The following is a 51568-nucleotide window of genomic DNA, read 5'->3' on the forward strand; positions in this document are numbered from 1 at the left end:
CATTGCCAAAAGAAAAACGAAGGAAAAAAAAAAAGAAAGAGACACAGAACTAAAGAAATAAACTGTGCCAGTCGGACATGATGCCAAAAACCAACAGCCGTTGACTTGTTAGCCACCATCAACGACTTAAAAATTTAAGTAAAATGGAAGGTCGAGTGTTCAAACCTTACTTCTCATTATTTTATTATTTTGTGACTTTCTTAAATTCATACGGATGTATAATGCACCCCGTTTGATCCGACGATTGTTCAATCTCATCGGTTCTCCCATTAACTTAGCTAGACATCGCGTTTGATTCGACGGTAGTTCAATCTCATTGATTCTCCTATTAGTTTAGCTGGCCTCTCCTATAATAAACTAAAGTAGGAATAGAAATAGATTAGAGTAGAAATAGATTAGAGTAGAAATAGATTATGACAATTGACCGAAAAGAAAAAAAAAGACTCAAAAAAATAGTAAAAAGGAGATCAAATCCACGGTAGAAGAAGGTTGGAAGCCGGCCACGTTCTGAGACAACCTTTGGCGTTTGAACTACTGATTGTAACCACTGAATCATAATTTGACACGTGGCAACTGTCCTGTTTTTTATTCCCCGCCGTTCCGTTATCACCACAAGATTCTTAATCTAGCGGGCCCAACCCAGGCTCTCCAAAAATTATCTTCTACCAGAAAATGAAATATTCAATTCCCAAAAATGAAAAAAAAAAGAAAACGAAAATAAATTATCACCAGAAGGAATATTAAATAAGCGGAGAAATTTAAAAAAAAAAATGGAAAAGACTGAAAACAAAGTGCAGTAGTACATGGGATGGGACAATCTTTTCCATTTCAGTTTAGTCCAACAGAGCCAGCGGTGGCTGTGTAAGTACTGAAGTTGCCTCGCGACCGGAAAGCTTGATTATGCACTTGGGTTTTCTATGAAAAAGCTTAAATTTTGGTGAATAAAAGTTGATAATCGCAGCTTTTTCGTTCGTGGGTTTTGGTTATTGGTCGGAGGGGATGGCTTCTTCAATGGTCAGTGGAGTTGAAAAGCTCATAAGGGTTGCGCCAGCTGGCTTGGGTTTCAGTGGGTCAGATTTACACGGGAAGCATTTTCCCAAGCTGGGCTTAGTATCTTGTGCTGGAAATGGGGTAAATATCAGGGCCAGAAGCAAAATCCCTGTTTTGAGATGCAGCCTTGCGGAATCTAGGCCGCCTTCACAACCCAGATTCATTCAGCACAAGAAAGAGGCATATTGGTTTTACAGGTTTCTGTCTATTGTTTATGACCATGTGATAAACCCTGGGCACTGGACTGAAGACATGCGAGACGAGGCACTTGAGCCAGCTGAGCTCACCAGCAGGAATATGATAGTGGTAGACGTTGGTGGAGGAACAGGGTTTACTACTTTAGGAATAGTCAAGCATGTGGATGCTAAGAATGTTACCATTCTTGATCAGTCCCCTCATCAGCTTGCCAAGGCTAAGCAGAAGGAGCCCCTGAAAGATTGCAAAATTATTGAGGGCGATGCAGAGGACCTTCCCTTTAGAACTGATTATGCTGACAGATATATCTCTGCTGGCAGGTGCATTCCTCAATCTTTTGCCTATTGGTTATTCTGCTTTCTTTAAAATTAAATTGAGTGAATATAATTCGTGTTTATGTTGCTTCTTGAACTTGTTTTCTGATGACTTCGTAATACAAGATCCCAAGCATCATGACATGGAAGCTTGAAACTTTGAAACACAGAGTTAGCATCTCTTCCTGTTTGGAGATGATACTAAAAGAACAAACACTGATTTCTAGCTGTTAGTGAGATGCAAATTCCCCAATGCCTAGTGTGCTTCATCATGTTGAAATTAGTGACTATGTTTCTTAATTAAAGTCTGAACTGGTTCATTTCCTAGTTTATTTAAAACTTAGCTTCTTTCCCATGCCAAACTAAAGGTGGAAGCTATAAGTTCTGTAGAGACAATCTTCTTTATCTTTAACAAGTTCCATGACTGTTTCTCTCTCTCTCTCTCCCCCCTCCCCCCTAGTATCGAGTACTGGCCAGACCCACAGCGTGGTATCAGGGAAGCATATAGAGTCTTGAAACTTGGAGGCAAGGCTTGCATAATTGGTCCAGTACATCCAACATTCTGGTTGTCTCGATTTTTTGCAGATATGTGGATGCTTTTCCCAAAGGAGGAAGAGTACATCGAATGGTTTCAAAAGGCTGGATTTAAGGATGTTAAACTGAAGAGGATTGGCCCAAAATGGTATCGTGGTGTTAGACGACATGGTCTCATCATGGGATGTTCTGTAACAGGTGTAAAACCTGCATCTGGTGACTCACCTCTGCAGGTAAAACTCTCAGTTTTTCTTCCATGTTCGCATTAACCTATGATATACCCTGTCGAATTTACACCATTATTAAGTATTTGGCCTTTCATACTTCAACTAGTCTTCGCCATTTCAATATTGTTCCTCCAACAAGTGCCAAGTCCTCAGCTCATTGGACTTGGGTTTACTTCTTCAGCCACCAAATAAACCTTAAGAAATTGGGGCATCTTCTTTACCATTGCAGGCTAAGACATCAAATTTTACTTGTCCACTTGCATAAATGAATATCCTACTTGAGGTAGATTGAAAAGGTGATCTTGGTAAAACAAAGATTATCAGGAAATACATTAGGATCCAGCAGCAATATCATTGCTTTCATATTATTAGAACTTTAAGGCTCTAACCTCTCTCGAGACCTCCTTTTCTTGTATGCTGGTGGTTCGTATGGTTCATGGATTCATGTTTGGCCCTCTTAATTGGAATTAGAAACTGCAATGTATGTGACTAGTCAGCCTAAATCCAAAAGGCAATCATGCATACATTTGTGTTCTGTAAGATTGTCTCCAGAAAAGTGTCAAACTTTGATACTGCTAATGCTTAATATTAGTTAATCATGCCTAAGTCTGTGAGGGTATTGTGCATATACGTACGCTGGGTTTTCATATTGCTGTTGTTGTAACTTGTAAGATCAGCTAATCACAAACTCAAATCTCCAAGCCAAGGAGTTCAAATGGATAATCTTTATCTCCTAGTCCAATATTACAGAATTTCTTCAATTGTTGGTTTCAGTTTCTGTTTTGCCTTAGCTTTACTTGTTTCCATGATCTTGTCCCTTCTCAACACAAAGTTTATCCATTGCTTTATGTTGAGAATGCACTTTTTCCTCTTGCGAAAGTCTTGTCGCAATTTCAGTTTTAACTAATTGCATTTGCATGGTTGTAAAAATTTTTGCAGATTGGTCCAAAAACCGAGGATGTATCAAAACCTGCAAATCCCCTGGTCTTTCTCCTACGCTTCGTGCTTGGTGCTATGGCAGCTACCTACTTTGTCTTGGTTCCTATTTACATGTGGCTGAAAGATCAAATTGTTCCCAAAGGTCAACCAATATAAGGAAGGGGACCTTTTTACCTGGTTTTCTTGCTAGGGATATGCTTCTCGTAATAGCTACTAGGAGTTTGCGGACATCTTTAATTCGTAGTAATGATGATGATGTAATCCCTCAAGGCTTCTCCAATATACAAGCCATGCTTGTTCACATGCGAGGGATATAAGAGCTACTAGGGGTTTGCGGACATATTCGTAGTGATGATGACGATATAATACCTCAAGGCTTGCTTCTCCAATATACAAGCCATGCCTGTTCACACAAGAAAGATAGGCAGCTTCTGAATCCCAGTTGCAGTGAACGCTTTTCCTCGTATCCATGAGTTAGAGCAACTATCTTCATTTTTATGACACGGAATCCAGTAATCCTTCTGTAGTTCTTGGAGTATTTGTCGAATATCTAGTTGATTTTGCATATGATTTTTCAGGTTTCTCTCCTTGAGTTTTTTACATCGGACCATGCTCTAAATTTGCCGGCCACACATGCTTCATGCTGCCAACTGACCTAAACCCATTTATTCCATAGATTACCGACAGCCTCACAGAACCTCTTGTATGTGAATACAACACCATTGCCTCCGCACGTCACAAAGTTTCAATCTTTGCAGAGTATGCCAGGACACTAAATTTCTAACAATAACGGACCTTTGACATGCAGTCTATGTGAAGCCACCTTGAATTTATACAGCATCATTCTGAAGTTCACTAGGCTGCATATAACATGTACTGGAACTATTCCCCGGAAAACAAAAACTTAGAAACAGGACAAAGGACTTCAAATCGGATAGCTGTTCTCAAGTCTTAATAATTCATGTTAAAAACAGGAAGCTAAATCACCAGAATAGGAATAAGGAAATGTTAAACATCTCAAATAAACTATTGGCCAGTGTTACGTATGAAAATGCAAGAACTATCTTGGAACCCATAGTTCTTTTCTCATTACCACTCTAATAATCTTCTGCGACAGCAAATTTATCAATCTTCATCATCATGGTGGAACCTACAACTATGTTGACACTCCAATAGGACTAACATCCTCATATGAGACCAATCCCCTCTGCTCCCCAGGGGAGCTTGATTGAGATCTGGTAGTTTGTTGTGCTATTTTTTGTTGAGTAGCATTAGGAGATCCAGAATGAGAACCATGGCCCTTAGAGCTTGAAGTTGACACCCCCCTACTCGGATGAAAGTCATCCACTGGTGGTCCTAGGCGTGATTTAAGTCTATCACTTACTGCACCCCGTGCGTTGACGGGGCTAGGACTGCGCACAGGACTCCTGCTGCGACGCCTTTCACGGCCACGGTGAGCATCAGGGCTACGAGAGTCACTTCTACTTCGACGACTCCTCCGTTCATATCTAACAAAAAGAGATGAGAACTAACTTGAGACCTATGTATGTCTAACAGAAAGTAAGACAGCTTAACAATAGAAGAACCACCATGTCAAAAGATAAAACTACAATCGAGTTAGATATGATCCTCATGGAGCACAACTAAACAAAAACCACAACTTGGATATAACATAAAAGATGGAGGGGGAATACAAAAGGGGGTGCCGGGAAGGGAAAGAGAGGGGGTCGGTCCGGAACCCTAACGGACTCCTCCATTCATATCTACCAAAAAGAGATGAGAACTAACTTGAGACCTATGTATGTCTAACAGAAAGTAAGACAGCTTGACAATAGAAGAACCACTGTGTCAAAAGACAAAACTACAGTCAAGTTAGATATGATCTTCATGGAGCACAACTAAACAAAAAACACAACTTGGATATAACATAAAAGATATAGGTGGAATACGAGAGTGGGCCAGCACAGAACCTTGGTGGACTCCTGCCTCTTGGCGAACTTCTGTACCGCCGTGGTGGTGAGCGTTCAGAATAGCCTCTGTAGCTTGGATACCTGATAAAAATGAAATCAACCAGTTAAGAACAGTTGACACCTTTACCAATTAGACTATGAAACTACATGGCTTGGAGTTACCTATCCTGGTTCCTCGCAATATTTCTCCCACCATAGCGATAAGACCTCTGAGGTGATCTTTCAGGAGATGGGGTACGATAGCGTCTCACAAAGGAATAGCGATCAGTGAAGCCACGGCCTTTCCTAATGCGTCCAGTAGCTCCATTTGGTGAATGGCTTCTGGAGTCTTCATGCTGATTTAATGCAGCAGGTGGAGGTTTGCCATGCAGTGGACTTCTGTCCCTTAGTTGACTGGATGTCCTAAGAGTTCTACTCTCGTTATTGACCCCCTGACTCATGCCTCTTTTAGGACTCGTACTAGAACTCCTCTGACTGCTCAATTTTTGCCTTGATCTAGCACCATGTTTAGGACTGATGCACATTGCACATAGAAAAGGTTTAGATCAATCCCTAATTACAAGTCATCTCATATATCATGACAATTAACAAATAAGACAAATTTACAACCTTGATTTTCTTGAATCATCTGAATCACAATCCAGCTTAGTAGCTTTGTCAGCCTTTGCTCCTGTACTGTCACCATTATTCGAAAGTTCATTATTCTTCTGAGAAGGTTCTCTCTCTTCGTCAGATAAGTTGCCCTCTGCCATCTTCTGTTTATTATCCTTCTGCTGCCCTATTACAGGGGCTGGAACTTTCTTCTCTTTATTTGCTGAAAGTAGAAATTAGGAAAGTCAAATGGTAAGATGTCTTACACGCTAACACAGATGGCTGGAGAGGTAAATTAGAATGTATAGATCATTTTCTCAGTTCCAGTATCAACTTATTATGCTAATGAGTCACTTTGACCGGCAAACTCACGGCGCTTTGCAATTTCAGCATCAGAGCTTCTCCTGCTGCTGCTACTGTTGTCACTCTCTGAGCCACTAGAACTTCCTGAACTCCTGGAAAAAATCACAAAGTTTTAGAAAAGAGGACCAAAAAGGAACTTTAGAAGCATAAAATAGGATCAAAAGATACATTTAATGCAGAGAAAACCAATACCATTTCCTCTTTGATCTTTTATCCTTTTTAACTCTTCTCCTGACACTTCGTCCAGTCCCTTTTTTCTCTCCATGTCTACGCTTCTTTCTCTCTCTCAACCTTCTCCTCTTTCTGTGCCGCCTTCCATCACTGGAAGAACTTGAAGATAAAGAATCTGATTCAGAATCAGATTCAGAATCTGTATAAGAATCAGTATCTGAAGAGTATGATTCAGAATCTGTATCAGAGCTATATGAATCAGATGAAGAGTATTTCCTTTTTTTCCTCTTCCTCCAGTCTTCTGATTTACGATTTCCTTTAACACGCCCATCAGAACTGTCGTCGGGAGATACAGGTTTGGCTGATTTTTTCTTTCTTCCTGGTTAAGGAAGACAACAAGCAATCAGAACAATAACAGCTAAGGGAGTGTAATGTGGTAAAGCATACAATGACCAGGATGATTTGTCTCCAGATTTTAGTATTACCTGTCTGAGTTCCAAAGGCATCATGCGTGCTGCTCTGAGATGACTCACCAGAATCTACAATCTTTACAACACCAGACGGCTTTCCATCTGCTGTCCCCACTCGTTCAACTCTCCTAATAACTTCCATTCCCTCTACAACCTTACCAAACACAACATGCTTCCTGCAATGTTCAAGCAAAAAATAATAATAATAAAAACGTACAAATGACCAATTTATAGTCACAGGAAATTTTAGAGTTGGTTTATGTTGCCAGTAATGGAAATAACAAATCAGATAAGCCTCTCAGTCAACTTTGAGTATTAAATTTGCCATGCCAACATAAATCACAAAACAAATACCCATCAAGATGAGGTTGGCGCTTGAAGGTTATGAAGAACTGAGAACCATTTGCGTTTGGACCACTATTTGCCATTGAGAGAAGACCAGCCTCACTATGATCCAGTTTGAAATTTTCATCTGAGGAAAGAAACAAATTCATAAATTCCTCAAAAGGTAACCATCATCAATTAGGAAATGCTATAACATGCATAAAATTCTACCAGGAAATTTCCCTCCATAGATGCTTTCTCCTCCAGTGCCTGCAAACCATTAAAACGTCGTGCCTTACAAGTCTGGGCATGAAGATGGAAGTTAACCGAGCATCTGGATCAATTGAAAGATGAGTTCCAGGAGATAAAAGTCCATACCATTTCCTTTTGAAAAATCACCACCCTGCAGGTACAGGAAGAAAGATGCACAAAACACAAATTTTAAAATCTTAGCAACATATGCGGTCATACTTATTCCACATAAACACAAGAAGGGAAAAAATATGCAAAAGCTAAAACTTATTCGTGACAATGGATAAGATGGTGGCCGCCTCTGTGTATTTCCGGTTCATGAATATAAACAACTGACGTCTAACTTATAATAAGCCATTGAACATCAACATCATATTGTAGCTTAGAAGGCCACAACTAGGATATAGAACTACAAAAATATTAATGACAGAGAAATTATGAGTGCATGCAGAAGAAAATTTGCAATGAAAAAATTGTACAAAAATGTATTTATTTCCAGCAAAAAGATTAATAGGCACAAAAGGCATATTCATATTTCCATCAGAAAGTCATTATGGCAGAATGAAACATCACATTAAATTTTGAAACTCAAACTTTTCAAGAGTTTCAAATTCATCAGAATCTGCGAGCCTATTGAAAATAATTGGTGAATCTGCTGTAATCCATGCCATTAATTTTCAGGTTAAAGTATGAGAAGACAGAGTCAACACAGAAAATGCAACACAAGTCAAGACAGAAACATAAGCACCTTCTCAATTGCTTATAGGGGGATGTAATGCTATATTTATAAGAAAAAAAAACAATTTTGTCCAACGGTTAGGGGTACAGGCACTATCATATTCAAAGATACATCTATGAAGCAGAAAATGAGCCTTGATGGGTGTACTAGAATAAGAAAACTCCATGAAGTCAAGATGAAAGAGTGTCATCCTTTCACGCAAAACATTTAAATACTAAGCAGTCAGCAACACCATGTCATTCTGAATGCATTGAACATTAAAATATGCATTTCAGATAACAGCTGATAGATTATGCCACATTAAAACATTAGTGAAAATGTGATGCATATCTTCTTTTAGCAAATGTACCTGTGCCATAAATCCTTTGATTATGCGATGAAAACTAGATCCCTTGTAGTGTAGAGGCTTTCCAGTTGAAGATCCAATCCCCTTTTCACCTACAGAATCACACAGTAAAATTCCCAGGCAAAGAGTGACTCCTCACAACTGACCACTATGCCTTTAGCACCAACCATTAGTTTAGAAAATTAAAAAATGACTTATCACACTGAAATAAAGCTGAAAGAACATGGTACATTGACTCTACAGTTATAAGATTTGATTTAGTGAAAAAAGTCTAACAACTTAAGCAGCCAATTTTTCTAATTTAAAGAGACAATGCCATGTGAGTTCAGCTAATCACACATTCAACATGATTTGTAGAAGTATACCAGTACAAAGTGCCCGAAAATTCTCAGCCGTCTTAGGAACAACATCGGCAAACAACTACACATTTAAAAACACAACATCATCAGTATCCAAGTGAAGAATTCCCTGAATAATGCAATGTCTCAACAGGTTGTAAACTGCAGAAATCAAATAAAGAAAATTACAAAAGTATATCAAGTATGAAATCTCAAAGATCAGATTGAACCTCAATAGTAATTCGCTCTGCAGGACTCCCATCAATTGACACATCAAAGAATACAAGTGGATTCTTCTTCTTAGACATCCCTATCTCGTATTCCTCTGCAATGCTGAAATATCACCAGCTAAAATACAATTCCACAGTAACACATAATAAGTGGTACACTGTTTCTATAAATGTCTCGGCTTATTGCAAAATTGACAGTCAGTGATTAAAACTATTGAGAGAAATTAGACTTCAATCCCACCACTCCCAAATCAAAAGGAAATAAATAAATCAAGAGCCACAATCAGAGTCAGTTGCTGCAGAATAACATCAAATGATTCAAAACAAAGATTAGATACTCTCATTGACAAGGAATATGAACTTCCAATTCGTAATTGGGATGGACAAAATGGACAAAAATTTCTATACCTCATATATATTAAATTTGCCATGAGACTCATCCTCGGATCAGGTTAAACACAAGCCGCTTATTCTAAGGAAACCAAAAAACTTAGTACTATAAGACTTTGCAAAATGATGCAAAATGTCAATATATTGTTTAATACTTTAATGGGAAATTCTGGCTTAGTCCTCTTGAAAAAGTCCATGAAGCAGCCAATTGTTGTCAGTATCTATATAATGTAACCAATATTGCAACCCAAAAGGCATATAGAACTGGTTGGTACATAAATGGGTTAATAACAGAATAACCCCTAAAATAAAATTCTCATTTTGCCCTTAATTCTTTCAATTGGATCAGTGTGGCCATCGACTTGTCGATTTTTCCCAGTTTCACACAATCAGCCTACTACAACCGCCAATCAATATGGATTTTTAATGTGAGGTGTTATATGCCCTCAGTGAAATTAATGATGTGGTGCAAAAAATGTATTTTCAAATGTATAAAAACGAAAGAACAGATATGTCCCGAATTAAATTCATTAGTATGCGAGCACATATGCACTCACGTACATACTTTTCTACCCACATCCAAACATGAATGCTTTTATAAAGTATTTAATTGTGAGATTTAGCAAAATGTGCACCTCATATGACAAAGACAAACGTAGTTTGTGTCTATTTGGTTGACGTTATCAGGTTGGAAAATTTTGAAAAGTTCAGGGAGCAGATTTATCCAATTTGACAATGAGAAGCGCAAGGTGAAAAAATGACTTTATGGTAGGGATACTTTGTGACTAACTATACTAAAAAAAAGAATAAAAATACTATATAATAACAAGAGAAAGAAACAGCGCCAAGATTGAAACTTTACACAGCTAAAAACCAGTAAAACCCAGCTTTGTACGGCCCAAAACCCTAATTTTTACCAATGCTCTTTCTAGCTGATTGATTGTACCACGCCGTTACCATTCCAAAGAACAGCTCTTGCCTAAAACGATGACTACAACACCGCTAAGTTAAGGTGTGAGGAGATCTGCAAAACCCTAAACCGTAATTCTTCTCAAACGCTACATCCGACCAAAATAAAATCCTTTTCTCAGCTTTATACCTGTCAGTTTCGAATTGAACTTATCTACTGGTTAAAAATAATTCAAAACAATTACGAGATTACCGGAAAATTATAATCCGAAAAAGTCAGAGGATTTTAACGGAAGGTACACTGTAAAGCAAAATTACACGGGAAAAAACCTGGACTCGGTATAAATCCGGTTGAGTTAATCCAGAGTGATGAAAGAAGTCGGCGGCGGGCAATCGCAGACGGTGTAGTACTTAATCAGAAGGGAGTCCAGTAAGATAAAAACTAGGGATTTCTTTTTCCTTTTTTTTTTTTATTCCCAAGCGGGGGATCGCGTGTGTGACAGACCAATTTATTACAATAATCAAGTGCGACTTTTCAAACCAAAAAAAAAAAAAAATCTGATGCGATATGCACCTATTATGGGACTCCACGTAAGGGATAATTTCAAAACTTCCCCTAAAATTTCTAACAATTTCACTATCATCCTCTGACGTTTGGGAAATTACACTAACCTCCCTTAAGATTTATGATTTGGTAAAATCAGTTCATCTCTAAAAAGGCATGATCAAAAAGTTACTTCCAAGAGATAAATAAATGTTTTATTCCACAAATGCCCTTTATAAATTCCAGTCAACGTGTATTAGCAAAAACAATTATCAGTCAAAATGTATTACAATTATGATTGTCTCAAAAAATTTCGTGATTTTCAACTAAAAGTATAATTATTAAATATTAAACTAAGAACAATAGAAATTATTTATTTGATTAAGGGTATGTCTTTTGTGATTTTAAATAGAAAAGAAAATTCAATTTTACCTTTCTTCTATCTCTTTCCTCGACCACTTCCATAAAATTATTTTAATACAAAAACTGGCTCTTTAGTTTCTAAACCAAGGGAGAAAATCCTTAAAAACAAACTTATTTTTCTATTTTTTTCCTCAGCGCTTCCTTTGTTCTACCCAACCTTTGTTGTAGAGAAGAATAGATGGAGCGCAGAGTATGCCCATTAATAAGGTTGTCCTCAACTGTAATGGTAATTTCCGTGATCCTTTTAGCTCGTGAGGCTACCGCAAGATCTGATCTTCCCTTGGTCGAAAGGAAGTTAAGATCATGTTGGCAGCTTCAACTGCTAATGGCCCACAATTTCATAAGTATGAGTACAACATTCGTAGGATAATAAAGAGAGAGAGAGAGAGAGAGGAGGAACCATTTTGCTTCCATTCTTGAACTTGATGGATATTCATAAGGTCGAAAAATACTAAGGGAATAAAGGGATATTTATACATGGGAGAGAGAAGGGTATGAAGGAATGAGATCCCTTTTGAGTTTTTTTCTTTTTTCTCTAAATTAGAAAAAGTATTCCTATAAATATATATGTATGTATTTATGTATCATATGTGTATCTCACAGATCTTTTATTATTAGGATTGAAAAGCCTATGAAATACAAATAATTCTATGAACAATGAAGATGGCGGTGGTCCATGTAGACAAGCAAAAGTCGCCAACAGCCTTTTGGAGATGGAAGATCAAGGGTTCAACTTTTGCCTCCCACCATATACTTGACACTTAATTGTAATTGTCACTTTCAAGTGGCTTCTTCCGAGGGCGTTTCTCGTTGGCTCCTTTCCTTCTAGATTAGATTAGAGTGCGTTATACAAATGTTATCGTTATGACGAAAAAAAAAATTGTAGACAAGCAAGAGTTTCTAAACCCGCACCTCTTATTAACTTTGGCTTTGGGTGTACCCTCATCTTTTTCGTGTTATATATCTTCACTTCAGCCCAGCTTCTTTCAACTCTCAAATGTACCCTCTTATCCAGGATGTATATGTACATCGCGTGGCGTCCATGACTCCATGGGGACCTTTTTTGCAATTTTGCATGGCACCGGCCTTCTATGAACTAATTAATTAACATGGCTGCCGGAGAAAGGGAAGGCATCTTGCCTAACAACCTCATATGAGCTAGTATCTCTTATTGATTACACTAAAGATTACTGGTACATATACATCGTATTATACCCCTTAGATTGGACTTTGTTTTGTTATATGAAATTTGTCAAGCGTGAAAGAGTACAAGTAACTAACTCCTGTAGATGAGTCGCCTACCACAAAACTTTAAATTAATTTTTTTGTTGGGCTACAGGTTGGAAGATCGAATCCTCGGACTTGTAGTTAATTCAGAAGGTATTCCTTAGAGGTGATTTTGAACTTCGTAAATTTTCCTCGACATCTTTAAATCCAACCCTTTTCCTTAGGTTAGTCTCCTCTAAGTTTCCTTGGAACCCTTCATCGCTTCCCCTCTTTATTGGCGTAGGAGCTGTGTTTTAAATCGAGAATCGGCCAAGTATCCGATCCGAATCATGCTTAAAAATCGGGTAAGTAATCAAAACCCAGGTTTGATCGAAAATCGGATTTTCCGGTTCAAACAGTTTTTTTCTAAAAAAAATTCAAACTTTTTTAATATTATATTTTGACCCCTAGATTGTTAAAAATTATTAATATACCTCAAATATTTCATACTTTATCAATATTTTCTTAAATTTTGGTATTATTTTTCAATTAAATCCATAATTTTAATTATAAACTTGTTAATGCTCATTAAATAATATAAATTGTTACTTGATTGTTCTAATTTCTTTATATTTTCTTGTTAAATATATTTAAAATATCAAATATATATGAATATACCTTTATTAATATTAACATTTTATTAGGTATTTTACAAATAATATTTTAATTTTTAAATAATTTTTATTTATGACGTCATCCGATTCAACTCCTATCGAACCCGATTGAATCCATTGATCCCTGAACTTGACCGAGCCGATACCTGATTCGGTTCTGAAAACATAGCGTAGGAGTCTATTTGTCGCAAAAAAAGTGCAAGATTTTAAGTTTTAACCTTTCTTTCTCATGGGCTAGGCAGGTATCTTTACTTTGTGGAGTGAATGAAGAGCAATTTTCTTTCCTAACATTGGAGTGCCATTTGTCGGGTGGTTGCCTTTCTCTTTCTTGCAGCCTATGCCAATTAATGGTTGTCAGCTTTACACAAAAAGCATTTCGAGCTAATTTAAATACATTGCACTGGACGAAGTAAATTATAGGACTCTGACTAATCTGTAAAAGACGAGACCCAGCTGATACTAGGAACTATAGAAATAGCAGCATTTCCATTTTGTAAAGGTTGCTAACATTTTGGCATTCTACGTTTGGATTATGATTTTCTACAAAAACCAAAAAAAATCTACAAAAATGTTATCAGCTTGGCATTGATTCCCTTGGGCCTTGTTTGGTTTGAGTAGACAGAGTGTCTGCATATGCCTACAGATGCATAAATGCAGTGCCACGCCCTTTTGTTAAAAGTATCAAAAAGTAGGAAATTTTGGCGTTCTCAAGAAAAGTTCCCAAAACAGCTGGCTCGAACAGGGCATCAATTTTGACAAAAAACAATACATGTATACCATGGTAATTGACCTTTTATATTAGCCTGTATTCATCACATAGGCACCATGTGTATTTTTCACCAATTGAGCAATCAAATTTAGTTGTTGTAACCATAGAAGTTAAATGTTAATGTCATAATTGCAGAAATAATTAAAAAAGAATAAAAAAATCAAGAGCCAGAGACACCGCAGCTTCCCGTTTGCACATTAGAGTTTGGGAATGCGTGGAATTTGGCCGCTGATATATATAGGCTTCTTGTAGCCCTTGTTGACCTTTGCTTTAACCTAATTGAAAAGGCGTAATGTATTAATCCATCAATTACTCCTATTTAAAACTTCGTAACAACTTTAATCCAGCCTAGAAAAGTTGTTCCTTAACCATCGAAGAATTGCGTGATACATTTATCTGATCTGATCGTAGTTTAATTCTCATTAAATTCTTCCAATTCAGTTGAATCACCTTATAAAGTAAACTCTCTCCTCTTAAGAGTAAGAATAATAAAAGTAAGTTAAACTAGATATGCTTATATAAAATTTTTTATTTATTAGATTATATGATATAATAAATGACAAAAATACAAATAACATTTTATTTTACTTGTGGTCAACATTGGCATGTTGTGCGAGTGAAGCTGAACCACATATCCGGGATTGTGAAATTACTTCTGCTGCGTTTATATATGCTCTCATGAACTAGTAAGACAGTAGCAGCTTTCTTGTCCCAAAGTCGGTTCATATTCGTTCCTTTGTCCCTTCAAGCCTAGTAGTCATGGGAATCTAGGCGGATTGTTCCCACCCCAGTTTCAAAACCCTCTTCCCACTATGTAATGTTACTCCTTCCAGCCCGTCAAAAGGTTCACATCTTTCATTCTTTTTGTCATTTAGGTCCATCGATTGATATTCCATTTCAATCTAATAATGTACAACCCTTTCACAAGGGCGTGTATCATTCTTTCGGTTCTCAAGAAAAGCTTTGCGAAGATAATTACCATCAATGCTCAAAAATCGAGAAATTTAAACATGATAGATCACTAAAATTTGAATACTTATTTAGGTTATTAGCCGGAACCCAAAAAAAAGAAAAAAGAAAAAAAAGAGACAAGTCAACTGTGATTGTAGTGTTAGTGGGTATTGATTGGTACACTATTATCATGTGATCTTTCAAGTCAAGTGAAACTTAAATTCACATTGACCGAACAGAAATCAAAAATATTTCTGCTAACAAATCGCATGAAAAATCCCGAGTCCCGCTAGCAAAAGCTCCATACCAAAAACTAAAAGAAACTCTTATAGATACCAGAGCAGGAAATTAAAAAAATTTCACGGATCCGTGCCAAGCTTGCAGCCTTGCACAGCTCCAGTGATCGTCGCCATCTTGCGCAACCTTCTTGGGACTCATTAGTTCTCATTTCTGCAAAAAAAAGAAAAAAAGAAAAAAAAAACCCCAAGCAGCAGCAAATGCAAACTAAAATGGTAGTTTCACCATGATATGAAATTGATGCATCTTCTTACAGCCAGCACCAATAGCAGTTTCACCATAATTCTCCCCAAAAAAAAAAATAAAGAGGAAAATGTAAATTAATGATGTGCAGAACTGGACAAGATAGGAATATAAAATACTATATATAATCAAAAGGAGAGAATACTCTCACCGGTAAAGATTCAAGGGCGCAACAGGGAGATTTCTGTCTGTTGAGAGCCAAGAAAGAAGGACGTGGGTCGAGGTCTGGAATCTCTGTTGTTTGTTTGTGGGTATTAATCGGGTCCCCAAAGAGGAAGGAGTGAGGCTGTCAGAGCATGACCTAGCTAGGTTTAGATTTCTGAAACAACCCTAAATAGATCATGCTGGCAGCTTCACTTTTTCCCTTGCGGACTTCATATTTCAGCTTCCTTAGTTTCGCCAGAACCGACAAGAAATTACCACTTCCCCCTCCGACCGTAACTAGAGCCTTTTCCCTGCAGCATTTTACAAACACAAAAACCTCTGGAAGTAGTTTGATGTAGCACGCATTTTTTTTAATATAAAAAGAAAAAGGAAGAAAAAAAAAATACTCACTGAGGTAGGAAAAAGAAACGCAAAAATTACAAACTCAACTGTCTAAGAAGCATTCGGCATAAAACAAAACAAAACTCGTTAAGAGAAATTTTCCTAACTGCTGCAGAAAACTCTTTTTTTTTTTTTCTGAAAAAGAAAGCAATGGGTATTGAGTAGGAACAAGAAGAGGAAACCTAATGCATCACTCACATTAGGGCGGAAAGAATGAAAAGCAAAGACGAGAACAAGAATTTTAAAGCAAGACAGAACGAATGATAGATGCATATGGAATCTTTTTTATTCCAAGCTAGACATCTAACACAAATGAGAAACACACACAGACAGATGGCCGCGTTAATTAAGAGGGCGAAAGAAAGGGGAGAGGAGAACAGATGAAAACAACGCAAAACTTGGATCCTTATTTATAGGAGCGGTGGTGAGACAGTACAGTACAGTACAGTACACTACATATAAATGAATGATACCGCTACACACACATATATATATACACACACATACATAATTGCGAAGATGTGCATATGCTATAATAACGATAAAGATTGAAGACTACACAGTACACAGGCCTTTGTCTCTCTCACATTCACTTTGACAACGAATTAACTAAAGCCGCGTATTCAGGCCAAAAAAGGCGGCAAGCCAGCAAGCTCGAGCTAAAAGTGCAGCAGACCACCCAGAAGCTAAAGACACTGCCGTATAGCCTGCCTAGGTAGGTTTAATGCAGTAGATAGTACTAAGATTGCATCTCCTACCTAGCTAGTACTATAGCTTTGCATACACGTTGCAGGCGGCGGAAGGATTGAGTAGGGCGGCGAGGCAGGGCCTGAAAGGGCTTACCGACGCATGGTCATGAGGCGGCCGGGTCACCATCAAGTCACAGCCCAAAGATGACTCCAACCAGCACCTAAACTAAAGCTATGAAATATGTGGATTTATCCTACTCCTCCCCGCTGTTACTGAATATGTGGATGGGATATGTAGATATGGAATATGGAATGGCCGGGTTTGATTACTGGTTAGTGCTAATGCACTGCCACAACAGCAGCAGGGTAGCTGGGTAGGTACTACTATTACTGCATCTGCATGCACAATCGCTCTCTCTCTCTCTCTCTCTCTGTGGCCGGCCCCGGCGCCACATGCAATTGTTGGCTTCGATTTCTCTGGCTTTACATAGCCTACTGTATATAGGAGGACTAGTAGTTACAAATGAGCATATCAATCCTCTCTCCAGCCAGGTACATGATGATGCATGTTAGTAATGCGATTGTGCCCGCTTATTAGTACCTGTATCGATCCCTCAAACATGCGATGAGGAAGGGGAACTCAATCGAACAATCAAATAACAGCCAGGTACGCTGGAAGCGGGCGGGAGGGCGTGCGTGAGATTTTATTTGGAGTGCTATATTATACTATATATTACTATTTCCGAATCAGAAGCCGATTTTACTTGTACACAGCTTCCTCTTTGAATGGGGATAATAAAAAAACAACAATCCGTATGATGGTGATGGGAAGAGACAGCAAATGCGACTATCGACTGACCGGGACTGATGGATGAAAAATCACCATCGTTAAAATGCACAAGTATATATATAGATGAGTTGAGTTGATTTTTAAATTTATCGACACACATTCGAAACAATTGTCTAGAACGCACTACCCGATGAGACCAGAGCTAAGAATGTAGTATATCTTTTACCACTTCAAGAAAGAAAAGATTCACTAAGCATAAGAAAAGTTTCAGTAAAGCATAAAGCTTGGATGGATGCGTTAGTTTGTGGTGCAGTGAGCATCACAATTTGATTTCCGGAGCATGTCATATTATTGTCATGTATGAGCTCTTCCATCATATCATATCGCGATGACAAGCAAGAAAGAAGTTAACACGGCGTGCCTGCTCAGCAGCGAGAACGTTCAGCGGAGGCGGTAGGGGCACAGGTGGAGCTGGGCGCTTAAAAGTTTCTCTGCCGTGACCGGTGACCAGCCAGCGCCAGCGGTGGATTAAAGTGTCGTGATTATGATTTATGACACCACACAGACGGAGTCAGAGGCCTAGCGCAATGTTGCTTGCATGTTAATATCTTATTGCTCATGAAATCGGTCAAAACGTCGTTAATTCCTAAAAAACCAAAATGAGAGAGACAAACAAATTAGTTGGCGCGCAATACTTTGACGCAAAAAAAAAAAAAAAAAAAGAGCTCCATACAAGTTTGTCTCAAAAAACTTTGGCAGCATTGGATGCATCACACAATGAATGAATCCCCCGAGGAGGGAAAAAAGATGGGAAAACTAAAAATATTATAGTAATAACAATTTAATATTTGTGAGTAGCCATATTGAAGAGTATAAGTTCAAAAGTTTGTCTACGTTATAGAAAATGTGTATATTTTTTGAGTTCACTTATAAAAGGCAATTGAAAATTACAATGGGTTTGTTTGGGTAGAGTATTATTTGAAATAATTACTATAGCGCTTTTTGTGATGTATGTATATGAAATAAAAAGATGGTTAGAAATATAAAAATAAGTTGAAAAATGTGCTTTAATGCAAGCGAAATATTATGTGCGTGTATGGTATCTAAAATATGTTTAAATAATAGATTCAAATATAAAAATTTTTAAAATAAAAGAGATGAACCATCATTTAGTATGGTATCTATCGTGTATAACTCTCATATCACTTAGAATTGGATTTTGTTTTTATATATTTTTTATGTGCGTGTATTATGGGTTAATTATACTAAACCCTTGGGGTTTGATGGAAGAATTTTTTTTTTTTAAAAAAACTCTTCCTTATTGTGTTCCGATAGGAGATTTGGTACATATCAATTTCATGTTGACATTGTCACTTATATAAGGCTTGTAACATATGATAGGGAACTGACTACAGGTTATCGGAACTTTGATAACCAGAGAGCAGTCTTTGAGGAGGAAAGTAGGAAATTCCACTTCCAAGTGTTTTTTTTTAAAAAAAAAAAAAAGAAAAACAAACAAATGAAATGAAAATAGTAGTAGAATGAAGTCGAAAAGCGACTAAGTAGGAGTGGGGCCTCGAAGTTGCACTTGGGATCCTCGGTGACATGTTTTCTATGCCAACCCAATGCCACCAATAGTGTTGCGCCAAGTGTCATGTTATTATTTACACTTTTGTTAAACCAAGCCAAGCTGAATTATTAGAAAATTAAAGTGTAAATAATAACATGACACTTGGCGCAACACTATTGGTGGCATTGAGTTGGCATAGAAAACATGTCACCGAGGATCCCAAGTGTCGAAGTTGAAGCACCAGCTCAGTTAATTCACAAAAAACAAACAAATGGTTTTTTTTATTTCATAAACATCCTCTCATATTCTTAGAAAAGTGTTACAATATTTTTTTACGATCAAAAAAATTAAAAAGTTACAATCCAAACAGTACCTAAGTACAGTACAGTAGGGAGGGTGGAGAAAATGAATGTAATGGACAATGAATACTGGATTTAGAGGTGGCAAAATGGGCGGGATGGGCGGGATTTGCTTGGGTTTGAGATGGAACCGAGTCATATGGGTTTGGGCCCAACCTTACCCATATGTGTTTTGGGACTAACTTGGGCGGGATCATTTTGGGATGGGTTTAGATTGATCCCGCCCAATACCCAAATCCATTTTCTACATATTTTTTTTCCTTTAATTCATTTTTTATTTTTATATAATTTTAATATTTTTGATTTATTAAATTTCTTTTAGTTTCATTAAATAAACATGCAAGTGCTTTATACTCAAGATTCCCACCAAAAATTGGATTAACAAATAAAGGAAAAGATAGATATACAGCCATATTCCAACATATATCAAGATGGCCAAGGTCCTTAGGATGTTGAATATTTATCCTTATCATTGTCCAAGGATGACAGGTCTAAACTAACTGAAATGCTGGAAATTCTTGTGGATAATGACTAGGAAGACTACTAGATTATATTCGCTGGTATGACTATAAAAATTGTTAAAGATAATTTTTGAATCTAAGATTCCGTTTGGATTGACTTTTTTTTCAAAAAATAAGTTTTTCAAATACAATGTTACAGTAATATACAATAACTCAAGAAACATCCCATCCATATTAATATATCAAATATTTCAAAAAAATTTTATAGTAAAAATTTTTCATATACACTGCTACAATAAAATATTTCAAAAACACCTACCAAAAACAGCTAATCCAAACGGAGCCCTTGCCATTTGAGCCCAATGGGTACCCAAGTATTTCCCATCCTTTCCCATTCATTAATGGGTATAGTTGGGATGTGTCCCAACTTAAACCCAATACCAAATTATAATACCCATCCCGCCCAAAGTTCCTTTGGGCATGGGTAGCCCATTGGGACTTGGGACAAATTGCCAGCTCTAACTGGATTGCAGATACTAGTAGTGAGTGTGGTCCTTAATTGATTCTGCTCTAAGAGTAGCCTGTATATCATTAGTTGTTTTACAGAAGGGAGCAGTCCGGAATCTGGATGCAAAATTATGATGTAGTACTGTATAGTAGGAGCACTCTAGCAGACTATTCCTTTCCCTTGGGATGCTCGCTCTCCGCAAAGCAAAGCAGGCCAAGATTCACAGATCATGCAGCAGCAGCAGCTGCAGTAATGGCCGCCCCGCAATCCATTTTTCTTGCATCGCAACCCCCAACAAACTTAGATGTGGTAACACAAGCCATTAGGCCTTTGGCATGGTGATCACCACTTGTGTGGTGTGTGAGGCGTAGGTTCTAACTCTTGTCTTCTACCGATTTGTCATTATATGTGACGGTTTTAATTGATCATTTTGGATGGAGTCTCTGCTCACATCGAGTCCCCTTCCCTCTTCTCTTAGATTATGCTAGATTAGATTATAAGAATTCTACCGCTATAAAAAAAAAAAAAAAAAATGCGGTAACACACATACACACACACTCGCTTTTACGGGAGACTAGAGTTAAACTTGTAGTATCATGGAGGACAGACAAGGTGCAGTCTTTTTCGGAATGCTTCCTTTTGCATCGGGAGTTCGTGGACAGACAAGGTGCAATTTCACATATTTCTGTCCAAACCCATATTTAATATGCTAGTAGTTCGTGGACGAATATGACTACAAGTGCACATATTTCTGTCCATATAATATATATTTTTTAATTTTTCAACATATCGCCAAAAACATGTCTTTCCCAAGTTATCCTACCATTGAGAGCATACTTGTCTTCTCGTTGCAACACGTTCATATAAAATCACAAAATAATTTTGATTTAACGTTTGATTGGATCACATTGAGAAAAATTGAAATATCTAGGGGTTATATTCAATCCCATTCCAAAATGAGATGGGCAAAATTTTTTACCAAAACTTGAATAAGATGGGGTTTTCAAAACCTTTCCTTATCATTTCTACTGTCTCAAGGTAATCACGGAATTTCGTCAAAACCCGTGTAAACATCAATAAGAACCAAGCATGAACACAGTGCCATCGTCGTGGTGTGTATCCTCCAAAACCTTACTGTTTTGAGAAGAAACCGGGATGTAAATAAGTTCGGTCCGACATAAAATACAGCAGATGGGAACTTGGATGAGCGGGATTTTGACACTGGCCCAGGCTATTATACCAGTAGCACATTCATCATCATCATCATCTGATTTCTGATAACTTCAGTGTGGTTTGAGAGAGAGTCACCAGAAATCTCCACAAGAACAAACTCCGTCCCTGAAATGATGAAATCTGTTGGCGTCCCGTACAATGATTTCTCGTTTAAGGTACTTTGAAGTTAGCTTGGTGAAGTTATGGCAATCACCACAGACCCGAAGATTCTTGGTGATTCGTATCGGGGTCCTAGATGTGGTGTTGAGTAGCCCATATGATATAGCCAGCCGTTCACTATGTCCAGTTAGTAACTTTATTTTTTCTTCCTCCTCTACGTTGTGTAAAACATATTTAGTTTGAGGCACATATCCTCCTCCTTTTACCAATTTTTCAGTGATCTGATCCAAATTTTGCTTAATCTCGTCAGACTCTGGATGAGACCTATCATGGGCAATGAACACGTGGAACTTATTGCCAACCTCTATCCAACTACATGCAGGATCTTTCTTCAACTCTTTTCCTTTCATCTTCGATCTCACTTCCTCCACATCTTCCCATCTCTCTGTCGCAGCATATGCATTGGATACCAGCACATAATTTCCCGGATTCACTGGATCTAGTTCCATGAGTTTACTAGCAGCAATTTCTCTAATTTTTTCGTTTGAGTGAACACGGCAAGCACCGAGGAGAGCACACCAAACAGCGGCTGTAGGCTCCGCTTTCATCATCGTCACAAAATGAAATGCTTCTTCTAGGTAATTTGCACGGGCAAGCATATCAACCATGCAAGTGTAGTGTTCTGGCCATGGCTTCAATTTGTATTCATCTTGCATTGATTCAAAAACTTCTTTGCCCTCTTCCACCAAAGCGGAATGACTACATGCATAAAGAACAGCTAAGAAAGTAATGTGATCAGGAACTAGATTTTCACTTTCCAACCTCCTAAACAAATCAATGGCCACCTTACCATAACCATGCATTCCGTATGCACTGATCATGCTCGTCCATATAGGCAAGTCTTTATTCAAGGTACTACTGAAAACCTTATACGAGTCATCCACAATCCCACAGCAAGCATACATGTCCACAAGAGAGCTGGCGACAGGACCTTCAATAACAAACCCATTCCTGAGTAGGAAGCCATGAATCTCTTTTCCTTTCCTCAATGCCGATAAATCTGCAGCAGCAGACAGGATACTCAGTGTTGCAACACAATCTAGTTCAATTTTGTTTTCTTTCATACGAGGTACTAGTTCAAGAGCCTCACTTGCCAATCCATTATCGACATAAGAAGACATCATGCTCGTGAAGGACACAACATTCTTAAATTCGATTAGTTTGAAAACCTTACAAGCATAATTGATGTTTTTGCAGTCCCCATACACTTTAACAAGCGTATTCTCTGTGACTAGATCATATAGGCCTCTTCTCATGAAATAAGCATGAATTTCTTTCACAAGAGAATGGCACTTTAAATCACTACAAGCAAGGAGAATGCTTCCAATCATTAACATGTCAACCTCCATCTTTTCCACATTTATTTCTCGAAACAGTTGCAAAGACTTCATGGGAAGATTGTTCCGAGCATAACCAGAAATTGCTGTCGTCCAAGTAACAGAATCTTTATAAGGCATCCTATCAAAAACAAAGTGCATGTAATCTGTCCTGCCGCACTTTGCGTACATGTCCACAAGGGTGTTTCCAACCAGCAAATCATTATCCATTTTGTTTTTCAAAGAAAAAGCATGAATTTGCATTCCATGCGACAGATTTCCCAATCTTCCAGAGGCTGCAAGCATACTTACAAGTGAAATCTGGTCGGGTTTCTGAACCAAATTTTTCATCTCAGAAAAAACACAGAGAGCATCTTCATACAATCCATTCTGTACAAAACCTGACAGCATTGAATTCCATGAAATATTATCTTTCTCCTTCATCTCACTGAAAACTCTCGCAGCCTCATCCATACTATTTTCTTACTTCATTTTTCTAGTGTTTGTTTAACTTTTGAAATATTTTCACTTTTATCTCTATCTTTACTTTCTACACATTATAACTACATACTTCTTCCCATGCAAAATAAGAAAATTTATCTCATTGTTTAACTTTAAAAAATCTTGGAGAAATGTATATATGAATAAAAAATATCTCCTTAAGCAATAAACAAATTACTGGCCATTTAGTGTCAAATATCAATCACATGCAATGCTTATTGTGACATATATCTTGCACTCTCACTGCTGAAAGTTTCTCTAGAAAAGAATGTCCCTATTATACATAATTAATTATTAGTATAGGATGAGCAGGATGAGGTTTTTTTTTTATTTTGAATATACTAGGGGGAGGGTTGGGTTGGGTTGGGTGGTACGGGGGAGGGAGTGTAAGGAAGAGGTCTTGGGTTCGAGTCCTCCTGTTTACACTTAAAAAAAAAAAAGAACATACTACAAGATGTTTTCAGTAAGTTTGGAACATACTACAGGCGGGATGCATGCATTTCGGAAAACAACTTCAGTAAGTTTGGAAGGGAAGTTGTTTTCCATAAGATGAGTGAAAATATTTTACATAGGAAAATGTTTTCAGTAACTTTTGTGCAACCAAACACGGGAAATTAGGAAAATATTTTTCTGGAAAATATTTTCACCCGAAACAAACGGACCCTTAGTATGGTATCTATCGTGTATAACTCTCATATCGCTTAGAATTGGATTTTGTTTTTATATATTTTTTATGTGCTTGTATTATGGGTTAATTATAATAAACCCTTGGGGTTTGATGGAAGAATTTTAAAAAAAAAAAAAAAAAACTCTTCCTTATTGTGTTCCGATAGGAGATTTGGTACATATCAATTTCATGTTGACATTATTGTCACTTATATAAGGCTTGTAACATATGATAGGGAACTGACTACAGGTTATCGGAACTTTGATAACCAGAGAGCAGTCTTTGAGGAGGAAAGTAGGAAATTCCACTTCCAAGTGTTTTTTTTTAAAAAAAAAAAAAAGAAAAACAAACAAATGAAATGAAAATAGTAGTAGAATGAAGTCGAAAAGCGACTAAGTAGGAGTGGGGCCTCGAAGTTGAAGCACCAGCTCAGTTAATTCACAAAAAACAAACAAATGGTTTTTTTTTATTTCATAAACATCCTCATATTCTTAGAAAAATGTTACAATATTTTTTTTACGACCAAAAAAATTAAAAAGTTACAATCCAAACAGTACCTAAGTACAGTACAGTAGGGAGGGTGGAGAAAATGAATGTAATGGACAATGAATACTGGATTGCAGATACTAGTAGTGAGTGTGGTCCTTAATTGATTCTGCTCTAAGAGTAGCCTGTATATCATTAGTTGTTTTACAGAAGGGAGCAGTCTGGAATCTGGATGCAAAATTATGATGTAGTACTGTATAGTAGGAGCACTCTAGCAGACTATTCCTTTCCCTTGGGATGCTCGCTCTCCGCAGAGCAAAGCAGGCCAAGATTCACAGATCATGCAGCAGCAGCAGCAGCTGCAGTAATGGCCGCCCCGCAATCCATTTTTCTTGCATCGCAACCCCCAACAAACTTAGATGTGGTAACACAAGCCATTAGGCCTTTGGCATGGTGGTCACCGCTTGGGTGGTGTGTGAGTCGTAGGGTTCAACTCTTGTCTTCTACCGATTTATTATTATATGTGACGGTTTTAATTGATCATTTTGGATGGAGTTTCTGTTCATATCAAGTTTCCTTTCCTCTTTTCTTAGATTATGCTAGATTAGATTATAAGAATTCTACCGCTATAAAAAAAAAAAAAAAAAATGCGGTAACACACATACACACACACTCGCTTTTACGGGAGACTAGAGTTAAACTTGTAGTATCATGGAGGACAGACAAGGTGCAGTCTTTTTCGGAATGCTTCCTTTTGCATCGGGAGTTCGTGGACAGACAAGGTGCAATTTCACATATTTCTGTCCAAACCCATATTTAATATGCTAGTAGTTCGTGGACGAATATGACTACAAGTGCACATATTTCTGTCCATATAATATATATTTTTTAATTTTTCAACATATCGCCAAAAACATGTCTTTCCCAAGTTATCCTACCATTGAGAGCATACTTGTCTTCTCGTTGCAACACGTTCATATAAAATCACAAAATAATTTTGATTTAACGTTTGATTGGATCACATTGAGAAAAATTGAAATATCTAGGGGTTATATTCAATCCCATTCCAAAATGAGATGGGCAAAATTTTTTACCAAAACTTGAATAAGATGGGGTTTTCAAAACCTTTCCTTATCATTTCTACTGTCTCAAGGTAATCACGGAATTTCGTCAAAACCCGTGTAAACATCAATAAGAACCAAGCATGAACACAGTGCCATCGTCGTGGTGTGTATCCTCCAAAACCTTACTGTTTTGAGAAGAAACCGGGATGTAAATAAGTTCGGTCCGACATAAAATACAGCAGATGGGAACTTGGATGAGCGGGATTTTGACACTGGCCCAGGCTATTATACCAGTAGCACATTCATCATCATCATCATCTGATTTCTGATAACTTCAGTGTGGTTTGAGAGAGAGTCACCAGAAATCTCCACAAGAACAAACTCCGTCCCTGAAATGATGAAATCTGTTGGCGTCCCGTACAATGATTTCTCGTTTAAGGTACTTTGAAGTTAGCTTGGTGAAGTTATGGCAATCACCACAGACCCGAAGATTCTTGGTGATTCGTATCGGGGTCCTAGATGTGGTGTTGAGTAGCCCATATGATATAGCCAGCCGTTCACTATGTCCAGTTAGTAACTTTATTTTTTCTTCCTCCTCTACGTTGTGTAAAACATATTTAGTTTGAGGCACATATCCTCCTCCTTTTACCAATTTTTCAGTGATCTGATCCAAATTTTGCTTAATCTCGTCAGACTCTGGATGAGACCTATCATGGGCAATGAACACGTGGAACTTATTGCCAACCTCTATCCAACTACATGCAGGATCTTTCTTCAACTCTTTTCCTTTCATCTTCGATCTCACTTCCTCCACATCTTCCCATCTCTCTGTCGCAGCATATGCATTGGATACCAGCACATAATTTCCCGGATTCACTGGATCTAGTTCCATGAGTTTACTAGCAGCAATTTCTCTAATTTTTTCGTTTGAGTGAACACGGCAAGCACCGAGGAGAGCACACCAAACAGCGGCTGTAGGCTCCGCTTTCATCATCGTCACAAAATGAAATGCTTCTTCTAGGTAATTTGCACGGGCAAGCATATCAACCATGCAAGTGTAGTGTTCTGGCCATGGCTTCAATTTGTATTCATCTTGCATTGATTCAAAAACTTCTTTGCCCTCTTCCACCAAAGCGGAATGACTACATGCATAAAGAACAGCTAAGAAAGTAATGTGATCAGGAACTAGATTTTCACTTTCCAACCTCCTAAACAAATCAATGGCCACCTTACCATAACCATGCATTCCGTATGCACTGATCATGCTCGTCCATATAGGCAAGTCTTTATTCAAGGTACTACTGAAAACCTTATACGAGTCATCCACAATCCCACAGCAAGCATACATGTCCACAAGAGAGCTAGCGACAGGACCTTCAATAACAAACCCATTCCTGAGTAGGAAGCCATGAATCTCTTTTCCTTTCCTCAATGCCGATAAATCTGCAGCAGCAGACAGGATACTCAGTGTTGCAACACAATCTAGTTCAATTTTGTTTTCTTTCATACGAGGTACTAGTTCAAGAGCCTCACTTGCCAATCCATTATCGACATAAGAAGACATCATGCTCGTGAAGGACACAACATTCTTAAATTCGATTAGTTTGAAAACCTTACAAGCATAATTGATGTTTTTGCAGTCCCCATACACTTTAACAAGCGTATTCTCTGTGACTAGATCATATAGGCCTCTTCTCATGAAATAAGCATGAATTTCTTTCACAAGAGAATGGCACTTTAAATCACTACAAGCAAGGAGAATGCTTCCAATCATTAACATGTCAACCTCCATCTTTTCCACATTTATTTCTCGAAACAGTTGCAAAGACTTCATGGGAAGATTGTTCCGAGCATAACCAGAAATTGCTGTCGTCCAAGTAACAGAATCTTTATAAGGCATCCTATCAAAAACAAAGTGCATGTAATCTGTCCTGCCGCACTTTGCGTACATGTCCACAAGGGTGTTTCCAACCAGCAAATCATTATCCATTTTGTTTTTCAAAGAAAAAGCATGAATTTGCATTCCATGCGACAGATTTCCCAATCTTCCAGAGGCTGCAAGCATACTTACAAGTGAAATCTGGTCGGGTTTCTGAACCAAATTTTTCATCTCAGAAAAAACACAGAGAGCATCTTCATACAATCCATTCTGTACAAAACCTGACAGCATTGAATTCCATGAAATATTATCTTTCTCCTTCATCTCACTGAAAACTCTCGCAGCCTCATCCATACTATTGTTTTTTCCATACATAACAACCAAAGAGTTGGCAACATGTGTCTCAAGATGACGACCTGATTTTAGAACGATAGCATGAATTCCTCTGCCCAATTTCCCAAGTGCAGGCTCTTCACAGGCCTGAAGAACAGGCACAAATGTATAACTGCTAGGAGTTACACCAGCATATAGCATTTCTTCAAATAACCCCAAACCTTCTGTACTCATCCCACTCGCTGCATGCGCTGAAATCAAAGAATTCCATGCCACAACATCCTCTCTCACACTCGTTCTACTGAACAATTGGTATGCTGCAGGGATATCATCACACTTAGAGTACATGCCCACAAGTGAATTAACCACAAAGGCATTGGACAAAAATCCCAATTTGATCGTTAGTCCATGAATTTCACAGCCGCTACATAGATCTTTAACCGCAGCACAAGCCTTGAATAAAGAAGGAAAAGTATGTGCATCGAGAGGAAAATCCAACATCCGCATTTCCTTGTACAATTCCAACGCTCCCAAAGGTCGATCATTTCCAACACAAGCACCAATCATGGCATTCCAAGCAAAAATATTCAACTCAAGCATTTCATCAAACACCTTCCTGGCATCCAACAACGACCCACATTTCCCATACATGAAGACAAGCTTAGTATCTAAAAATACTGCATCAGCAACGGACTTTGATTTTAAAACGTGGGCGTGAATTTGCTGGCCTTGTGACAATGCTTTTTGGGCTGCACAAAGCTCAAGAATTAAGGAGTAGGCCTCATCTGGAGGTTTATAAGAATGGTCTGGGCTTGTCAAGTCGTTGCCAAATGATCTGAAGGCTTCTCTGAGCTTCCCTTCTTGACATATTTCTCTGAGAGAAAAGGTTTTAACGGGGTATTTTACGAAAGGTGGAATCCCGTTAGTTTTGCTGGAAGTGGAATTTATGGTAGAGGTAGGAGGGAAGGGAAGGTGCGGGCTCAATCGCAGGCTCAAAGTAGCCATTACTGCAGGCTCAATTGCATTTGCATGTCATTTGTGCAATTTGGCATGTGAGGATTCAGAATCAGAACTTTGCAATGGTAACTAACCTTGATATAAAATATGTTCATCACCAGCACCAAGATCCGTTGTCGTCCAGCGGTTAGGATATCTGGCTTTCACCCAGGAGACCCGGGTTCGATTCCCGGCAACGGAAGGAAAGGTGTTGAAGGACTCTTCGGATTGTATCCTTTTTGAAAACGAAAGTACTCTAAGAAGTTTTTTTTTTCCCTCTACTCTTTTAAAAGTTTTTTCTCCCCATGAAATAAAATATATTACAACTATTTTAAAAGTTCTTTTATCAACTCTTTTAAAAGTTTTTTTTCCCATGAAATAAAATATATTACATCTCTTTTAAAAGTTTGTTTTCTCATGAAATAAAATAGGGATAATTTCAGAAACCTCCCTTGTGGTTTGAACAATTACACTGATCCCCCATGAGGTTACTAATCCTTTGCAAATTTAGTCCAAACGATTAAAATATTATTTTAGGGAGTGAAATTAGAATTTTGTACCAAATTTGCCCTTTGTACTACATGTCCAATGAATGACAAAGTACTACAAATCAATTAATAATTAATAAATTTTAAGGAGTATAGTTTATAGGCAAATACACATTACCTATTTAAAGTACCAGCTCTTTACGGGTATTTTACTTTCAAACATTTAATTTATGATAAATATATCAATGTTTATAAGTAAAATTCAAAAAATGTTACAGTAATATTCTTGCAAAAAGGAAATCGGTAGGTTATTTATTTAATATAAATTAAATATTTTTTTAAAAAAATGGCTCATAAAGTATTAATTCTTTATGGTTTTCATCCATTACATGAGTAAAGTATTGGCTCTTTATGGACATTTTATTCTGAATCATTTAATTTATGTTAAATACATAAATATTTGTAACTAAAATTGAAAACGTGTTATATTAATATTTTTACGGAAGAAAGATTGGTAGGTTTTGTATTTAACAAAAATTAAATATTTGAAAGCAAATACTAATCTGTATTTGAGCGTAAATATTTGAAATTCAAAAAATGTTACAATAATATTCTTGCAAAAAGGAAATCGATAGGTTATTTACTCGATAAAAAATCTAGTTTATGATAATAAATCCAATTTCCTAATTGTGAAACGTTTAATTACTCGAATTTATTATTTTTGCTGATAATTCTAATCAAAATCTATTTTTTGGATCAGAACAAATACTGTAATCAATAATCAAAGATCAAAGTAAGGAGGAAGGGAAAGACATCAAAAAGAAAAACTAAAACGAATAGAGGGATGAACCAATAAAAAAAGACAAAAAAGGAAAGAAATGCTGATTACTTGAAAGTTATCCCATGCGGGGGAATGAATGGATGAACTTAGCTTGCTCACAGATGTAAAGAAACCGATTCGTAGAAACTAAAATGGGTTAACGGTAGTTTGAACCCCTAAACTATCACCGATTAGAGCTTGCACCATAAACTATTAACTGTTACACGCAGCTGCTTTTGGTACTGAAATGATTTAGCAGACAAAAAGCGGCTAATCACGATTTAACAGAAAAACATTTCCATTCCATGCTATTAAAATACAGAATGGGCGGAACCTAAGGCCCACACTCCATTTTTGTACACGATGTGTAAGAATTGTACATTTGATCATATATTTTGAAACAAAAAGGGGGTGACGACAGCCCCCCCTCCATACACGGAAAATGAATTTAAGTCAAAAGAATACCCGCTCTATGAACCGCTTACCCTCCACAAAACTTCATTTTCCAGGTAACAAAAAGCTGAATCTTGAGCAACAAATCCTGCTATACAACCTCATTGACTCATTTACCCTACTTATGTACAACAGCCTCGGGAAAGTTGATACCTTGCTCATCCAAAAGTCAAGACCCACCCTCCGCGTGAACCCACCAAGAAGGCAACATATGATACACCCAGCCTCCCGCATGCTTATCTTTGAAGGCACTAGGCAAAGAACGGAGACTATATGCTTCAGAAGTATCATAAGCACCGACAGATTACTTCCCCCATCCCAAAGATCAGTAGTTTCTGTTCTCGTCCAGCACTTGTCTTATTAGTCTGAGGTGGCGCTAACGTCCCTTCTTTCGAAAATGAAAGAGAACTTGTTCAGGGACAGATATCAAAAGCCGGACATAGTGGTCCTCAACAAAAAAATATCGTTGAATTCTCATCGTTACCCCTGATTAATTGAAGATTTCAAGCTTTCATCTGGCAGCATCCATGAAACTAAGTGTCCACCAGAGTCCCCGCTCAGCAACTGCTTTAGATCACTTGTAAGGTGGAGAGCAGTGACAGGATGCTTGTGAAACTTCAATACCTTGTGCAGAACCAACCTGTACTCTGGCACTTCATCTCCAAGGTTTAAGCCCCCAGTCAAGTTTCCAGTCATTTTGGTTGGGACTACATCCTCAGAGCAGTGAACCATTTTCCAGACCTTAACAGCCCCACTCTGGTGACCAGAGACATACCAGTTAGCTTCCAGCCAATCAGAGAAGGTACACCCCGTAAGTGATAGTATAAAATCAGATGGGAGTTGTGATGTGTTGACAACTGCAAGGCAGTCACCGTTGATGCTCCAAACAGCAAGTGTAACACCTGCTGCAGTCGCAATTTCCCCAGTCAAATCATTTACGTATACTGCAGAAACTGGAGAAGGGAACTCAGGAAGCTGCCTAACAAAAACTAATGAGCTAAGATCCCATAGTATAACAGTACAATCATCTGACCCGCTCACAATCATCATGTAAGGCTGACTGACATGAAGGCTTGTTATTTTGGCCGTGTGAGCACAAAGTGTCCGCTCCGACTGCAGTTGCCTTAGAGCACGTGGCCCATCTTTAACAACACGCCAAACACAAAGCAACCCGTCATCCCCCCCAGTAACCAGAATCTGGCCATCATGGCTAGCACTGGTGCACTGTATCTGGTTGCCTCCATGAAGATTTTCATGAGTTGAGAGAAGCCTATCTTGATCATAGCCCATAAACCTCAAGCTACGATCAGGAAAACCCCAGGCAATGTATTTGGCATATGTTCTGGGTTTCAGCAAAGTATTTGCCCCAGCCACAAGAATCTTGTCACTGAAAGTTACTATCTGAGATATAGAGGATGAGTTCTTACGTATCTCATGAGGAACAAGATGCAGAGAGTGTTTGAGTGGATGAGGAGGTAATTTTCTGTCAGACCGCCGTTTAGGGTGTGGCTTAAGAAATAGTTGTTTAGGAGTCTGCCCAAAGTGATTAATCTGTGCTAAAATCGAGGCTTTCATTGCTGGATCTGTTACTGAGTCAATATCAACGCTGCCTTCGTAGGTATAATGATAGAAGACATTTACTGCTGCTTCAGCAGCCTATCATTGCAGAAACAAATTTGAGCTAGAAATAGACAAATTAAGTATACTAAGAAAAACAGTGAATAAAATAAAGAAAATAAATCATTAGCATGACAGAATTGTTAACAGCAATATAATAGATATCAGTTTTCTCTTGTCCGTTTAATCAAATGGAAATACAGAACCAAACTGTTATAGCAGTAGAAATAAGTCTTGGATGAACGTGCACCAAGCATCTAATAAAGCAAGGCAGTAGACTGACTTCAGTACATGCAATCGATAAACTAACAAAAGAAGACAACTTCATTGAATTGGACTTAAGATTCCAGTATTTTTCACTTCTCATCTTGTACCTCTTGTGCAATATTTAAATGAAAAGAGAGAATAGTGCTAAAAGTGAACAGCTAGGAAACAAGACATCGATATCAGAATAGAGAAAAGAGCTCAGAACCTAGCCCTACCATCTGGGCACTTGACTTAGAAATCAAATGAGGATTCAAGCATAAGGTTCACAAAGATTAGGCAACAGTTAGAACCTAGCTGTTAAGATGGGTTACAAATGCTAAATGACTACAAGAATATCATATGTCAGATGTTAAAGAGAAAGCAAAGATACATTGTAAAGAGTTAAAATTTACGGAAACACAGAAGTCAAAGTTGCCCACCTTTCCTCTCTGCTTGTACCCAAAGATAAGGTCTATCCAGTGATGCAGATTCTCGGAAACATAGTCAGACTCCAATGCTCCCCTGTGCTTCCTGATGAACTCTCTTACACTGGATTTTGCCCAAGGAGGTAATATGACATCATTAACCTAGCAAACAAGACATGCTCTTAGGACGGCTGTTATCCTGTGGGAAAAAAAGGCAATAGGAAGAAGGAAATTTTTACAAATAAGACAAACCTTTTCCCCTGATTGTTTCTCACCCAAGTCAAGATTGAATCTGTTTTCCAGAAATTCTGGCATATAGAAGAACTCTGGTATCAGTTCCTTGACATCTGATGTATTACCTTTTCCAGCAGCACTTGACCATGTATCCTTTATACTATTGAAAAGACGATCAGCATGATCAAACTGTCCACCCTGCAGCTTCTGGTTCTCAGTACTGAATGGTGGCAGGCGTATAAGGTAAAAGAGCACAATCCCAGCACTAGAATAATGAGACCCATAATGAAATTTGGGAACTTCGGGATCATCCCAGCTTTCATATCTGATGGAGAAAGAAAATTAATAAATAATAAATTTAATCCTGGATCAAAGTGACTCAAGAAATGATATACATGACAATGCCATGAAAAACTAGAAGGCGTTGAGATAGCTTATGAGAGCTAAAAGGCCAACCTTTTCCTAAACTCCTCTTCTCCTTCTGGTGTTTGACACCCCATTGGTTTGTCAAGCCTGCGGAATGTTTTGGGATCTGACAAGTCCAGATTTTCACTCTCATAATCAGCCAAAACCCAGGGAAAAACTGGATATTGTGTCAAATCACTATATCCACGACCAGCTAAAGTGTTTAGATGCATTAGATACTGAAAGTTGCTGATTTCTCCATTTTGCCACCTCTTGGAAAACGATTTGGCCATAACCTTAAAAAGGCGACTGCCTTCATTGCTTTCCTGTTTTGTTGAACCTGAGATTGTTGTGTCCAACCTGTTCACAAAGTTACCAATATTAGGCATCTTGTATCAACTTTTAAGGGCACAGAAAACAAAAAGGAACTCTGTCAGCTGCAGTGAAATAACATAATCTCACAACTGAATGAAGCCTATCCAAATACCAGTTCAAGTAAAAATGGAAATCCAGAAAATTGCTGTAAAAAGATTAATTTTCGAGGAAAAAACATAGTTAGGAAAAGAAAGGCAATTGAGAGTAGTCATAAGAAGTAAATCAAACAAAATGTATCTCAGCCTTAGGATCAGTACAAACGAAATCTCCACTAGTGATGCAAATGCATTATAAAAGCAAAAATCCAAAAAAAGAAGCCTACAATCTAATCTTTGCTCAAGCCGATGACAAAGCATCAATAATTCAACCAGATGAGTAACTGTAGTACCTTGAAATCCTGAGGCTACAAGCTAAAATAGTATTAGCCATGAGTAACATCAATACCTATTACGCAGGGTGTATGCGTCTTTGCTAATATATATTTCTCCCAAAGAAGACTAAATAATAACACATAAATAGACAAGTTGGGGAGCAAAAACGTACATGCTGTTTCTAGGGAGATTCATGGCAACTAAATTTCTGAATATGTCTTCTCTCTCCTTTTTGTGGAAGACAAGAAGATCATTGCAACCATCCATGCTAAATATTTCAATAGCAACAGGTCGAAGTTGATAATCACGCTTCAAAATCTCATGAACACTATTAAGCTTCCACATTCGCCATAGATGGGGCACATTTCCACTACTATAAACCTTTTCCTTTCCCCAAGCACCCCCATTATAAGCCCATGCCCTTCCACCAACATATGTCTTTACTGCTGCACCCCAGGAGGAAGTTGACTTGGAATGAGACTCCATACTGAGAGAAAAATCTTTCTTTACACCCAATGCCTGATCAATGACAGATAGGTCGTCTTCAGATTCTTTCTCAAATATGCACCCAGAATCATCAATATAAAAGTTCTCAATGACATATAAAGATAGTTCTCCAATGAGAAAGATACCATCATGCTTATCAAGACCAACAACTCTCTCACAATTGTACTTGTACTTTATCCTCTCAAAAGGTTCCAGATAAGGTCTGATCAAGTATTCACCATTATCATTCAACTCCTTATCAGATTTGTCCTCAACCACTTTCACTTCGTCAACTCTCATTGAAGAAGACTGCCTTGGAGACCCTAGATCTGACTTTCCTTGAACACTATCTGCTCTTCGAAATGAGGCAGCACTGGACTTCACACCAAATTCAGCAGCAGAGTGAACACTCATTTCATTTATACTGCTGTCCCGATCTTCAAGCCATCCAGCTCTACTAGAAGCAACATCTTTTACATCATCTGATTCTTTCAAATTCGACTCGACATACATCTCACCATCAGAAGAATCCTCTTTTATATTGCCATTTAAAAGATTGAAAAACAAATCAGACTCATCAGAAGTATTGAGTTCATTTTCAGGTTTTTCCTTTGACAGTTCTAAGTCCTCTAACTCAAACTGTCCATGCAGAACATTCTGAATGGTATCAATCGTTAGTTTGCACCTTTCAAGCTTTTTACGCATCCTGTATGGACCTTCAATGGGGCAAAGCTGCCATTCCGGCTCCTCACTTGTTAAGGATTTACGCATTGGAAAGATTCCACGCTCATGTACAAGTTGCTGGAGATGTGCTTGCCACTCACTTTCAGCATGGAGCACCCAACCGTACTTATCTTGTCGGACAACTCTTAATTCAGTAGCCATTGCATCACGAACCAATTCAAGTGCAATTCTCCGTTCATTTACCTGATCCCAATGTCTTTGGTCTAACTTTGATATGTCCCTTGACTTTTTCCCCATTTCTCTTTTACGACGACCATCCATACCTTTTATCCTCACTCCAGGAAACTTGGACGAACCAGCAATATACTGAACCCACATAATTGCAGCACACTGTTCCATAATTTTATTGACAATTTGTTCAGAAAGGTGGAGCCACTCATAAAATGCTGATAAACTTCCAGTTAAAAGCTTGTCAAAACCACCATGTAGGACATCCAGAGGAAGCCCTTGGTTAGGTTTGGAGACAAGCAAGTCCTCAAATGCAACCCTACGATGCACCAGAAGATACTTGAGAATATCAACAGCAATGCTCTGTACATTTTGTCTATTGTCCCGCAGTAGTGATATCAGATTAACACAGAGGCAGCAATTAAGATCAGTGTCAAGGTTGCTGGGACAAAATATTAACCGTCTATGAGCAACTAGTAACTGTAAAACTGTACAAATATCAACAGTTCTATCTTCAGGTAAACTGTTTGGGAACAATCTTTTCTGCTCCATTTGCAAACCTAAGCTTGAAAGAAGTTCATCTTCTCCTAAAGTGATCAAGAATGAGGGAAGGAAACAGAACAATATCATTCGGTTCGTATTCTTGAACAATGCATGTATGTAGGCATCAAGCTGCCTGCTTCCTCTACCAATCGATAACAGCCCTTTTGCAGTGGGAGTTGCCTCTTCAATTCGACCATCCTTGTTTGCCAGTTGCAACACGGACAAGAGGAATTCCAAAGTCTTCAATACATCAGCAGGCCGAGGAAAAGCCCCCATATACACACGATCGACTATCATCCAGCATAAAGCATCCAAGTTCAAGGACCAGCGGCTCTTATCTAACTTTTTCTCATTTTCCTCATCATCACGCAGTAGCCGCCTTTCAACAAAGTTCATCAATCTACTAAGGCACAACCCCTGAAAAACTAAAACAGATTCAGCATCAACATATATAGGGACACTTTCCAGAATAGTCTCAATGAGAGGAGCTGATTTGATTTGTTCAGTAACGAAATCAGAAAGAACTTCTGCCATAAAATCCAACACAGCAGTAGCTCCAGCAGAACATGGCCCACCACCATAACCAGAATCATCCACTTCAAGAAGTAGCTTCGGGTTCAGTGCAAATAATGTGTTTGCAGAAAACTGTCCCTGAGAACCGGACTTAAGATCAGAAGAAGGTTCGATTTCAATAATAGATGTAGAAGATTCCATAGAAGGAGTGTCTGCCAAATGCCCTTTCAATTCACTGTGACTCACTGATCCTAGCCATGAAGTCAATGCCACAATGGGAGTTGAGGAAGTTGTGACTGAGATTCTAGAACTAGATCTCTCAGATACATTAGGGGATTCAAACTGAGAATCTTCGAGAACTTGATCTTGTGTGCTTTTTGCATCACGGAAACTGAACTCATTACTGCCAGAAGTCACAGTGGACCCCTGGTCACCAGGTTCTACATCTGAATTAGGAATTGATTGAACATCTTCTTGAACTACTTTCTCCACCTCCTGCTGCGATGCAGTATTATATACCTCTGATATATGACCAACCATATTATTTGGCATAATGGCAACATCTTCAGAACTTGTACTAACCTGCCCCTGAGGAAAGCTCCCTATGCTTATTGAAGTCTTAACGGATTGTTCTTGTTCTTGAGGCAAGCTTGAGAAAGTGTTCTGAGAACTGCAGGTATCATCACCATCATTTATGTTCTTCTCTCCTACCTTTACAGATAGATCTTTTGCCATCTTCAGAGCATGAGCAGCCCTAAATAAAAAAAAAGTCCAACGATTCTACTACATGAGAAGAATTCACTTGAGAAAGATATATTCCTTAATATATGCAATTATTAGTTTTCTTGGACGTTACCTTATCTCCATTTCATAAATTAAAAGCATTTGAAACACCAGTGAACCTCAACAAAATAAGATTATTGAGAAAGAACAAAAAAATCAAAAGCATACATACCTCACACAGGAAAAATAAAGGTCAACACAGCTTTCTAGAAATTCAGCTCGTCTGCAGACAGCAGAGAAAGGAGGACACATCTTTGCTAGATCAACCATGAATCTAAGGACTGAGGTAGCAGCAGCAGGAGCAGAAGCTTCTCCCCCCATAAGGCGAGCTGCATAAGTTTTGTGCATCAGTGCTTCGCCCTGAAGATCCCCACCGATGTCTGCATTTCCTTCTACTAGTTCTGCCACCAGACCGACACCAACTTGCGAAAAATTGCCTGTTTGGTGGGCAAGCATTGACTGCATAGATAACCTATCAAATGTTGATTTTGCCATTGCAACCACTGCATCTAATAATTCAACAAATTTTAACTCCCTGTAGTTTCCGTCATTTGGCATAAGGGCATGGAAGTCGAGCATTCGGACTTCTGGTAATCTTGGATAAACAGGCTTGCCAAATATCAAACAAAACAGAATATAATAAATATCCGGAGAGTCATAAAAACTTGGAAGCACCCTTGCCAAACCTTGATATCCTCCGCTTGAACGAAACTTGAGTGTGAACGTAGGGGAAGACGCAAGGCAGACACCAAGAAGAGTCATGATCCATCTCATGCTTGTAGGATGAACAGCTTCATCAAGAAAATAAGTTATCAATTTTGATGAAACAATTTTATGCCACTGCTCAAGCAACTCCTCTGATTTGATTGTCACCTGTAGATCAATTAGCATCTCAAGTAACATATTTCTTACTATAACATGTTTCCCCATTGCCTCTCGTGTTATTTGATGACGTGACATCAGTTCTGGTGGATCAAATGTCATGATTGTAAACCTAACCACGTGTTCCAACTCAGAAGCCAGAAATCCATCTTCCAAAATGACCCCTAATAGTACAACTAGTTTCTCTAACACAGGAACTTCAACATCACCCCTTTGAAGAGTTACTAGTAGATGTTGAACAAGGTTAATTCTCCGAAGAATTGTGAGATTATGGTTTCTGTACCAATGCATGGAGACTAGATGCTCAAGAAAGCCCAAAAGAGTAATTTGAATAGCTACTGGAGCTGTGACCCAAAGGGTCCAGTCCAACAAGACATGCTCAACCATGTCAGCATTTGATAAAACTATGCAGTTAGATGTTTCAGAAGGCATGTCAGATGTTTCAAGCTCTGAAATATGACTAAATGAATCTTTTTGGGCAGAGAAATCATCCAAATCTCCATGAGACCCAACCGATGAAAACTCATCACGGAATTTTGACAAATTAAGCTCCTCAAAGCTGGTTTCTGGAGGGGATAGAGTAGGTGATAAATTACGAGGAATTTCAACCTTCCTGGGTTCAGAAAAAGATGCTTCACATGCAGCAATCTGGAAAAAGATCTCAAGTGATTGCATGTCAAACAATGGCATCCTGCGATGCAAAAAAAGAGCAAGCAAGTGGTATCCTCGGTATTTTTGCATGTCTCTCACATTCTGAGGATTCTGATGAAGTGCACAGGCAAGTAATGTCAAGGCCATGTGCAACATCTCCCTGGTTTCAGAAGCTTCAACAAGGGCTAGGACAACAGCCATTCCACCAATTGGGCGAATGGAGTCACCAATCACACACTGCTTACAAACAAAAACATCGCCAAGAAGCCGTCCAAAACGTGGTATTCCTGGGGAAAAAACAAAAGAAAGATGAAACTAGAATGAACAAATAAAGGATACAAAAACAGACTTATTTGATATACAACATTTATAAATCAAAAACAGGGAAAGGAGTTGATAATTCACTCACCACCAATAGGAGAAGCTGCAGAGGACATTGGATCAACAAGATTGAGCAAAGAAGAAGTTCCAGAAGCACGCAGTAATTCTGTACTCGTGCCATCAAATGCAAATATCAGTTTCTTACCCAAAAGCTGGAGCGACAGGTTTCCAAGTTTTTCAGAATCCCAAACAAACCCGCTACGATCAGCCTTTGAGCTACCTGTCTTGCCTGCACCCTCAGGCTTTTGCGTGCCAGAAGAAAGAAGTAAATCAGTGTCCAAAGCATCTAAAATGGCCATACTACCTCCACCACATGCTTGATTTGGAACAAATTGCAAAAGATCAGTATCTTGAAACAGCCCCTTATATCCTCTTCCGAGAATATACATGAAACAAATAGAACCTGGTGACAGCACCTCCTCAAAAAGATAACAAGATCTAAGCTTCCATGACAAATCACTAATTCTAGCACAAGTAGCTGGTGTGCCAATTGTTACTTGAAGGGGCTTCCCAGCAGGAGAGGGAGAATATCCTAATTTCCCTGTGTGCCTAAGCTTTCCATTAAGATAAACATAAGCAAAACTAGCTTGGAATAGTCCAGCCAAAGCATTTGGTTTACTATGTACAACTGCAAGGTGATGCCATCGACCTTCCTCAATTTCTAAGCCAGAAAATGATAAGGAGGAAGAGCTGCTTGTGGCAAGGGTCAAAACACCATCTTCATCAAGACGAAGCTCCGCATAAAAGGTGCTTCCACTATCTGCTGCCCCAACAGAAAATATTCGGAGAAAGATAGGAAGCTGTCCACCAGTTACGCTTTGCCTTCTGGATGATCCAGATCTGGAAGCCTCTGCCTCTTTCAATGGTGATTTCAAGAATTTCCGGAATTGAAACCAACAGACAAAAGAATAACCAGCGGCAGGAGGCCAAGATCTTTCACCTAGTGGCACTTGAATGGAAGCATGACCCAACTTGCTCGTATCCATCTCGACAAACGGTGCTAAAGAAACATTTTCTGAATCCATATCCTCGGTAAGAATCAATTTTTCCACCATATCAAAGAGAAAACGACCAGAACTTGCTAATCTCATTTGCAGGATATACCTAACGAGCACTCTAAGCTCCAAAGTTGATAACCTGTAAAATGGAGGACATTAAATTCAACACAGCCATCAAATTAACAAATACAAATTAAAAAGTTTAAAAAAGTGTCAGCAAGTTGTTACTTATATGCTCCAAGAACCTCCACAATCTTCAAAGCGTATGACAGCAGCGGTGATGAGCCGGAAAGGAATGGGTATATTGTCTCAAGCAGAAGTTCAACACAACCTGAAACATTACAAATAGCAAGTTTTAAGTGCCCATCAAAATAATACTATAAACAGGATAAGTTTTGATTTCGCACCTACAGACGTAAGGTTTTCTTGATTAAAAGAGCTAGCACGAGCAAGCTTTTCAATCATATTTAGCACTTCTAATTGCACCTTTGGAGTGAAGAGCAACAAAGATCGTATCAGGACCCTAACTGCACCAGCATTATACACCCGTTCCTTATCAGGAACAGAAGACCCAGATGGAATAATCATAAGAGAACTAACAGACCCATTTTCCAAATTATCCGATGATGCAACAGCTTCTGATGACAAGAAGGGAGGAAGCACTATCTCAAGAGCAAGCTCCAGCAACAACTGTATAACTTGCCTTTCGCACTCCACACAAATCAACCCAGACTCCAATAGAAGATCATAAAATGTTTGGGAGGATATAACAGAATGCAACTTTACCCTGTTAACAGCATTATCACAAACCCCAGCTGTTATTACACGCAACAAATATGTAAACACCTTAATGCACACCACCAAGGAATACTCTTTTGTGTATCCATCATTTTGAAAACTGTGAAGCGTGGTTAGCAGAAGAGAAAATCCAGTTGCTTCACCAAAAACCCGTTGAGCAGAACTATTAATGCCCAGAATCCGCCATAAGGCTCCAAATGTATCACATTTTGCGTCATCCTGTAGTCTGTATTGAGATCCTGAAGCACTTGTGACCATTCCACTTTTTAGAACTTCAACTAGTGCTCCCAGCTCTTCTGGATGAACCTGTTTCAAAAATTAAATATAATCAGTCCATCTCTTCCAAACAGGTAATCTACAAGAAAGCATGCTATTCCCTTGCAAGAGATAAATCAAACTGCCATCAGAACCATCAGTGTTAGCAATTACATACTACTGATGCTATTATTCTTCATGCACAACCATAAAGAAATCATTATCACTAACAATTTGTATGAACTAGAGTCGATTACCTCAACAGGAATACATATGCCAAAGATTTGGCTGTTAGCAATTGAAAAAGGATATTGCACCAGAAAGAATTGGTATCACATGTAGACATTAGATCTTAGTCATCTTAATCCGGGCAACCACATAGAAAAGTACCAGAAAAAGATCAAATTCATTTTTTCCTTTAATGTTAGTAAAGAATCAATCTAGGGTAAAATACCCGAGGCAAAGAGGGATCCAAACTAGAAAGAGCTACAGCCAAAATGAATGAGGAAAACCATGAATAAAGTTAGCAAACCTGAGCAGAATCTTCAATGATCAAGCAGGATAAGACCCGAAGGACACCAGGGCGGTGAATATCAGATACAAGAAAAGGAAGGACAAAGGGCACCCCACTAGAGGACCGAAATGATGCTTGATTAGCTTCAGCTTTCCTCAATAAGGAGACCATGCAATCCCATGAAACTGCAATCGTGCCTTCTATCTCAAAAAGAGGGAGTTTACCAGAACTAGATTCCAAGAGTTTGGGTGAAGAAAGAATCGTATCTTTACTGTCCATATGTTTCTTGAAGTTGCTTGAACTAGATTTTCTCTCCAACTGATTAAGATCATTCTTTAGCTGATCTGGTCCTAAGAGGAGTTTGTGCTGTTTTAGATCATCTAACAGAACTTCAAGCACACCTACCTCTCTTAGGACTTTCTTGTACTGCTGATCAAAAGATAACAGCTTAACAAAGAAAGAAAGAATTGTATGCTTCAATTCAGATGTAATTGGTTGCTGGAGCAAACAACAAAGAGAAAGTAGTTCCTGTTCGGGAATACAATTAACAACAGTCACAGCGTATTCAAGAATTTTCAGAATAATCTCTTGCAAAGATGGGGGAAACCCAGCCATGTTGAGGATCAAAAGGGGCACAGTCCGCAACTGTTGACACAACTTGTAGTTTTCAATATGACTGGAGAATATCTTGAACATTCTATTTAATACTTCTGCCTGCAGTTCCCTACTATCTGCTTTAAGAAAAATATCCTGAAACATTTGAACAGCTTCAAGATCCTTGATTTTGTCATTATCTTTCTCCCAAAGTTCATCAGTTAGTCTGTCAGCTGATGATGTACGACTTCTGCCATGCCCTGCAGGCTTTGCATGAGAACCTCTGGACACTTTGGACCCAGGTGATCCATAAGAATCAGCTCGACCAGCCTGAGCAAGATTAACAAGAACGTCAAGCAACCTCGATAATGTAGGAGAGAGACATTTCGAAGAGAGCTCTGATCCTTTTTCCCCAGTGTTCTTGCTCTCAATACAATCATCAGAAGACAGATTTCCTAGAGCAGGGTCTTCACTAGGAATAGAGTTGGAATGAAATCTCTGACCACCTTTATCTTTAGCAAGAACTAATGCAAACTGGACAAGGAATTGGTAACCATGGGCATTGTGGATATCCTCCCTCAGCCTGATACCTCCAGCATCTACAAGTCAAATTCGCCTATATTCAGCATTCAACAGGAAAATAATAGACAAGCTGTCTAATCTGTAGGATCTCAGAGAAAAAAAATGTTTTCACTTTTTAGTATTGAGGAACTTAAATATTAGATAAAAAGAACTCATGTCATCAGACAAAGATTTCTTTGTTACTTTTCAGAATCCATGATCTTGAAGACTATTGAATGGTAAAAGAACTTCTGTCTTCAGATAAAGATTTCTTTGTCACCTCAAGTAAAAGCCATTTTACCTGGTCTGTACGACAACTCAACACATTCAAGAAGTAAGTCCACAATGCCCATCGTGTAGGCAGAATCCCCACAATCAGGATCAAAATCCTTTACAGCCATCAGAAGTACTTTTATCTGGCACAAAGAGAGAAAATGTTTCAGCAGCAGGGCAGGCAGGAAACTGTCAGCAAATTTAGGCACAACGAGATGACATCAATCAGGAAACCTGTGTGTGAGAGAGAGAGAGAGAGAGAGGGATGGAACAGATAAAACAGGACGCAAGTGCCAAATTTTTTCCTTCAATACCAGCAAAGAACTAGAAGCCAGACTATCAACAAAATTTAAAGATGTGCAATCTTTTGGGTGTACGGTCACAAGAAGGAAGCATCAACCTTAAATAGTGAAGAATAAGCATAGCTAATAGCATTATCAAAAAAAAAAAAAAAAGCATAGCTAATAGCTTCCCAGTAGGAGGCCACCAAAAATTCGTTGTATTTCTTTAACTTTGAAATCGTTCTTTTTATTTAGGCAGGGCAACATAACCACTCAAAATATAGGAAAGAAAAACAAGCCACAGTTTGAATTCCTTCAGCGGTGACTTCTTCAGAGACAATTAAAAGAGGCCTCTGCTGCACTTTATTGAATCTCCATCCGCCAATACGAAAATGAGTTACTTCTATTTAAAATTGTAAAGGCTCTTTATTCAATCATCAGTACCATCAAATTTAGTTTGAAAATTAATTACGATAAAACAATAAAGAAATGAACCAGTAACTGAAGAATTGTCGATTCAACTAAACATAATTCAATAAGAAAATGGAATTGAAGGGTTGAAACCCCCCCCCCAAAAAAAAAAAAAGCAAGATTAGGACATGATCATAAATATATATATAATAAAAAATAATAAAAATATGAAAGTCTTTTGAAAACTCTCACCATACTCAGCACAGCAAAATGAAGTTGCAGCTTTTCAGCATTAAACTCCTAAGGAATAGCATGATTCGCCATTGATCCAATAAATATCAACGAAAAAAATTCAACAAACAAACATTCTAAAATCCAATTCCATCAAAATGCCCACCTGCAGCCTCATTCATAATCAATTGGACTTAAGATATAGGGTGAGGTTCTTGAAAGCAAACAACATACGAAAAAAACAGCCCAGAAGTGCCTTTCCTATTCATGAAACACATACAACATCCACAATTCAAATTAAGCTAAAAAGCATACCAGATGATGCTTCCTTATATACTTGGCAGTGCTGCCATTATCATTAACCAGTAGAAGGCCAAGTATCTGAAAGATGAATCATTATCAAACAAAAAGTCCAGGTGTCAATGATGATAACTTGCAAAAATGCTCACAAAAAATTCCTCCAATCCCACAAATGTACACCAAGAAATGATTAGTTGATTACCTGCATTGCATGTCTGTGAAGCTGTATGTTATGCAAGGGAACTAGACCTTCCTTATATTGGGAGAAAACAACTAAAGAACCATTGGCAACCATTTGAAAGAGTAATTGAAGTGAATTGTCCTCTATTAAACTTTGTGCAGCTGAAGGATGGCTGGCCAAAGCTTTCATAACATGGACAACACTTGCTTCAACCTGCATTTTTAGAAACAGCTATAAGCAATTTCAATTTTTTTTCCTATGGCAAAGCATTCTTTTACCGCCTCAGAAGAAAAAGTTGCACTCTGTTCATAAAACTAGAAAACCAGGATTGTATAGAGATGCAGAAAATTCAATTAGCTTAGATCAACAGGACCATCAAATACAGGAAGAAGCTACCTCGAGCCGGCGGGCATATCCATTGTCATCATTTTGGATTCCTTCAGTTAATAATGGCTCCTGATGATCAAGAATCTTTTGCCTCTGGTTGCCTCCATCCGGACCCAGAAGAGCATTGAGAACATGGATGAGACAACATAAGATCCCAGAATCCAGGAGTGATTGTTTATCAATAGGCTGTATACATGGACAAAATTTGTGCGTTAAGTATTAAGAAATGCCCATGCAACTATCTGTCCACCATTTGGAAAGTAACACTAGTTACGTATCCCACTTGCTGCACAAAGATGTTAAGCAAAGCCATGGAAGATATGATTACTTATTGTCTAATGCATTATATAGTGTATCGAGAGACCCATGTAACAACTAAAAAATGCAATTTATGTTTAATTCCTTTTCCTGAAAAGATTAATCCATACTCCTATACAAATGAGGGGAGAGGAAAAAATAATTTGGCTGCTTCAAGATGGGAGGCAAAAAACAGTAAAAATGCAAGAGAAACGGAATGCATTCAATTGAACTGAGTAATCCTGAAACTGATAAGGCCAGAGACATACCCCAGATACAAGGACTTCCACAGCATGCAATAAATTTGCACCAGGACGAACACCATCCTAAATACATTTGAGTAGGTTTTATCACAATGTTAAAGAATGTCATCTAGACAAAAAATCATACAGAGAGAAGATCAAATATGAACCTTTGTGACTTCTGCAAAAAAGTTTAGAACTCTACGAACTTCCAAAGATCTGGTTTTGCTGCTAAGTTTCAACTTTTCAATATCTGTTACAAATGCTCTTCCCACAACAAACGAAAATATGTGTGTCTCTACCAGCCTGTAAAAAAACAGTTTAGAAGTTGCCATACAAGTAAACACGCATTAAAAAAACTGATAACTGGAAACAGAATTAAAAGAGTCCATTATGGGATGACAATGAGCATGACTACAGAATATCCCTAGGACAAAAGGCAACAAAGTCAAACTTGGATCGTGACTACAGAATATCCCTAGGACTTCTTGATGATAATTTATTTCTTACAATGTTAAAGAAATTTGAAGAACACTACATAAAAACCAAAGAACTACTAATTGCCTTATGAGATTCATCTAAATAATACAATCATCCAAAAACCTCTCAAAATGGCATGATAAACTCTGAAAAGAAAGCTGCCAGGATATATTAACGTCATTGAAAAGTATAAGAAGAACGCGCATATCAAATGGACAGGGAGAAGAAGGAAACCAATTATCATACATCGTAATTAGTTGAGCAACATTTCCGTGCTGCTTTACTAATCTACAGAAAACATCAATAGTTAAATTCAAGGCCTTTTCCTTCTCCTGCAATGGTAGAGAAAAGCCATTAGCCCTTGCGATATTTCTAAGTATGCAACCATAAAGACAACAATTTTGCAAAATAAATGCAGAAACCTTCTCAGAAATTGAAGACCGGAACTCTTCCCAATATCTCTTAAAATCCAATTCCAGTTCATATTTGTCCCTGCTTTCAAGAAAAAGGATTTGTTGAAAAGAACTAAAGAATAGAGATACCAAGTAAGTCTATATAGAATTTGAAGATGATATGCACTTTTTATTCTGTATCTGTAAGAGTAATCAGATTGAAAAGATATACTGAAAAAAATGAAAAACCACAAAAAAGAACACAAACAAAGTTAATAGACAATCAGCATAAACTTAAAGAAACTGAAGCTACTGCTCCACAAGCCCTAACAAAGTTAATAGACAATCAGCACTGTTGTCAGAGAAAAAAAAATGATGAACCACCAAATCAAAATTGCGTGAAAAATGAGAAAATAAACGGAGGAAGATATGATCATCTTTTTAATAATTTCTCATGCATGAAATACCAAGAAGGCTTTACTTAGGCTTGGAAGAAAGCTAGACTTTTAAATAGAAGATAGATAAACAATTGAATAATTATACCAAAGGAAATTTGAACCCAAAAACCAAGCACGATGTACAAAGATAGAAAATTACATTACTAAATCGATGGAATATGCACAATCAAGCCGTAAAACTAAGCACTTTCCAAAATTAGACTTACAGGAAACATTAACATATCTGGTATTTTTCCACATACAAGCAAAACAAGTTCTCATCCCATTGACATAATTTGCAAAATTAAATGCAAAATCCAAGAAGAATGCAAGAAAAAAGAAAATTAGGCGAGTAAATTAACGGAACATACACAATCACCCATAAAACCAAGAACCACTTCCAGAAATAGACTTACAGGCTAGATTAACCAAATAAAGTCTGATGCCCTTTAATCCCATGAGAACCAGTGACATGATGCACTAAAATACAATGACAAGTCGAGCTAGAATAAATCATCTCCCCCCTGATTGCCTCATTGTCTCAGTTCCAATAATCATCTAAAGGTTACCTATGCAACGATCGCACGGATGTAACAGCCCATCTGGACCAAAATACTAGGCCAGAAAGCTTAAAAAAAGTTGTTGGTAAAACCACCTTAGGTTCTCTAGGCACCCACACATTTTCATATCATATGAGGGTTTCAGGCTTAAGAGACCAAAAAAGAGCAGAATCAACTAATAAACAAATCTTTCTTCACTTTCATTCCTGCATCTTCAAACTCTAGCTGAAAACATTTCATAAAGAAAATAAAAATAGAAGTCCCAGGTTTGCCCTGCTTCAAATACTAGATTAATATTAATATGCTATCGCAGTAAAGAAAATGAGTTTAGTTAGAACCCAACCCACTGCTTGTGATCACAAAAGAAATAGCATTTTCCCAATTAAAAGTACCAAGCAATTTTCATCTTTATCACATCTTTCAGCTCCACAGATCCTCCTTTCCTGATTACATTCGCAATCTAGTGTTTGTAAGTTCAGTTACTACTCAGTCCATTACACATCAACTGTTAACCTCATCTCAGAATCTACAAGGAAGCAACCTGCTTTTCGAGCAAAACAGATCACTAAAAAACCTAACAGCAAGTATTGCATGGGCGAGGATCTGGCACGTGTGAAATTTTGCACATGACCAAAAGATCAACGAGGAAAATTAAAGTCACTCGCAACTCATTACCAAGTCTGTGTGGGACCCAAAAATTCTAAACTCAATCATTAGGTCTTTAATGCTGGAATCTCCAAAATGGGTAATAACTAAATTTACTGCAATGACTAACAGCATGTGGCAACTTGATACTTCTTAGCATTGAAATCATCTCATGACCCTCATAAAGTTTTGAATAAAGCAGTCCAAATTGTAGTGAAAATTCTTGACACGTATACTTTACCATATGCCACGTCAAGCACATATAACAGACAATGCATCAAATTTAAGCACACCAAGAATCACCGACTAAAACTGCTTTCATATGATTAGGCAGCATATGTGTCAGGTTTTTTCAACTGCCATCATAATGCCAACTAAAACTGCTTTCATATGATTAGGCAACATATGTGACAGGTTTTTTCAACTGCTAGACCCCAGCATATTATGTCTAACAGCAGACACTACTATCAAGGCACCTTATTTCCATGGCTTCAAGCCCAAAAAATTTTAATCTAATTTAAACTCTCAATCGTTTAAAGGTCACTCTATATTAAACTCCCAATCATTTTCTATTCTGTCAAATCCGGGTGTTTCTATGTAACGCCACTAAAATAAGAGGTAACCAGGCCTATTAAGCTCAGAACTCGTTACTTCATCAAACATTTGGGTCGAGTGTTTGACTTTTCCACTTTCCTTTTCTCTTCTTAACCAGTGGTGTCTTGAATATCTAACGAAATCACTATTCTTACGCACATAAGATTCAGAGCACACTCAACTGAAATTTAAATGCGACAAATTGTATATTTTAACTAAATCAGTTAGTTAACATCTACAAAATTATAGTCAATTGCATGCTCTTTTTTTTTTTGTTGTTATTGGGGGGGGGGGGGGGGAAAAAGAGAAAAGGAAGAAGCAAAGCAGAGAAGACAAACCTTGAAGGTGATGACGAGAATTCTTGGTTGGATGAGAACGCATTGTAATCAGGAAACGGGGAGGAGACAGCAGAAGAAGAAGAAGACGAGGATGCTGCGGCGGATGGGGTCTGCGATAAACCTACCTTTTCTTTGAAGTCTTTAAGCAATGTTGCCCATTTCATCGTCGATTTTTTGTTAAACATGTACTAGTATTATCCGACACCCCTCTCCTCTTTCATCCGACAGCTACCTCCGGGCGGCCGTCGATCCAACAACCCAAAAAATTAAAAGAACTCTTCTATCAGAACCACCTCAGCTCACCAGCCCCAAAATTCCACGAAAAAGAAAAAAGAAAGAAAATCAACTTAGCCTGACAAAATATGCTACTAGTATTAGAAAACAAGGAATTTGTATATACACTCTTCACATTACATTAAGATTGGATTAATAAAAGAAAGATGTGATCGGAGGACGGAAAGATGGATTGGACTGATCGATCGGAGTAAATTAGGGAAGCAAATCAAATTAGCAAGATCTGAATAAATTTAAATATGGTATAAACTTGAGAAGGGGAAAAAATGGGAAATGGATATAAGTTGGGGTGATCTGGCGATGGAGGTGATTTACGCAATTTCGGGAAAGTGCAGTATTAGGAGGAGTATCTAGTTCGAATTTCGAGGAGGCCTAAAGTCTAATCCAAGAATGGGAAGAAGCGAGTTGGAAAGAAAGAAAAAGCGACGACGACCAGAAATTTCTTTGAAAGATAAAAAAATGAAAAAGAGGAGGAACTTCCAGTCCAGTAGCAGGTGAAGGTGCAGGGTGCAGGGTGCAGCGCTGGGTGCTGTGTACGTTGTGTTGTTTTCGGACGGCCTCTCCGCGCCTTGTTTCTCGCTCTATATCTCTGTCTCCCTCTCCCTCTCCCTCTCTACAAATTATTTTTGATTTTTTATTTTTAGTACTGTTGCTGCTACCACTGCCTTTTTATTAGTATTGAAATACGTTGATTTCGTTAAACCTCCTCTTCCCATGGCTTAAAACTCAAAAATTTTTAACACGTCAGGGATCCATGTCTCTTGGGCGTCCACGTGGATTCTTGCTATTGACAATCGAGACGTGAATCCTCTTCTTTCCTATTCCTGATGTACCATAATATATTAAGCTTTATTTATTATTATCCTTTTTTCCTATTGCTGATGTACCGTATTATATTAAGATTTAGATGCTGATTTTGGGCTCTTTGTCTGAAGTTATCCAAACTACGGAAGTACTTTGAAAAATGCACTTTGATTACTATAGCAGCGGTAGTACTTTGTTCATTTAATTGGAGTCTTTTTTGAATTATCCCTAGTAGTAGTAATAATTATTCATTTGTGGGTTGTCTTGTTTTTTGTTTTTTTGAGTGCAACATTATTGATACAAATAGTTCTATACTAGGGGAAGTGGAAGGAAAATAAATCTATTTAATTTATTGAGAATCTTGAAGAGATAACTTTTGACTAATTAAGCTGGTAATTGTTCATTTGTGGGTTGTCTAATTGAGGAAATGTTGATTTTTTTAATATAAATTGAAGGGTTCAAATTCGAAATCTTTCATGTGTACTCCCTCTCCAAATATCACCCAACCTATCTTTCTCCCGAAAATATGGGATTTAAAATTTGTTATTGATGTATTATTTATTCACACTTTGTTTTTGTTTTACGTATTTGCAAATTGCTATCAGACAAACACGGAAACAAAATTGTCTGATCCTTCAAAACAACTAGATTACTGCTTCAAAATCATTTCTTAAAGATGAGCAAATGCAACTGCAATACAGCATGTTTGAGATTTAGACTTGTTGCACTCTATTTTGCCTCTCTCTGTTTTTTTTTTGGTTGGGTGTGGGGGGGGGGGGGGTTCCCCTCACAAAGTACTGAGTGGAATTGAAATTGATCAAATGGAAATTTTGGAGTTTTTTTTTGCCCTTTTATGCATTACGAAAAATTTTGAAGTCCTTAAACTAGATGATATTCATTCTGCAACGCAGTTGGTGCGGTGCATGAAATGTTACTAAACATTGCAGATTACGCGCAATTGTACCGTTGTAACACTTACAAAGATATCGTATTTGGATTTTTGAGTCGTGCTTCATTATTTCTTAGTTTAATAAAGCGCAAGTAATAACTACGGAGTTCATTTAGCTAGTGGCAATCACGCATGTAGCTATAATTTTATC

At 38.0% G+C, this 51568-nt stretch overlaps 5 protein-coding genes and 1 non-coding gene across 9 annotated transcripts; 2 read left to right on the forward strand and 4 right to left on the reverse strand.

Moving 5' to 3' along the window:
* The first annotated feature begins 761 nt into the window (after positions 1-761).
* Positions 762-3849, forward strand: LOC113769665 (2-methyl-6-phytyl-1,4-hydroquinone methyltransferase, chloroplastic-like). The gene is made up of 3 exons (XM_027314118.1): positions 762-1565; positions 2020-2326; positions 3260-3849. Exons 1-3 carry the CDS (start codon positions 1000-1002, stop codon positions 3413-3415), a joined length of 1029 nt encoding a protein of 342 aa, XP_027169919.1. The 5' UTR covers positions 762-999; the 3' UTR covers positions 3416-3849.
* A 256-nt stretch (positions 3850-4105) lies between these two features.
* Positions 4106-10813, reverse strand: LOC113761578 (peptidyl-prolyl cis-trans isomerase CYP63). Of its 4 annotated transcripts, none has more exons than XM_027304650.1 (14): positions 10683-10813; positions 9054-9148; positions 8851-8905; positions 8489-8577; positions 7527-7551; positions 7380-7418; positions 7179-7296; positions 6840-7000; positions 6376-6733; positions 6193-6275; positions 5839-6043; positions 5392-5742; positions 5230-5310; positions 4106-4767 (listed from the first exon to the last, which is right to left on the reverse strand). In XM_027304650.1, exons 2-14 carry the CDS (start codon positions 9129-9131, stop codon positions 4416-4418), a joined length of 1995 nt encoding a protein of 664 aa, XP_027160451.1. In that variant the 5' UTR covers positions 9132-9148; positions 10683-10813; the 3' UTR covers positions 4106-4415. The 4 variants fall into 4 exon arrangements, with proteins under 4 accessions (XP_027160451.1, XP_027160443.1, XP_027160460.1 ...); XM_027304642.1 differs by having other exon boundaries at positions 9054-9156; XM_027304659.1 differs by having other exon boundaries at positions 9054-9171.
* Positions 10814-21290: 10477 nt separating this feature from the next.
* LOC113781162 (pentatricopeptide repeat-containing protein At3g63370, chloroplastic-like) lies at positions 21291-23564 on the reverse strand. The gene has a single exon (XM_027327036.1). It carries the CDS (start codon positions 23562-23564, stop codon positions 21687-21689), a length of 1878 nt encoding a protein of 625 aa, XP_027182837.1. The 3' UTR covers positions 21291-21686.
* Positions 23565-25767: 2203 nt separating this feature from the next.
* Positions 25768-28946, reverse strand: LOC113780357 (pentatricopeptide repeat-containing protein At3g63370, chloroplastic-like). The gene has a single exon (XM_027326166.1). The coding sequence runs from the start codon at positions 28669-28671 to the stop codon at positions 26164-26166; it is 2508 nt and encodes an 835-aa protein (XP_027181967.1). The 5' UTR covers positions 28672-28946; the 3' UTR covers positions 25768-26163.
* A 200-nt stretch (positions 28947-29146) lies between these two features.
* On the forward strand, positions 29147-29218 carry TRNAE-UUC. The gene has a single exon. It is a non-coding gene; the product is annotated as a tRNA-Glu (tRNA).
* A 1386-nt stretch (positions 29219-30604) lies between these two features.
* LOC113762009 (protein SPIRRIG) lies at positions 30605-49727 on the reverse strand. Its single transcript, XM_027305242.1, has 19 exons — positions 49371-49727; positions 46827-46896; positions 46651-46736; positions 46095-46230; positions 45952-46008; positions 45395-45571; positions 45020-45211; positions 44833-44898; positions 43623-43737; positions 42185-43359; positions 41007-41703; positions 40828-40930; positions 39630-40738; positions 37860-39507; positions 34623-37658; positions 33756-34064; positions 33318-33624; positions 33081-33227; positions 30605-32433 (listed from the first exon to the last, which is right to left on the reverse strand). The coding sequence occupies exons 1-19, from the start codon at positions 49553-49555 to the stop codon at positions 31258-31260; spliced, it is 10791 nt and encodes a 3596-aa protein (XP_027161043.1). The 5' UTR covers positions 49556-49727; the 3' UTR covers positions 30605-31257.
* Between the last annotated feature and the right edge of the window lie 1841 nt (positions 49728-51568).

This window comes from Coffea eugenioides, chromosome 1 (assembly GCF_003713205.1).
Source record: "Coffea eugenioides isolate CCC68of chromosome 1, Ceug_1.0, whole genome shotgun sequence".
In the NCBI taxonomy this organism is placed as follows: Eukaryota; Viridiplantae; Streptophyta; class Magnoliopsida; order Gentianales; family Rubiaceae; genus Coffea; species Coffea eugenioides.

Excerpts from the sequence above, each read along its gene's own strand:
- LOC113769665 (XM_027314118.1), top strand. The coding sequence starts at position 1,000 with ATGGCTTCTTCAATGGTCAGTGGAGTTGAAAAGCTCATAAGGGTTGCG. Across the intron at positions 1,566-2,019 it reads AGATATATCTCTGCTGGCAG|TATCGAGTACTGGCCAGACC; the intron begins GTGCATTCCTCA and ends CCTCCCCCCTAG. Across the intron at positions 2,327-3,259 it reads CTGGTGACTCACCTCTGCAG|ATTGGTCCAAAAACCGAGGA; the intron begins GTAAAACTCTCA and ends AAATTTTTGCAG.
- LOC113761578 (XM_027304650.1), bottom strand. The coding sequence starts at position 9,131 with ATGTCTAAGAAGAAGAATCCACTTGTATTCTTTGATGTGTCAATTGAT. Across the intron at positions 6,276-6,375 it reads AAAAGATCAAAGAGGAAATG|GAGTTCAGGAAGTTCTAGTG; the intron begins GTATTGGTTTTC and ends GATTTTTTCCAG. Across the intron at positions 4,768-5,229 it reads AGAGGCAGGAGTCCACCAAG|ATATGAACGGAGGAGTCGTC; the intron begins GTTCTGTGCTGG and ends TCTTTTTGTTAG.
- LOC113781162 (XM_027327036.1), bottom strand. The coding sequence starts at position 23,564 with ATGGATGAGGCTGCGAGAGTTTTCAGTGAGATGAAGGAGAAAGATAAT.
- LOC113780357 (XM_027326166.1), bottom strand. The coding sequence starts at position 28,671 with ATGTATGGGAAATGTGGGTCGTTGTTGGATGCCAGGAAGGTGTTTGAT.
- LOC113762009 (XM_027305242.1), bottom strand. The coding sequence starts at position 49,555 with ATGTTTAACAAAAAATCGACGATGAAATGGGCAACATTGCTTAAAGAC. Across the intron at positions 41,704-42,184 it reads TCATTGAAGATTCTGCTCAG|GTTCATCCAGAAGAGCTGGG; the intron begins GTTTGCTAACTT and ends TTTTTGAAACAG. Across the intron at positions 39,508-39,629 it reads TGCAGCTTCTCCTATTGGTG|GAATACCACGTTTTGGACGG; the intron begins GTGAGTGAATTA and ends TTTTTTCCCCAG.